The sequence below is a fragment of the Choristoneura fumiferana genome, chromosome 20, assembly GCF_025370935.1.
Source record: "Choristoneura fumiferana chromosome 20, NRCan_CFum_1, whole genome shotgun sequence".
In the NCBI taxonomy this organism is placed as follows: domain Eukaryota; kingdom Metazoa; phylum Arthropoda; class Insecta; order Lepidoptera; family Tortricidae; genus Choristoneura; species Choristoneura fumiferana.
In genome coordinates this window covers 3,595,471-3,656,979 of record NC_133491.1, presented here as the reverse complement: position 1 = coordinate 3,656,979, position 61,509 = coordinate 3,595,471, and the positions used below count along the sequence as shown (strand labels likewise).

Below are 61,509 nucleotides of genomic sequence, written 5' to 3'. Positions count from 1 at the left end.
TTTGTTTAAATCATTATTCAGGCTAATCCAAGATAAGCTTATATAAGGCAAAATTGCAAAAACACTTTCCGTATAACCGAAGAAAATATTGGGTAAATCTATTAACAAGTTATAATTATCGGGACAAATAAGTTATATTAGGTCCAAAATTTCTGAGATACACCCGTATTTCTGACAAAATAAACTCAAGCGCTGTAACAGTGAATAATGTCTATGAGGGCTATCGTTTTTTGTCTCACCAGATGGCGCACTGTTGCGTGAGGTTTTTAAGTATAGTTTTGAAGTCTGTTATTACGGGCGTGAAAACAAAGTTTAGATTAAAAATATTTAATACACCTTAAAACCGTACCATATATATCGAGCATGCCACAGTGTTGCATAGTCCCCGTTTTGTTCGGCAAAAAAGAGAGGACAAAGGGTTTCCGAAAGACAAAACTGTCTCAAAACACAAACATTCATTGCCCCGGAACGCATATTTAAATAATTAATTTCAGATATTGCAAAATATTCACAAAATTATTCTAATTATAAATAAACCCGCGTAGCTCACCCAAAAACTATGAGATTTGACATTTCGGAGACCTCACGCTACACTAGCGCCTCTAGCGGCGAATTCATACGCGATAGCCCTCATTTTCGAACAACAATGTTTTTGTATACCTAATATTATCAGCGAACCATAAATCCCGTGTTTGAACACTACTAATAAATCACAAAATATGAACATGCTGACATGTATAGATTGATATTCAACAATATCAGCCTGCATCCATGGCGCGCTTATACATTTTTTTTGATATACCTATACTATTATGTTTAAAGCAGGGTTTCTCAAAGTGGGGTTGTACTTACGCGAACCCTTAGGGGTTCGCCATTCGACGGTAAGGTGTTCGCGACAAGATTTACGTAATAGTGGCTGCAAAACTGGTAAGACACTTCTTGCCTGTATTTGTTACCTTTTATTGAAATAAATATTATATTATGATGATGATTGAAATAAAAAAAGTTTAAGGTTAAGTTTAGTTTCTCCAACGGGCAATTTTATTTTTTACTTATGGTCGAGGTTCGCTGTCATCTAGAAACTTTAAAAGGGTTATGTGGAACCATAAGTTTGAGAAATCCTGGTATATAGTAACAAAAATGTACAACTAATTTCGACGTCGAGTGTCGATGTTATGACATGAAATTTACATATATAGGCAAGTTACAGACAAACGTTAACAAATTCTTACACTAATTCGGAATCTCAATATCCTATCACATAATACAAGCTATCATTTCATATATTATCTACATCACGGAAACATGTAAAATTGGCCCATGCTACAAGTTACATTCGTGTTATAACAATGTACCATATATGGTACATTTATGTCTGAATAGTAATAAGAATAGAATAGAATAGTGTTCCATATGTGGTACATGGAACTTAAGTTTTTAGTAAGAATTTAAATAGACAAGAAATTGAATACTCGTTCGAATGTTTTTTTATTTATCTCGAGTTGAGACTTATTTTGAAAATTGCGGAAACTTTCTAACAGCACACATTATATCATAGGATTAATTAGATTCAATAACAAAAAAAGTCTTTAATCGACGCTGTATTAAGATAGACTGCTAGTTTTTCTCATGAATGAAGTCAAAAATATTAAATTAAAAACTAGAATTACAGAAAATAATCTAGATCTCAAGTTTAACTTTAGATATGTCCGTCATAATTATTAGAATTCCAATGAACTAATAATTAATTGAGCTTTGTTGAGTATCCAGCGCGATGACATCATAATTGTATAAATTAATAATTGAAAAAAAAAAAAAAATCTCATAAAAACTTTCCACTAGTTAGTCTAAACATGACCAGCAGTTATTATTGTAATAATACAAAAGATGTGTTTTGTAATTATTGATTAATAGTGTCAAGTACTCGAAAGGAATAAATACTTTTTTAAATAAGCATTTAAACTTTGCCATAAAGCTAAGTTTATTCCTTGATTTGTTTAACTAATAAGCGGTAGCTGCCTCATCTGACACATAGCTTTATACAATAATATACGTTATCATCATCACTGAATACAAATCAATTCATGAATGGAAACACAAATTAAAAACAACGTTCTATTGTTCACAAGACTTAAGTTTAAAAATGTCGTACAGTAAAAAACATGAGATTTTTACAATAAGAAAAAACAACTATGTAATGATTCCTATTTTTATTTTAAATTGGTAAAAAAGAAGACGAAAAAAATATTGATTAGCTTTAAAAATTAAGTAGGTAATAAAATTAAAGCATTCAAATATTACATTATATCCAGGAGTACCTAATTAGTTTAAAATGCGCTAATGTACATTAAAACATACATAAATATACATACAATTGATTTTACTATTACTTGAACCGCCTCACCGCGTACTATCACCATTTATTTAGGTCTGAAATAAATAAAAAAAGTTACAACATTAACCCCCGTTTCATCCACTGATTAAATTTATTTGACGGATAAATGTGGTACCGTCTCTGTTTGTTTTGTTCGAATAGACGGAGACGGCATCACAATTTATCCATCAAATAAAATTAATTAATCGACGGTGAAACAGCACCTACACCTACTAATATTTTAAATGCGAAAGTTTGTATGTGCGTATTTGTGCTATTCGCGCTAAAATGGCTTGAACGATTTCGATGAAATTTGGCACGTTGACAGTTGGACCTCAGAAATAGCAAGCAAGCTACTTATTACGTCGATATCGGGTGAGTAGGTACCACGTGCAAGCGTAACAAACAATCACATGCTCCTTTATAGTATTAGGACTGTAACTACAAATGCGCAGCAGCTAATCAATCAATCATGTATTGCGAAGAAGCGAGTACAGAGAATCTGAAGCCGTAAGCGGCAATTACACTGAGCCGTTCGCCGCATGCTGCATGCGGCGACAGCAAAAGTGTAAAGAACACGGTAGTCGGCCGCATTCGGCGAGCGACAGCTGCCACCGCCTTAATATGGCCGCCGCAGTAGACGGACAGAGTAATATAAAGACGACGGTCGTTCGCAGAAGTAGTTTGACACAAATTCGACGACCGCATTAGGTGAACGACGCAGTGTAATGAGGGCTATCGCGTATGAATTCGCCACTAGAGGCGCTAGTGTAGCGTGAGGTCTCCGAAATGTCAAATCTCATAGTTTTTGGGTGAGCTACGCGGGTTTATTTATAATTAGAATATTTTTGTGAATATTTTGCAATATCTTAAATTGATTATGGCAAATATGCGTTCCGGGGCAATGAATGTCTGTATTTAGAGACAGTTTTGTCTTTTGGAAACCTTTGTCCTCCCTTTTTTCCGAACAAAACGGGGACTATGCAACACTGTGGCATGCTCGATAATTTTATGGTACGGTTTTAAGGTGTATTAAATATGATTTTAATCTAAACTTTGTTTTCGCGGCCGTAATAACAGACTTTGAAAGTCATACTTAAAAAACCTCACGCAACAGTGCGCCATCTAGTGAGACAAAAAACGATAGCCCTCATTGCCGCTGTATTGTCTAATGCGGGGGCACTCGTGCTTGCATTGCGACTGCGACTGCGTTAGACAATAAGGCCTCTGTTTCTTTAGAAATTATGGGTTTACTAATGTATCGGCGAAAATTATTTAGCAAATTATTAACTCCCAAACTATTTATCCCATATTTTTATTTAGGCGAAATGTTATTTCCCAACTCAACGCTTCGCACTGATATCATTTCCCAACTAATGAATCGATAAATTATTATTATGCAAATTATAACCTGGAATTTTTTTAAGATGTCATTTATGTTTTCGTCAAATGTATTGATTGGCATACCTTAATTTAGCAACTTATTGAATGGCATCCAACCTACTTTTCTAGTGTCATTTATCCTGGCTGCTATAAAAAAAAAACCTAACATCGAAGGCTAAGGCGGGAGCTACGCTCCGCTTCGCTCCCGCCTTAGCCTTCTGAACCTAAACTATCCAAGTCGCTTCATTCCGAACCGTCTTGCTCGCTCGCTCCGCTCGCTCGCATAAATCAAATTGAAGAATAACTTTGCAATGTAAAAAATTGCCCAAATGTTATTTGACAATTTGATATTTGCCTAAGCCAATCATTTGCTACATAATTATTTGCCACATAAATATGTGATGAAGTAAAATTTTGCAATGTAAAAATGTTGCGAAATAAAAAAAATGCGAAGTAAAGTTATGCCAAATATTAGTTTGCCAAATGAAACTTTGGCGAAAGGTTGGTTGCTAAGTGAAATTTGGCGAAACATATTTCGCCGAAAAGGCAGTACACCAGAAATTATGCTATACAGGGGTCACCAAATGGCGGACCGCAGGCCGGATGCGGCCCACCAGCCTATTTTGTGCGGACCTCAAGTAAACGGTAACCTGTATTACTGAGTACGTAATTTAATAATTCACATTGATGTGTTAAAAAAATCCTTGTTAATTTTTGTAAATAACATTCGCTCATTTAATAATCTCAAGTAGAAACGGATCAAGTTTACGAGCCATCCCAGGGATTCCTCAATAGACCACTTTTAGATGACAGTGGCGTTTGATGGTACGCAAATGTACACGATTCTCCTACGGTAACAGGAGTGTCTATGTATCATTACGAGCTCCACAACCACTGTCTTACTTTTCCTGCCGACTAAATAACATAATAATAAATTAAAAAATAGAGTTTTCACCTTGTGTTCACCACCAGGAGAAGAACGGCGACTTGTGCTGGAAGCGCTGCTGGAACGAGTCGAAGAAACGCGACGACGTCGAGCCGCTCTTGGATCTGCATTCAGATAACCAAATCAAATCAAAATATCTTTATTTCAACCAACATAGGATCATTGAACATGAAGCTGCTGTGCCACCTTGTATGGTGACAAGGCACTGCCTGTAATAATAATAATAAACCATTTTGGCTATGGCTGAGCACGCAATGCGATTAAACGCTAGCGATTTTAGCGCACCGTCTCTTTCTGAAACGATACTCTGGAGAAGGACGGCGCGCTAAATCCGCTCGTGTTTAATCGCTGTACGTGCTTAATCTAAAGAAGACAGGAAACCTTTTATTAATTCATTTCTCAAAGGGCCGGCAACGCATCCGTAACCCAGCTTCTGTTATGGATGTCCAGTCAAGGGCATAAATATATGTGCGTTACCAAGACGTCAAATATATCTGTACAACTTTATGCCACTAACAATAAGGTCGATGTATATTTGACGCTATGGTTGTATAGATATTTATGTCCCTGGCTGTCCATGGGCGGCGGCGATTGCTTTCCATCAGGTGATCTCCGCCTTCTCGTTTTCCCCCTATCGTATAAAAAAAAAAAACTAAATCCGCCTGACCGACTGACCTCTCGACGATGACAGCAGGCATCTGTACCAGCTGCACGGGACTCTTGTTGTCTTTGAGTGCCTGCGTCAGATTGAGTACTTGTCCGCGCATCACCGACATTTGCCGCTCGAACAGGCTCTTGTCGAACCCTTTGTCTTGCTGGAAAATTTAGTTTTGTTAAAAAAAAAAAATTTTTTTGCCATCTACTTTTTGTTGACGGTACTTGTAACTACATTTCCGTACCAAATTTCAAGTCAATCTGACCACGTCAAACCACTAGGCCACCACTTCTTGTAAAACGGGTTAACGGATTTTAATAAAATTTATTATGACGCTAGATCAGATCTTTGGAATAAAACATAGGGTACTTTTTTATCGATAATGGTGAATGAAGGTCGACCTTCTATGAATCCTGTGTTATTAGTGTTACTAACCTTGAATAATAAATGTAGTTCATCACATAACTCCTGCACGAAGTTCATGTCTGACAACAGCGGAAGTACTAGTTCTCTGGAAACAACGAAAAGAATCTTTTAAAATAATGTCACTTAATATTTTCACAGAGCATACATTTTTGTCGTAATGAGGGCTATCGTTTTTTGTCTCACCAGATGGCGCACTGTTGCGTGAGGTTTTTAAGTATGGCTTTCAAAGTCTGTTATTACGGGCGTGAAAACAAAGTTTAGATTAAAATCATATTTAATACACCTTAAAACCGTACCATAAAAATATCGAGCATGCCACAGTGTTGCATAGTCCCCGTTTTGTTCGGAAAAAAGGGAAGACAAAGGTTTCCGAAAGACAAAACTGTCTCAAAACACAGACGTTCATTGCCCCGGAAAGCATATTTGCCATAATTAATTTCAGATATTGCAAAATATTCACAAAATTATTCTAATTATAAATAAACCCGCGTAGCTCAAGCTCACCCAAAAACTATGAGATTTGACATTTCGGAGACCTCACGCTACACTAGCGCCTCTAGCGGCGAATTCATACGCGATAGCCCACATTCCAGTCATGTGCAAAAATATGTATCTACTTGAACCAATCAAAAATATGTTACCACGGCCTTGTTACGTCTGAAGAGTCTGTGTTATATATTTTTGTTACGCTGAATAATTACCTATACTATTTTTACGCTTAACTGTTGAAGCCTATTATTATAATGAACTATCTCCTAACCCATTAGTAGCAGGTATTATAACAGTTTTTTAAAGAACCTGTGTTACTGTTGTCTCTTGGACAACGGGACAGAATAACAATAGGGAATATTAATGCAATGTTCTGCCGCCAGAATGCAGCACTAGCACAAACCGTAAACAGTTTTTTGAATGTCTTAAATGTCTAGGGATGCCATAATATCATTTTATTTTAATTTTTTTTTTGGAAATATAGCTCCATCGTTACTTTCGATGTAAATATGTTATTTTGTTACTAATCAATATGTCATTATTATTCATCATAACGACAAACTATAAGAGAACTGACGTTGTCATAGCGGTTTGTTTATGGTTTGTGCTAATGTCGCCTCCTGCGCAGTTTTGCGTAATGGTATAGGTAAAGTCATTCACGATTACAATGTCATTAATGTCTAATTTTGACAAAATCACGCGTCTTCGTGGATGGCACTAGGTATACCTATTATACGTTATGTCAATCCAATTTATACAAAGGGTAAACAAAGACGCCATTAAACCCGACCACAGACATTTAATTATGTGAAACGTTTAATTGTGTGTTTATTAATTGAATAGATCAAAGTATTTTTGTCTATTTTATTGTTTACAATACTTGATTTAATTCCAAAGACTGTTTATTCAATTATAAAAGCAGTAACTATTTTTTTTAATTTTAAGGTAAATAAATAATAATCGCTTATTCAATCGAGTATTAATCTATTTTTAAAATGTCAAATTTTCCACCATCTCTACGCTAGTCTATGCTACTACAGATTATACACGAGTTTCATTCAAGAAATAAGGTCAGATTTTGACGAAGATTTTTCAAATGAAAATTAAATATTGAAATCAAGTGAATTTTGGTGAAAAAATTTATTAGACGTCTAGTTAAAAGACACGAATTATAGATAAATGTGATATTGATTCGATCCAGTGGGTGATAAACAAGAATTTTGATGAAATCGGTTTGTTTACACTTTCCATAAATTGGATTGACATAACGTATAAGAAAAAGTTATTGACCCATTTACAGAAACGTTTTATTTTTTTAATGTACTGACTTGGTCTCCTGTGTAAAGGGCAGCTTGGCTTGCGGCAGCCACGCCCAGTGGTACGGGTACGCGCGCCACGAGTCCGGGTGCTTGAAGGGAAACGCCAGCCCGTTGTCTATGGCCGCGATCTGGATCTCCGGCGAATCGTTCCATTCCTGGCAACAACGAGTACATTATCCGGCGATAAAGATTGCACATCGGTCTTCGGAAAAAGACAATTGCATGTTCACGACGATTTCCGAACACTGGCGACCGTCACCGTGTCACTACTCTCCTCTGTCAGCTCTCTCTGGTCTCCCATACTTATGATTGGTTTTTGGAGTCTTTTTGTATTTTTTATTTCAACTCCAAATTTGTTACTTTTACGGGTATCCCGTGAAACCATATCGAAAATACAAACTGAGACATGGATGCACAGAAAAACCAGAAAAAGAGACCAGCGCTGGGAATCGAACCCAGGTCCTCAGCAATCCGTGCTGCGTGCTATAACCCCTACACCACCGCTGGGCACTTGCCATAGTACAAGCCACGACTTGCTCTTTTAAAGGTAGTACTCACGGTGGGGTCAGTCATGTCGAGCGGCTGTCCCGCGGCGCGCGCGTGCGGCCCGTCGTACTTTATCAGCCAGTTGTCGTTGCCGCGGTCCGTGTTGCGGATTATATAGTCCAGCACCACCAGCCGCTCGAACTGCAGCTGGAATCTGACGACAAACACGTTAGATTCTAACGTCTTTCCAGCGGTTAGAAAGAAACATGTCGTTGGGCAAGACGCCTCTGGAATCTGACAACAAACACGTTACAAAAAGACAGGGCATTGGGCAGGACGCCTATATGTTATGTTGTTTAAAATCTGACAGTGTGTGTATGTAATAAATAATAAATCATTTTAAAGAGTTCCACGGACGTTTTTGGACATTTTCAAAAAAAGTGTACCTTTCTTTTTTTTGGGAAAAATATGGTTTTTCCTACTCAGAATCAAGAGCACAATCGCTTCCGATAGTTTAAAAAATGTCATATACGCCCTTATATGGGGTTCACTAATGTTTCGCAACTAACGTTTGGCAACGCTTATTTTAATATTTCTGAAACTGTAAATATTTCAGGATTTTTATAAAACTAACCTAACCTAACCTAAAGGGTTCTACACGATGGCCCTGAAATAAATCCTGAAATATTCACACTTTTAGAGTTGTGGAGTGAAAATGCCAATGGTTAGTTGCGAAATGAACGGATACCATTACTGGGAATATTGTTCCAACTCACTTCCTCATGACGTGCGCGGGCGGCGGGTCTTGTTCAAACCGCCGCAGCCAATAGTCAGCGTCTTTGTAGCCCTCCACGAATAACTGGAAGGAGCCCGCCTGAAAATACGATGCATACATTTAATGTTAGCTACACTACATTTATTGTTAGTTACCCTACATTTATTGTTAATTACCCTACATTTATTGTTAGTTACCCTACATTTATTGTTAATTACCCTACATTTATTATTAGTTACCCTACATTTATTGTTAATTACCCTACATTTATTGTTAGTTACCCTACATTTATTGTTAATTACCCTACATTTATTATTAGTTACCCTACATTTATTGTTAGTTACCCTATATTTATTATAAGTTACCCTATATGTATTACTAGTTACCCTACATTTATTGTTAGTTACCTTGGGAGGCAGGCCCATTCTGTTGAACCTCAGGTTGGGGAACTGTTCCGTGATGGCACGCTTCAGCCGTGACCGCTCACGGTCTATGCGTAAGTAGTTGAACGTCTCCGATACCAGCTTCACCACCTGAAGGGAAAAGCAATCTGTCACTGCCATGTTAAGAGAAGGGCCCTGTCATTCTCATTTTATCGTGCACCTGTCTAATTACCGTACCATTTTTTTTCATGCAAAAGCGACACGGCACTGAGACGGGAAAAAAGCGGTACGGTAATTAGACAGGTGCACACAGGTGGTTTTGAATTTGTTAGGCCCCGCTCCTAAATGTGTGACGTAGTTTATGGATGACCCTTTAGGGGCCATTCACAGATAAATTAAGGGCCTGTTTCATCAATAGACCCCGGATTGTTGTCGCAATGACGTCACAATAAGGTAGTTAGGGGAGTAAATGGAACGGTGCTAATTAATACGGCTGTGTAAATGATGATGATGATGACGACGATGTGCGCAAAGAAAAACCGGCAGATTGTTGATTTGGGGCCATTTCGTGACATGCATATTTTTATTGCATTTTTTAAATTTTTACCCATTTTCCCATGTTGTCACGAATACCTAAGGTTTTCTTTCTTTCTTGAATGAAAAATATATTACTACAAATCATAAAAAAATTGTTAGGTTTAAGGTAAACCCGTTTTTTTATTTTTTTCGCTCGCTTGTTGTTGGTGTTTTTTGAACGTAGATGTTTTCGGATGATGTGATAGTTTTTGGGACCATCTTCACACACACATCATCGTCATCATCATCATCATCATTTACACAGCCGTATCAATTAACACCGTTCCATTTACTCCCCAAACTATCCTATTGTGACGTCATTGCGACAGAAATCCGGGGTCTATTCATCAAACATTGATTACATTTTATGTGACAGATACCTATGATGCTGTCTTCGTTTGTCAATGAGTAATGAGGCAGGTCATAAGTCCCATCAATTTTAGAGCACAAAGTCTGGAAAGAAGAATCGGGAAGGAGATTGCAATAAATTTAAATGTCTGTGCTAGCATCGTCAATGTTATCAAGGACATATACAGGGTGTCTTCAAAGTTTTCGAAATATTCTAGGAGGTTTAGTTTGAGTTAACAGCCTTGTAAAAGTTGTTCATAGTAATTATTTGTAATTATCGGTTAATGTATTATCATTCCTTTGACGCGGTATACTTCGAATATTGATCGACGTCAGGAAGCATTCGCCAACTACAATAAAAAATATCATATCAAAACATTTACAACAGCGTTCAGATAAACTAACTAATCTATAACTCTAGGAACTAGATGATAAAATTCCTCCGATCCAATGATGGGAACTATAGAGTAAATAACGCTAGGCTACTATAAAGTAAAATGACTCAATGCAGACGGCTAGTCAAACCAAAAACATTGTTCGCCGAATGTTTGTTATCCATTGATTTCTGCTATCGAGGCGCGCTAACCGATAAGCGACGTAAACAATGCCCTCGTGCGGCCAACGCAGCACGACATATCAGTGTAACTGGTTCTACTGCATGCTATGTAAATATATACAAGGTAAAAAAAATAAATGGATTTTTTTGGAAAATCTAAAAGTAAATTGAAATAATCTCGTATTACAAATCACTACTTCAAGAAAAAAATGCCTTGAAATAATGTACGGTCACGAGCGTTGATTAGAGATCCACTTTCAAAAAAGCCTTTGAATTGTCATACAAAATGACAGATATTCGATCTGAAGTGAGTCCCAACAGAAAAATTATCGACTTAGAAGTACGAGCCTTTTTTAAAGTAGTGACGAAATCGAAAGTTCTACAAATTAAAATTAAAAAAAAACACCCCACAAAAAACCCTTTTCTTAATAAAATAATGAGAAATTAAAGATTGAAATCTGTTGGAAAACTTTTGAATCACTGCCAATTTAACAAGAGTTCTAAGCTTAACATTCAAATACATGTCGCATCTACTGTTATTGAACACTGCAATAGTAAGTGAAGCGATACGAAAAACAGGCAATATTTTCGGAAGATCATCGTGAGTAATAAGCAAAAAAAAAGTTAAGATACTATAAATCATCTCCCACAAGAGATATAATACCAGCAGCAATGAATTTAAATCCAATACTCTTTGTATCACACCAACATGGACCATTTCAATGCATGTTAACGACTAGAAAGCCCATAACTAACTTCATAAACCAACTCCGTTCAATAAACACAAACCGCAACCGGCCCACAGCTCTATAACTAACAAACAATTCATTACCCACAAACCACGCACTTCGAGTTTAACGGAAGCAGGGGGGTGTCACTAGGCCATTCCACCGCCGAGCTACAAGTACATACCGGGCCTCCCCAACGTTGAGGCGATTCAGTGCGACTCAACGCGTGCGAGTGAACACGAGTTATGCGATAGACAGAGAAGCATAGAGTAGGCACGATTCTTATGCCTAAACGTCACTTTTGTACGGCAGTGAAGCTTCTGTACTTGTACTATTACTGATTCTGTGACGGAAGTTAGTTTAATCATACTAAGTAACGCGGCTGGAAGAGTAGTCTGTGATGGTAACTTAATCAGGTCAAGTAGATTTCGTATCAGTGTTGCGTGAGTGATATCAAGTTGCCGCGGTCGGCATAATACTAATGAAGCTTTATAATAACTTGGTTTAATTAAAAAGTTGAATTAATTAGTTTTGCATCTACTATAAGTAGGTACTTTATAACATACCTATATCCGCCAGTAGGACTAAAACCATTAAGTAATCTTGATATTTGTTATTAAATTCTCCCCATGGATAACTGAACGGATTTCATTTAATAACTAGAGTTTACCCGCGGCTTCGCACGCGTAAACTATTCAATCTGATACAATTGAAATTCCGGAATTTATAAAATTCCCAAAATGTATATCGTGGTCTTCATTGAGGTTGTGTTAAAAACAACTGTCCAAAATTTCAAGACTAAACCCAGCAGTTGAAATTTCATGATTTTATCCCTATCCCGTGGGAATATCGGGATAAAAGATAGCATATTTGTAATTCCAGACGTGCAGCTACCTACATACCAAATTTCATGACTAAGCTTACTGACTTTAAGTCCAGCGGTTGTTCTTTCGAGATTTTATCCCTATACCGTGGGAATATCGGAATAAAAAGTAGCCTATGTTTTATTCCAGATGTCCAGCTATCTATATACCAAATTTCATCCAAATACATCCAGCCGTTTCAGCGTGAAGGAGTAACAAACATACTCACTCACTCACAAACTTTCGCATTTATTAGTAGGATTAATTAGTCTTGAATCGTTGGAAGGATCGTCTTCGCAGGATCGAACTCTTCAACGGTTGGGTTGGTATCAGTACCCTTAGTGTAAGTTTTCGGTTACAAAATACGTCTCGATCGCGTTCGCGTAAAATCTCAATTTGTATGGAAACACGAACATCGCAAACGTTCCGCTAGAGGCGCTGTTCGTGTTTCCATATAAATTGAGATTTTAACGCGAACGCGATCGAGACGTATTTTGTAACCGAAAACTTACACTAAGGGCACTGGCTAGCGTTTCATTCGCGCGTACAAGCTCGCTTTTGGAAGCGCGTGTACGTGCGTACAGGGATTGTTGTTTTCTTCGAGCATTTACCGCGCAGGAATGAACGCACGTAAGGTTTAATAAGGTAGAAACGACCGTATACGCACAGAAAAAATTCTAGTCTGAAACCTTTATGGCATACACTTGAATTTTGATACAGGCAATGTAGTTTTGATGACAAAGCAAATACAGTCACCAAAAAAAGCTTCTATTAAAAATGAAATTCAACAGAAACTGACTCTATAAAATTAAGTAGGACTAGCTGTTACCCGCGACTCCGTCCGCGTAGAATTCGTTTATCGCTATCCCGCGGGAACTAGGATTTTTTCCGGGATAAAAACTATCCTATGTCTTTTCCAGGGACTTGAACTATGTGTCTACATACCGAATTTCCTCTAAATCGGTTCAGCGGTTTAGATGTAAAGAGGTAACAAACAAACAAACAGACTTACTAACTTTCCCATCTATAATATTAGTGGGATAAGAAACGTTTCATGTTTAAAATTGTGTCTGTACTCACCCTTGTCTTAGGCACGACTTTGAGCCCAATCTTGGTGTCGACGAGGCTGGCCCCAGCCTCGGACAGGTATCCCTGGTTGGGGATGAGACAGGAACGCCCGAAGCAGCACGGGCAACACAACTTGTGCATCCATTTCGTCCATTTGGGGTTCAGCCGGCCGTATGGCTCTTCGTCCTTCGGTTTGAAGACTCCTATAATTTTCTGTGGAATAGACGTTGCTTTACTGTTATGGCTGTCTGTCAGAACAAGGACGGCAGGTGTTTAAAGTCAACTTTTAGTGAAGCTTGTTGCCATGGTATTACAGATACCAGAGATTGGCTCTGGTGTTGCAGACTTTTATGGGCAGTGGTGATCTATTAACATCAGGAGACCCACTTGCTCGTTTGCCATCCAGTCGAATAAAAAAAAATGGTAACGTCTCCCGAGTTACTTTTATTATGATTGTATGGGGTACAAATCCACTAAAAGTTAGGAGTTGTGACAGTTTTGATGCAATGAGGGCTATCGCGAATGAATTCGCCGCTAGAGGCGCTAGTGTAGCGTGAGGTCTCCGAAATGACAAATCTCATAGTTTTTGGGTGAGCTACGCGGGTTTATTTATAATTAGAATTTTTTTGTGAATATTTTGCATTCCCTGAAATTAATTATGGCAATTATGCGTTACGGGGCAATTAATGTCTGTGTTTTGAGACAGTTTTGTCTTTCGGAAACTTTTGTCCTCCCTTTTTTCCGAACAAAACGGGACTAAGCAACACTGTAGTGGCTGGATATTTTTATGGTACGGTTTTAAGGTGTTTTAAATGTGATTTTAATCTAAACTTTGTTTTAACGCCCGTAATAACAGACTCTGAAAGCCACACTTAAAAACCTCACGCGACAGTGCGCCATCTAGTGAGACAAGAAACGATAGCCCTCATTCCTTCAATGCTCATCTCGTCTAAGCATGTTAATACTGATGTCTCTAAAGTTACAGGACAGAATAACATAGGTACACTTAAAAGTCGATTGACCCATAAACTTATATGAACAATACACTTTAAACACGTCTGACATAACACAGATAGCAGTTGGGACAAACAAGTTCTCGTATGGAGACCGCGGATCGGCAAGCGCAGTGTCGGACGTGCACCAACGAGATGGGCGAATTTGTTGTTTCTTTAAAAAAATATGGCTCTGTCCATCGGAGGACAATTTTGCCAGTGTCTAGTACTTTTTGCCGTTGTACGGTAAAAAAAATCTAGAAAACGAAATATGAGACGTAATGGTGGATGAACAATGACAGCGCGAATCATGGACGAATTTAATTTTGATTTTATATTTAATTTTATTGTTTTCGGCATTTTAATTATTTTATTGTTTGTTTGATTGATTGTTCCTAATGCATAAATATGACTTTGATTTAAGTATATTCTTGTTTTGCTTTTAATTATTATTATTGAATTGAATTATAATTTGACATTCTAAATTCTATTTTTTATTCTGGCTGTCAATTTACTGTAATAAGATTTTTTTTTAGAATACATTTGACGATCCTTTTGTGAATTTCTTGTAATTAACTGACATGTGTTAGGCGAAAGTTGCATTTGCTCGTACATTAGGTACTGTTCTTTGTTGCAAAATACAGTCAATAATCCTCTGGTACTGCGGCAAATGACTCTATTCGTCCCGCAACAGTATGTACAGGCGGGAGTGCGCCACCGCCATCACTTATTCGCAGCGTTGGTGGGGCTGAGGACTCGTACAGCTAAGAACTGTCCAACGGCCAGGGCAATTGCGCTGCTAAATGAATTTTTGACTGAAATCCAGGATGCTGACGTGTTTGCCGATGGTTGGGGAGCACTTTTATCTAAAATAATGTTATTTTTAGCATAGTATTAAGTATTAACGAGCGTTTTGGTGCAAACTGTAAGCCTGACTTTGTATTGAATAAATAAATAAATGTGTTTATAATGTATTTTTTCAAAAGGTAATAAATAAATCTAATCTAATCTACTCGTAATCTACATCCGACAGGTGGACGTCCTACGATGATGATTTCTCTCAGTAGTCTTCTAAAGCCGGGTCTCCACTGAGCAAGCCGTCGCGCGAGGCAGCGCATGAGGCATGACTGTTCGCCACAGGCCTCAAAATCGCACCGAAAATGGCTGCCGCGCGTGGCGGCTCGCCCAGTGGAATCCCAACTCTACGACGCACACTAATGTCAAAACGTTACCTCCAGAAGCATATAAGAAAAAGGTACGACTCGGCAATACGAAATTGAGGGTTATGGCAGCTAATAAAAGTAGGACATCATAAAAAGATCATTTACTAATGCAAAAACTACAGTACCTATATACTGATGTTTCCGACGCACCAAATAAAAGGACTAATCTTCAAGTCCCCTTAACCCCGCGTAGGAAAATATAATGTATGCTCTATTTCAATATCAAATCTGTAATAATACAGTTCGACGAAAGAAAAGGAGCACGTTCATCTACTTTTACTGCTCACTGTACTTAATCAAGATACTTAGTCATTATTATTTATAAGATAAAAAGCGTAATTACGCCGTTTGCGGTTTGAGAATCGAAATACCGACCGATTGTTGATTGTGACGATATTTGTAGAAGTTATAACCTAACCAACTTAGAAACGTTCACAAACTCCCGTCATTGTAGGTAATTGAAGAGTTAAATAACTGTAAAAAACTGAACCAAGAAAACAAGGAAACACGATTTCACAAAAAACCGAATAGAAATTTTAGAGTTTCGACGCCACAATCAGACATGTAAAGAGTTAACTAGCATATAAAATCAAACTTGCTATTTCTTGTAATACCTGTATATTATTAAGTTTATTTTAAATAAAGTTAGTCTTTTGTCGGCAATCAAGTATGTTTACTTGTTCTTCCTACCTACGTCCCGCCTCACATGGCGACTTTGCCATCCAGGTAGGTATTACAAGAAATAGCTTATAGGTATGCTAGTTAACACCCTACAGATAGACTTTGGCGTCAAACTTATAACACCCCTCGTTTTGCGTAGAAGGTTAAAAAACCTGTAAGTAGGTTTAAAAAGTCAATGTATCAATCAATAAATAGACCAATTTAACTATCATTTGAAGAACACTCTTGTCTCAAATAACACACTCATAATATTACTGCCCATCGCATTACTAACCAGATCAATGAAATAATCAAAGTGGGACAATGCAATATCCACAACACAGTAGCGCCATTGTGTTCCAAAATGAATCCAATTGATTAAAGCTGAATCACCGGCAAATTATAAGTAACATCATACAGTGGCGGATTTATGTTTTTTAGGAGTGTAGGCCACTTCATATCCGCCGCCCTATGTAACTTTCTAAAATAATTTTCTCGTTGAAATCTGCCGCCCCTAGGCCGCGGCCTATACGGCCTATTGACAAATCCAGGACTGACATCATATACTTGTCATTATAACATGAAATCTAAACGTATGAAATTATAGATTTTTATTGGTTTTAATAAATGCTAACGATGGTCGAACAGATTCTACCGAACCACAGTAATGAAGCAGTAAGTAATCTACCATACCTACCGCACTAGTAGAGCCGTCCTAGCCTAGTGGTTTGATTGATCTATGCAGCGCCGGCCCAGGGGTAGAGCAAGAGGGGCGGTCGCTCTAGGCGCCAGCAGGGCTACTACGAAACCCGAAACTCGAAGTTCGTATCGTACCGTCTCGCTCTCGTATTAAATAGTATAAGTTTCAGAGAGACCGCACGACACGAACTTGGAGTTTCGAGTTTCGTAGTAGCCCTGCAGATGCTAAGGGTGCCATTTTCGAGTTTCCAGTGCAAAATAAAATTATGATGGCACCTTTTGAAAGGCGCGGAAGCGGTGTAGACAATTTCGTTCTACCTCGATCAAGGGCTAGAGCTAGAGCCAGCGCTGGACCTATGGCCTCTCAAGGTGATGGTCGCGGGTTCGAGTCTGTGCTCGCTCACACCTCTGACTTTTTCGAAAATGTGCGAAAGTATATTGGACGCTGTTTTGCTATAGTGTGTTAACCCTGATTAATTCTGCAATACAATGTCAACCCTTAGAAAAGAAGTTTAAGTTGACTTGTCATTGTATTCCAAAATGATAGTGATAGTGACTCAGACAGGTATTTGAAATTTACCAAAAGAACTTTACGATGAAGGAAAATATCCTCCTGCCACGTGTGAAGAAACTCAATAATGTGTGCGAAATTTCCAATCCGCACTGGGCCTCTGTGGGAATTACGTACTGACCTAGTGCTGTCATCCTGAGCGACGGCCTGTACCCTGCAGTAAAACCTTAGACTAAGATGTTGATATATAAACTTACACGTCCGTATTTGTCTGTATGCAGTCGCTATATAAATTATTGGTGCGCATCTTGTAGATAACATACTGGTTTAGTACTGTGACAACCGATAGTTCGACCTTGGTGGCGTTGATTTGTTTTCATTAATCAGTGTCGAGAACGCATTGATGAGCTGCGCCGAGCAAAAAACGAAGACACCGGACGACAATCAATCTAAAAGTATACTGAGTATAGCGAGGTTGTTCTAAGGAGAGAAAGGATTATCACAATTCTCTTGTTTTCCGATGTGGCTGGAATTCCCGTTGTTTACAGACAGTTGTATTATAGAATCTTTCTTTACGTTTATGTTTTTATTCTAAATTTTATTCTGAGCTAGGTTTTTTTTGGCAATAAAGATTATCCTTTTTTTTTACTTATGAAATTGCTTTCGTTCATGAAAATCCATTTTTTTACTGAGTGTATTAGTTGAGTCATTTGACGATGATGGCCAGTGCTTAAAGAAACAATTTATAAAACTTGAGATCCGGGTTCAATCCAACTAATAAAAAGTTTTTTTTTGTCAAATGTATTTCCTTCCGGAATCGACTACATTTTACCCGAAATTGCTTTGCAAAATGATCAAGCCATACTTACTCCACCAGGATTCTTGACAAAGTAGGAGCCGCTGGAGCCCTGGTATATCCTCTCCGGGAAGATATTGTTGTCGATGGCCACCTCTGCCTGCCATACCAGTTCACTGAACTGCGGGTCATCTGCCAAGGAAGCATATGTAAATATCACGGGTTCACTGGACCTTGACACCAATTGAATTGACCTAATCCCAAAGGAAGCAAAGCTTGTGTTATGGGTTCTAGGCAACAGACAGACATACTAGCAGACAAATATACTCGAGCCTTGGGTGTTTAATATGAATACATATTAAACACCCAAGGCTCGAGAGCAAACATTCATATTTTTATACAAACATCTGCCTGATTGTGGATCAAAACCGACCCATACTATTTTTTTTTTAATACTTAAAAACTACACTTACATTTAAAAAATTACTGTAGATCCTATATTGTCACCATCAAGATAAGATTACACTGGCAGTTAAAGCATGGTATGAAACATTCCATTATGCCACAGGCAAGTAAACATACAATTGTATTGTATGGTTAATGTAATTATAAACTTCAACCATTATACAAACATCAATGAATAATTATAAACCTATCACAAGACTGGTAGAGTAATTAGTCAAAAGCTTTTTGTGCCAATAACAATTTTTAGCATGTCTTAGAACCAAATTTTTCCATGCCAAAACTTTGTTGTTAATGAGACAGACAGTGTTCTTCTGTAAAGGTTATATATTTTTTTATTTGCTTTACACAACTTTTATAACTAGAAAGCGTAAAACATGAGCAAAAGAAAAATAATTTCGCAATACCCTTGTCTAACTAAAAGGAAAAAATATGTCTGCTTATCTATTAATTTTATATTTTATCATTATGGATGGTTAAAGGCTAAATGACTAAAATTAATCAGCAAACTTGTTATAACTACGTAATTATAACAAGTGTTACAACTGAGCTATTTTTACATCATTTACATATGCCCCATACTAGAACTTGTTTATCAAACAAGTTAAATTTGCATTTTTATCTCTCTGTCTTTCAAACGCATTTAGAAGGTGTTACACTATTTTACTAGAAGTGTGGTTGCCACAACATCCAAAACTAGCCAACAAATGAAGCATTAAAATAAAGATAAAAAGCTATTCTTTTATTCAAAGCATGTAATCATACTTGGGGTACAATTGCATAAAATTGGAGTAGAGTTAAAAATTCAACAAATTCCTTTTTAGTTAAAAGTTAGAATAAACATCTAGCTCTGTTTCTCACATGTGACAAAGTGACATTGATTTAGTGGCATGGACTAAGCTCATTCGGGGCCCGAATCGGCAAAGCTGAATGAGCCCACCCAGTATTAGAAGTTGATGTACTAAACACATTTTTAGCCTTGTCAAGGAATCAGAATTCTATTATGAAAACTTGCAGACATTTGGAGGATCGGGGCAAGCTGCCCCTTCCACCCCACTGTTAGTCCGCCACTGCATTGACTAACACCATTTCTAAAAGCAGACTTGAAGCTAAAGTATGATCATGGACCTTAGTTGAAGCTAAAATAGGTACAATTATGGACCTACTCAAAAATGAATTATCTTTATGATTTTTATTCATAAAACAAATTTAAGATTAAACAATAAACAAACAGCACTACGGATGAAATACAAGTATTGTTTTACTAATTTTTGACCACAGGAATTTCACAGTATACTGTTTTCTCATTTAAAATTAAGTGGTCATTTTCTTTTCTTGTAACACATTGTCTTATAATTCAATTAATGGGACAAGATGATGTTGAACATATTTTTGACACAACTTACAAAAATATAAGAACACAAATTAAAATAATAGTTAAGGAACTAGCATAAAGAAAGTCTGCAGTTGAATTTATCTTGACACAGTTAAGCTAATAATGTTCGCTAGCATATGGACTGCTATAAACAGTTTTAAAACCTACAAATAAACAATTAAAATGTTTACATCACAAAATACTTCAACCTAGGGTCTAAATCGAACACTTACCACAGTGAAAAGGTTGATCCATGTTAACAAATGAAAAAAAAAATTGCCGAAAACAATCTACAGTTTTTACAGTTGGCTGAAACTTGACATTGTTCTCTTTCTGCAGCTATATTCACTCAAGTTACCTGAGTAAACACTTATACTAATGAATTAACATAAGCATGAAGTTGAAGTTATTATTATGCATAGTCAGTGCAAAACTGCAAAACAATGCCAAATGTAATCACCTTGTATTCTGGGATGTACACATAGAAGACCAAGGTCAATTTTACTATCTATATATCAATGTCATGACATTTAAAAAAAACAGAGCCTGTCTGGAAGCCTTAGAAGTAACAGTAGGAAGTCAAACAAGTTTCTTCCAAAAGAAAACCTACCGTTTTCAGCCTCAAACTGAGAAGTAATCTTGCCCATATGTTTTGAGAATGTAAATTGACGACTTTAGCTCTAAAATAGGCGTATACATGACTCAGTGATAATAGCACGTATTTACCTGGAAAATGATTGTAGGATACTTCGAAGTCGCCACGGCCGCCCAGGAGCGGCTGTGACTCCCTGTTCACCCCTGGGGAATCCACGTTGCCTTCAAATCCTACGTCTGGTACTAAACAAATTTCCTCAGCACTACTCGATAGAGATACCACGCCGTCATCCGGCAGCGTAATTGTCGTGTTCGGCTTGTCGAAATCGAGGTTCAACAGAGTCTCTTCCGTACTCATGAGTAATGTTAAACAGCGGTACTCTGCCGAGCCACATTTAATTCGTCTTGTTAATTCTTTGTTCCACAATCATTTACACAAACACGACCACTTCATTCATTGTAGCCAACCAGAGACTATAGACCAATGACAAATTCACCACTGACAGACAGATGACGAAATTTCCATAGACGTTATTTTATTTTGTAGTGACGTGAAGCGAATCGGTATTGAAAAACATATCAATTTTCTAGCGTTTTACTCGCACGTGTGAATAAGCTTAAAATGATAAGAAGTGATAGGTGATTTCCCCTTCTCATCATAATAAATAGTAAAACTTTTTCTAGGAATACAAAAATCACCAACTAACTTCATACCATTATTGGTAGCGTTTCCAGGAAACACAAATAAAAGTACAGTGCGCAAGATCGTGAAACAGGAATTTGCGAACTAAAGCGGCTATTTTGAATTTAACGTTTAACAGTTCGCTGTGAAGGTCGTTCTTTGTATCTTTTTTCGTGGCCTTTGCGCCTTTAGTTAGACATACTCGTAAGCTCTAAGCTTTGGTTAAAGGCGCAGGTTCACAGTGGACGCAGGCGCTTCCAACCGAAGCAACTGGAGATTTATAAGGGGAGGCGGGAGGCTTATGTCCAACAGTGGACGTCCTTCGTCTGATATGATGAATAATAATAATCATTTAATAATATAAATCAAATAAAGCGCGCTCGTGCAAACTTAGTCCACATTCATTACGGTTTTTGTTACACTCGGAAAAGTAAAAAAAAAACATTGGAACATAGAACCTCCTCCTTTTTCGAAGTCGGTTAAAAAGGGAATGCATTATATAACTCTTTATTGTACGTAAATACACATAAAAATACTAGATTACATCGAGTATATGGCACTCTTGCTTATTTTTAAAGGTCGCAGCTTTCGCCTGTCTATGTTGAGACATAGGTTGAGACTAAATAAATATAAAAAGGCCACATTGCTTGTAGAAATTATGACCATTGTGCTCGTTAGTTTTAGAAGCTGTGACCGCATACCGGAAGCGAAATTTAGGAACGAGGATAAAGCTCCTGGCTGTGCACGAAGCCGATGGTCATGGATGTAGACCTTTTGTTCGTGAAGGACTACTGCCCCGCCTAGGCCTTCCGCTCGTTATAATATTAATAAGATTAAGTAGGTATACCTACGCACTGATAGTGTATATAAAAGGAGTCCTCCTTACCTTTATAATACACTATCAGTGGGTATACGTAAGTTTCTCACGTCCATAGAAGCTGACAGGACGTTCTATGGTGGTGGTGGTATGGTTCTATGGGCGTGTACACGAAAAACAGGGTCGGTATTTCCATCCCGGTATTATCCGGGCCGGGAAAGAGTGTCACCCCGCTGACCCACGTTCAGGTCGTACAGTCATCAGCATTAATATCTGCCACAGCGGAGCGTGCAAAAATATCTGACACGTCTTTCGGGCCCTAGAAATAGATTAGTAACAGATATTTATGCACGCTTGTTGTGTCTGATATTGGTGCTGGTGACTGTACCTACTTGTTTCAGCAAATCTCGTTGGTCATACAACGGCCCAATGCCGCTAGGATGGTGGGACTGGTGGGTACGTTTGGGCCAAGTATGATGCGAATTTTGAATATTTTGTGAGATTGATGCAGGGCGCTGTAAATTTCATATGTACGAAGAAATAAATTAAAATGATTATATATGTATTTCAGAAGCTGATACAGTTGAGGAAACTAAATCACGTAAACATGGTGGACCCTTAATTTGTGCTATGTGCTATTTGTGTTTATTTGTGTCATGTTGACATCTCATACATTTGTCAAAGAAATCGAAGTTGATTATGAAAAGAAAAGGTTCCACCTTGGAACGTTATGCAGTTTCCGGATAAAAATATATAAGAATACTTTGTGGCCACGATTTAACTTATTAGCACCAATTTTCAGTTATAATACTTAGGGTTGTTGTAATCAATCACAAGTTCTGTATTTTTTCTTCTCGACTGGAACTCCCACGGGCAAACTTGACCTAAAATCGCTCGGAATTCTGAAATAAACAAAAGTGAGCGTAATGAACGAACTACGTGATTGCAGAGCTGCTATTTTAAAATCAATATTGTTAAGAACGGTTTATTAATAGTACCAGGGCCACCGAATTACACGCGGGGTTTTTTTTTAAATTCGAAACCACGCAATTCCCAGTGATAGACTAAACTAGATCTATTGTTTGCCCTCAAATCAAAACCCCCACATAGCAAATTTCATCGAAATGTTTAGTGGCGTTTCCACAGAACTTCGAATACTTACATATTGATTCGGGAGACGTGAGCCAAACCCTACACCCTCAGTAATAAGGTATTTGACTATTTTTTAAAACTTCACAATGCCAGTTATCGAATAGAGAAAAGCGTTTGAGAAAGAGAAAGGTACACCTACCTATATAGATTTTTCAAAAAATCACTTTAAATCCAATTTTCAACCGATTTAAGTTTTCTCTTAGCTAAACACTGTCTGTGTACCTATATTGTCATAATAATAATAATATATAAGACCCGTGTGGTGTCGGGTTAAAATTACACTTCTCCATTTCTTCCGTGGATGTCGTAAGAGGCAACCAGGATATGGTTAAGGTTTGACAAAAACGGTACAATATTGACAGGTTGCTAGATTTTTGTCAAACTTAAAACCTAAAATTGCTAAAAGTGGCTCCGAAGCGGTAACGTTTCGTGTGCTCTGCCTACCCCATTTGGGAATACAGGCGTGATGTTTGTGTGTGTGTAATATAGAAGAAATGGCAAACTCAGGAGTTGTCACATACTTACCGTATTGATATAGGATCGTTAACTGAAACCGGTAGGGTTGGTGCTCACGTCTCCCAAATCATTCTGTACACAAATACTGCTCGTGTAAAAGCGTAACGTAATATTATCAAGGTTATATTATAGCGGCTATTGTCTAGCTGAAATTCGTCGAATAAACGTATTTACAGTACAACTAGAAAGTTAATGTACCTCTTCCTTTTTTTTCCTTCGATCTTCGATCTCTTCGTTTACCTGGCGATTCAAATGGGAAAGAAAAAAGAAAACCAATCTTTTGTTTCTAGTTCCGAAAGACATCAGCATAGTAGTTTAAGTGTGATCGCTTATTAATTGCTTACCAGTGAAAAACCTGCAGTTATGCTTTTTCAAATCGCATCCATTTTTAAAGGTAACAACTTTGCCAGTGATAAAATTACAGGCGCACAAAACATCTTCATTTTCTCTATCATCACAAGGTAGTGTTGCGCAGTCATAAGCTCGCTGTGCTTCTTCTGGTGAAGGTTGAAAATCTGGCTGCTTGAACATGGTCGCAGGTCTAATCCCGCCTGGCACTGGCTTTGTGAAAACTGGATATTCTTCACCTTTGGCGATGTTTGAATTCATTACTGTAAAGAGGAAATAAAGGACCTAGGTACTAATGAGAAAATAGAATGGTAGGTATGTAGGGACTAGGCTGTATACCGCTGGCAGGTGGTGAAACTGACCACCTGGCAGACTACATTGACTTTATTATGTATAATGGTAGTATTTTTATATTGTATGTTTTTAGAATTTGACTTTAAAAAGACAATTGACAGAGGTATACATGCCGCACATATTGCTCCCGACAGCCTGAGCGGCTGGAACTAGGTATCTAAGTATGTAATCTAATTATAAGTTCTAAAAATAAAAGCAGAATACTGATGAAACATCTATTTTATTTGAACTGAGTTTAAAGTCACGCGCGTAGATCCCCATTACCTAAGCTGTTACCAAGAACAGTCCTCACAGTATTATGCTCGTAGACAGTCACGGAACGGATACCCCAGGACTTAGGGCCAAAAAAAGGTAGCGTCATGGTTGAATGTCCGCGATCGCACGGCGCTCTCATAACGGCAGTGGACAAACGCCGATGTGTGTTTAGTGGGTATGCTCCCTAAATTGAGAGAGTCCCACATAACTTTCCACGGAAAGTATGCATAAAGTTTTGTAACATCGCAAAAAAAAGGATTTAACTTAACGCGGGGTAATTGTAGCCATAATTGTCACGTTTAAGTCCCGCGTGTAATAATAAAATTATTACGAGTCAAAATTGCGAAATTTTAAGTTAAATGCACGCGGCGTATTTTTCCGACGCGTTTACAGCGGCGAGAATTCTCAAAAAGTTAATGCCAGAGTTTGAAGCATACGTAACGTGCATCGTTTGCGCCTAAAAACGCCGTCTGTGTACCCCTAAAATAATTATCAAAAATCTGGTGCTGGGCATAAGCGATTCTGCCAAAGCCCCATTAAGTAAATGTTGATCTTACCAATCGCGAAAAAAACAAAAGCGGTTTGGACTATCATACTGCTAGGTGTACGCTAACGATGCGACTGCTTAAACTCCATGTACAGATTTGATTTTCAATACTCCGAATGCGATTTAACCTTACAAAATATACCTACCAAATCCACACAATTTGCGTGTTTGCCACGCCTCTCAGTTTGACTGATTACGTGATTACAAAGTGACAGTCCAAGTTTATTTACGTCCACTTTACCTTATCACCGCGTCTAATGAAATTCCCGTGAAACACTTAAAATAATATTATCAATTATCAAATTAATTACCTAAATAATCTTTTCCACTGTTTTACCTGGGAGAAAACCAGAGTTATGTTTTAAATTTGACAAAGTTTTGTATGTACTTACAGGAATACTTGAATGTATATCGTCCGTCACTACTTTAAAAAAATATCGTAAGTATCTCAAATCAATACGTCAACAAAATTAACCTTTGAAATAATGTTCGTAAAGTTCAATTAGAAAAGTATCAATTTTGAGATTACGAGCTTTTTTCAAAGTAGTGACGATATGTTACATTTTTATATCATGTAGTACTACGAGGGTACCACTTACGAGTAAGTATGTCTACATTACACAAAAATCGTTGCTCATGATTTTGAGTGCATAATGACGCATAGAAAACGAAAAAAAAAACAATTATAAATTTATACATCTATCTACTTTAAGTACTGGTATCAACGTATTAAAAACAGAATCTAAAAAACACACCCACAGATCAACTTTCACCAGAGAATTTTGCATCAAATCCTTGTGAATCTCCATAGCCTTCATATTCCTTCTCAAAAGTTCCTTTGTCGGAATACCCTTGCTTTCCGTACACTCCTTTCTTCCTATCATGGTGAATATGTCCCTTATTGAATCCTGCTCCACCGCTTACACTATAACCGCGACCTTTGGCACCCACTTTATTAATAGATCCTTTGGTTTCATCATCTTCGTAAAACAATTTATCTTTCTTATACTCATCTTTATGATGTACACGATGGAAACCTCTCGTCTTGGTACCTTTTCTGTACGTTCTGTCTTCTTTACCCTTTATGCCAACCGCTTTTGCTGCAGCTGCTTCGGATAATGCATATTTAGCATCGTCATCGAAGTTAACATCATCACGAGCTCCAAGAGCTTTAAAAAACTTCTTCAAGTCACTTACATCTTGTTTAGCTTTCAAGCCCTTTGTAGCTGCATTCTTCTTTTGAAATCCTGTCGCTTTCACATTAGTCTTAGTATTATCTTTGGTAATTGCGTCTTCGGCATCGAGAAGCTTCGAGAAGTCATCTAAATCTTCCTCTTCAACTTCGTAGGCCAGATCAGAGAGGTCAGTGTCAAGGTTGTCAAATTCTAAACTGCCCAGACTGACCGCTGACGATTCGGCGAGGTAAAAAACTAATATCAATGGCAGAAATTGCATTGTCACGTTTTTGTCTTGCGCAATCGAACTAGGTTGCGACAATGACATACATGGATCGCGGTGCGGTTATATAGTTTCGGAGCCAAGGATGGTTTTTTCTTGAGATGATCACTTCTGGTTGCGGATGGTTGGGCTCATAATCGATATAGCTAATGGATGCAGCCGCTTGGATCGGTCAAGGCTTGACGTTTATTTCTGTTGGTTCAGCACACGATCAGGCCTAATTTGCCGACTTCTTCGTTTCAGTCGGAAGTCGCCTCGAAATGGTTCCGTAGAAATTGTGGAAGTACTATTTATGGATTAAAAAAAGTCAGCTGCAGAGAAGCTGCTTTTTAAATTATGGATTATTTAAATATACCTAGTCATTTAGTTTTTGGGGTGAACTCTCTTTGCATGTCGCATTTAAAGTATTTTAACTGTGGTACTTATATACCTATTTTGAAATTTGGTATGCTGATTAAGATTGGAAGGCAATGCAAAATACCCAATAATTAACAGAAAGCCGTGAATGAAAAAAAGCTTTTCTGCGTATATGTAATTTAATTTGTAACATATTTATCTTATTAGTGTTGTATATGTAAATGTGTACTTTTTTTCTCTGCTATATATTTATTTAGTATTCTTTTGGACTTATCATGACGATACTTTTGCTTCTTTTGTCCTCGGTCAATGCTTGACTGGGAGAGATCTTTTTATAAGATAAATTTAATTTGTCTTTGTACATCTGTTTCTGGATGTCATCTGTTGTTTTTATGTGTTTTATGTACGTACAATACAATCTACCATTTTTCGGTAAACTACACAAGGTACACTCTGGAAATCTAAAAACGCCGGACGAAAGGCTAAAATTCCAGAAAAATATGAAGTTATCACTTGACATTGTCTGTATTAACTTGCATTTAAGATACTCGTAACTTCTAAAACAAAATTATTCCTGAAATCATCATTCCTAGGCGGAAAAGCATAAGCCAAAGAATACCCTTAATTTCATCTAATTTCAAGTTCATAGTTGACCAATTACTTAGCTATCGTTGATGAGGACAAAGTTAAGTTTAACCACTTCGAAGTTCCTCGTTTTGTTTAGTACATTTGGCTTGTACAAGCGATTTCACTTCCGTGGAAGAATTAAGTATTGGCTAAGTAAGTAGCTAGTTCTTGTATCAAGAGATAACTATTTGGGTTGAAGTTCAAGAAGTTGGACCACGTTAACCGGTAATTAACCATACAAAACTATTTTTAAATAAGTAAGGGTTATAAAATGATATTGTAACGGATAACTCACGTCTTAAATCGAGTTTAGCTCGATAATTAATTCAAAACTCGACGCCCCGACACTATTACACAAAATAAATTTCAGAGTTCCCCGCAGGCGAGAGCGCCAGTGTCGTAAAAAAGATCTCTTTTCTATACCTCGAAGTAGGACATGTTATGCTAGAAATATGTTTATTAGGCGTGCGTGTGGCATTTTTAATAACAGTGAAAAACTGGTGAACGTTGATATTTTTGATTGTTCACTTGAGATGCTGAAGAAGGCTTTCAAGTAACCAGGCTTTAGGCTAATTATAATATTAATTTATATTTCAAATTAATTGTTTTCAGCTTTCCTGTCTAGTTTCACTTGCAGGGAAGTGACTACATAACAAATCTGGACTTGTTTTCTTTTTATGTTTGTAACATATAGGTACCTATCAAAATTCTATGATAATAATCATTTCTTTCTTTGTAATAGCTGTCTGCTATCATAAACCTTTAAGGAAACTATAGGTCTAGATTGTGTTAATTTAAGTCTGCTCATAATTCTGTATAAGACTGTTTGTTTCTTATCAATAAATAAAAAAAAAAAAAAAAAAAAAAATGTTGCGCGAGCAGAGCGGTGGCGCGTAGTGCGCGTTGCGAGTCGCGTGCTCCTGTGAAGATGGGCTACGAAATAGCCCGAAACATGTCGAGCTAAAATCGATTTAAGAAGTGAGTTATCCGTTACAATATCATTTAATATGAGTGAGTCTCACGGGAGTTTCATGTTCTAAGGGGTATCTAGTAGGTATATGTCGTTAACTTTTATGATTTTATTTCTATCTTAAGATGTAAATTCATATATCTCCAACAATGTACAATGGTTCATATCACAACAACAAAACCATAACTGAGTTTCAAAGAAAAATACCTTGAGATACATACTTAATCATATCTATGTAACTTCCTATGGGAACATCCTGAAAATGAGTTTCAAAATTCTTTTAACGATTTCTCAAAAGTATAATACTTAGCATTTGTAGGTTTAATGTTTTTTAGAAAAAAAAAGTATGTGACTTAGGGTCATGGCATGATTATTTTTGTATTAGATAGCTTATTTAACGTAGATTTAGAATCTACGCTTAACTCAATACCTACCATAAGAACCCTTTTGCTATGGATTGCCACATTTATAAATGATATTTCCAGCTTTGAGTATTTATCTAGAATACTCAAAGATTCTAGATAAATACATAGATAAATACTCAAAGATTTCCAGTTAAATATACTATGAATAATTTAGAGACGCAAACGCGTCCGCGACATGTGATGAGAAGATATCGCGTCTAAATATGTCTAACTCTTTGAACAGCTCATTTTGGGGCTACCCAAGTAATCGTAATGTCTTTTATAGCTTATTGCGGCACATTTTGACGCCTATAACTGGAAAATATTTTTATGTTTATTTGCGATACATTTTAGGCCCTGATTTTGGCGTGGGTGTAAAGCTAATTGCGGGATATTTTAAGGCCTAATTTTGGTGTATTTTAAAGCTTAATACCGGCTCATTTTGGTGCCTAATTTTTCGTCTTAAACCTTTTAACGGCACATTCTGGGGTCTATTAAAGTTTGGTTAGTTAGTATATACAAGGACCTCTGTAATAATATAAATTCACTAGTGATTTCGGTTGCGTGAACCGTTAAACTTAATTTCCTGGATTTCACGAAAACTCCTTGAAATTTCCAAAAATTAAGTACCTATGGTACTATTCAATGGAAAAAATCAATTGTGTAAACAAATGTGGTGACTGACATTGACACTTGACTGACGACTGGCTGACTGACTGACTGACGTTGGCTCTAGTGATGTGAAAGCTCTTTAAGATACTTCAATCAGCAGTAAATAATTATTTTGAATTTACTCATATTTCATTATTTCATGTTTTCCCTAAGTTTAATTTTTAAAAATGGCGAATCACGTATTCTCTTAGTCCTGTTCAAGAGTCATTCACAATGTTTCCATGTCCCTTTAAACATAAAATGTTTAATAGCATTTTCACGAAGTTTTAGAATTAGGTATATCTTCAAATATATATACCTAACGTTTTTTCCATACAAACTTACACTCCCCTTTATACCCCTTTAAGGGTAGAATTTTTAAAATGGTGAAACATGTATATCCACTTATATTATTTGACGTATATTTTCCCCAAGGTTTATGATGGAGTATTTTAGAATTGAAAGGGTCAGTTAAAATATGGATTAATTTAGAATTTTTTGCTGCTTAAGTAGCGTAGTAGAAAAAGGCAACCTGAGATATGTGTGCACAGGAGAAATTTGTATCTTGACTCCTGTCCAACGGTGGTGTAGGGGTTATAGTACGCAGTACGGATTGCTGAGGACCTAGGTTCGATTCCCAGCGCTGGTCTCTTTTTCTGGTTTTTCTGTGCATCCATGTCTCAGTTTGTATTTTCGATATAATTTAGAAGAGGCATTTTTAAATTTACATAAGACAGGGAAATGAGAGTAGACACAGGGAAGTGATTCAAAATGATTGTTTGGTCCAACAATGGACTCCACAGTAAATATGATAAGTACTAGTAAATAGAAATCTACATAATTTCTACTATAATACTCTTTTATCGTCCAACTAGTGTTTACCCACGGCTTCGCACACGTAAATCATTAGGTCCAACAGCTGAAATACCGGGATTTTTAAAAATTGCCGTGGGAATTCCCGAAAATTAAATCGTTGTTTTCATTGACATTACATTAAAAACAATCATGGTAAAATTTCATGACTCTAAGCCCAGCGGTTATTAGTTCGAAATTTTATCCCTATCTCGTGGGAATATCGAAATAAAAAGTAGGCTATGTTTTATTCCAGATGTCAAACTATCTATATACCAATTTTCATGACAAAGCTGAGCGGTTGTCATTTCAAGATTTTATCCCTATCCCATGAGAATATCGGGATAAAAAGTATCCTATGTTATCTAACTTTTCGCCAAATTTCATCCAAATCCGTCCAGCCGCTTCAGCGTGAAGAAGTAACGAACATATTCACTCACTCACTCACAAACTTTCACATTTATAATATTAGTAGGATTAGTAGGATAGTAGGATAGGATTAGAAACCTTTATAAACCTTCATTAAATAGTGTAACTTAACACAAATAATTAATATCTACGAATAAATTAATTTGCAGAGCCAGCCATAATTATCGGTAGGTAAGGTTGGTTCAGTCAAATAATTAATTTTGTTGGTACAGCACTAAATTTCCAGAGACTAGACCGACCATAGACCAACTTCGGTGAGGAAAAAATTATCATGTCAATTTGACAAATATAACGGATTTTCGTCTTCCATTTAATTCTATAAAATAAACATATTTACACGATTATTTAATGATAAAATGATTGTTAAAAACAGTGCTGAGCTCATTGAGATGTGAATATGATCGGGATTGGCGTTCAAATGTAAGTAACTACGGAGTAATCGTGAAAAAATGCTTTGTTTACACAATTGATTTTTTCCATTGAATAGTATTTTACATCGTGGTCTTTAGTTACTTATGTTTTATATTAGGAAGAATACCCGTGCAAAATGTAATGTTCTTAGACTTAGGTAGCAGTTGAAATTTCGGGATATTACATGGGTAGGTAGGGTACTCACACCCCGATTCTGTGGAGATATCGGAATAAAAATAATCCTATATAAAAGACTAGTTTTACACATAATTATATACGGTACGGAATAACTAACTACTACTAAGTTTGTGGTTAGTCTTACTGAGTAAATACCTATGTGGGTAGTGGAATATAATGACCAAAAGTTCACCCTAATTTTCACGAGATATAGACGAAGGTGTTCTTCTTAAAATTTTATAAAGTAATTTTTTATCGAAAGGCCGATGTGATTTGTACATTTTTCTCCTTATAAAATTTCAATGGCAAAGTCAGATTAAATAAATTAATGGCTTTTGAGAAAGTAGCACAAGGAGGTACCATCAGCCAAATAAGTGGTCTATCAATTTTTAAACATATTCCTATCATGAATATAAGAAAGAAAGAAAGAAAGAAAATAATTTATTTATAACAGCAATGACACATAATAAGTAAAAATAACAATAGGAAATGTTGCCGCTATAAATATGTCGCTGAAGTCGAACTTTCAAGTTGACAGACACGTCTATTGGCATTATTGTTTTATGGCATGCAAACGATTATCAACATTAAGGTGGCAGACCACATACTTGGCTTGGCTGATGGTTCAAACCACTGCGGCTATTATATGCCTTGTTTCTTACGAGTATATACAATTTCTTTTTGAGTAATTTTATTTTCATTTATCAGCCCCTTTTGAATGTACCGGGCCTTGTGTTAATTTAGTGTAAAATCCAATAAAAACAACAGACTTTCATTTACGACAATTTATTATACATGAGCGTTATAAAAATATTTACATGATCGTTCGTATCAAACATAACAATTAAAACGGACAATTAGTTAACAAGTTGAGCATAATCGGGTTATTCGTGGTCGTCTTCATCGTCGTCGTCGTCAAAGCCGTATTCCTTCTCATCTCCACCGCCACCTTTCTTGCCATATTCCTCGCTGTGCTGGTATTCACTATCATTTCCTTCTTCAGCAGAATGGCTGTCGTCGTCTTCTTCGTGATGTCCTTTAGCTTGAAAACCAGACTTTCCAAACTCTCCCTTATCAAATCCAGCATCAGCATGTCCACCTTCCTTGTGACCGCCCTCTTCAGAGCCATGGTGACCCTTCTCATTACCATACTTATTAAAGTGGCCACTGTTATCAGCAACGTCGTAAAAATCGTGATCCTTCTTGAACTCGTCCTTGTGGAAGACTTTGTGGTATCCAGTGATATCCTCTCCTTTGCTGAAGTGCTTTTTATGGCCTGCATCGCCTCCTTTGTAACTGGATCCTGCTTCGTGATGCTTTCCATGAGCGTCGGCCTCGTTGTGATGAGCACCTTTTTCGCCTTCGGCTTCGCTATGGTAGCCTTCCTTATGCTCCTTTCCATAATGCCCAGATTCACCAGCAGCGTGATGGTCTTTAGAGCTGTATCCTTTACTGCCTTTCTCGCCGTGCGCTGCGTGATGTTCTACACCATAGTCACTACCCGCTCCCTTTTCGTAGGCGTGTCCATGTCCGTGATTGAGGCCTTCCAAGTGTCCACCATCGAGGTATTCCTCCTCACTGTCATCTTCATCTTCATCTTCTTCGATGATAGGCTTGGCCGCAATGTATGGTAACGGCGCCGGGGCTAGATCGTAAGCTTCAAGTGCTAAAGGTTGTGCTAAAGGCAGTGGCGGAGCGAATGCTACTGGTTGCTCATAATGTTGTGCTCCAAGCTGGATCAGGTTTGCTGGGCCGCCATTGTCGCTTCTGTAAATGTACCCGGTGGCTACAGGCGCTACGTATGAAGACACCTGGACCGCCGCCGCCGCGGTCACCGCTACCAACAGACATAAAACTCTAGCCATGTTGAGTTCTCGACTTGTTCACGCTGCCGTGACCTGTGCTGTAATAATTTGATAAGCCTGTTGCCCAATATTTATATCTAGCGTAGAGACAAAGGAAGGACTACCTTTCTAGTAGCCATGTAACAATTTGCTTATCACATCGAGGTTGTGTGACAAAGACATTGGCAATGAAAAAATGTTGTGCAACGATTTGCGGTCGATGGCAAGACAAATTAGCGTGAAATGCTTTTTTTTGGGAGCCTACGACCGCGGGCAAAAACTGTTTCATTCACCGATTTGCCATCGGCCGGCGCGTGGCAAGGGCGCTACATGATGATGTTACGAATTACCTATCACTAAGTAGGGGTAAGTATTTAGTAGCAGCTGCAGGTGACATAATCAGCGTCGAAGCAATGATTGCAGATAAGCTGATAAACCTCGTCGAGTTTCTTGCCGAAATCTTCTCAACAGAGGTTTTTCCGAACTGGTAGTAGTTTTTTTTTAACATTCATATGCTTGTTATACATATAAATATAATAAAGATATTTTGACTTCTACTTTGAGGCTCGACTGCATTTATATGGGACATTGTAGATATGTTCATGTGAGCAGCAATCGAGGTTAGATAATAAAAAGTATGTTTTAATCCTTGCGGCGTCGGATCTTTTGGTGTGGGCAAGACAAATTTTGCGAGACCCTATACACATTTGATGAAAAAACCTCCACGTCACCTACGCCTAGCGCAGCCTCTGTGTAATATCTATGTATGCCAATACGAAATTTCTTTTTTATTTCTAATTATATATAATATATAATTGAACCAATTAAATTTTTCATTTTTAAGTTATACTCATTCTGAGAGGAGGCCTGTGCCCAGCAGGTCGACGTTACGTGTAGGTATAGGCTGGGATAGCGATAGTGTTGTAGGTAAGTAGGTACAATGTTTTAAATGCTACTACCAACTAGGTTTTGACCGCGGCTTCGCTCTCGTCAAAATTGGGGTAACATAGATTTACTTTTTATGAATCTTTATTTCGTGTTTTGATTGATTTTTCTGAGGATTATATGCAAATACAGATACAGATCAAATTAAAAAATCACCAATCAATCAATCTCTAAAAATTAAAGTGGGTAAAAAAACAGGGACTAAGTATAAAATAAACGTAACTAAAACTAACTTAAAATAGCTAAACAGAAATTAAAACTAAATATTACTATCTAAATTTGGACCCTTAGGGAGGGTGCCATCACGCAGGCAGCATTCCCACGTTGAATTGCTACAGCAAGTCTTTGTGCGAGAAAGCTGCCTGCGCGAGGGTCACCTGTTGCCTCTTGTTATCAATCTCTATGTATATTTACAATACAAACCAGACATAATAAGCGATACAGAAAACAGATACACAGAGAAAAAATTAGAAGGTGAGCAATAGCCTCACCTACCATCATTACCTGTGTTTTCTGTATCTACTGCTGCTGCTTACTATGTGTTGGTGTGCAATAAAAAGTTATTGCATTGTATTGTATAAACCAAAATAATCAATAAAGTTTGAACTCCGGTTTCACATATTCAGAGGTAGTATTTCAGAAAACGTTAATAAAGTGCCTACATGTTTCTTTTGACCGCAACTTCATACGCGATATACCTATTGCCTGTGCTATTGCTATCCACGAAGACGCGTGATTTTGTCAAAATTAGCCATTAACGACATTGTAATAAGAACCACGGCACGCGTCATCGTGAATGACTCTACCTATAGATATAAGATAGGTACTCGTAATGAGGGCTATCGTTTTTTGTCTCACTAGATGGCGCACTGTTGCGTGAGGTTTTTAAGTATGGCTTTCAAAGTCTGTTATTACGGGCGTGACAACAAAGTTTAGATTAAAATCATATTTAATACACCTTAAAACCGTACCATAAAAATATCGAGCATTTCTTTTTATAAAACGAGGGGGCAAACGAGCAGACGGGTCACCTGATGGAGAGCGATCACCGTCGCCCATGGACACCCGCAACACGAGGGGAATCACAGGTGCGTTGCCGACCCTTAAGGAATTGGTAGGCTCGTTTTTTAGAGATCCCTAAGTTGTAATGTAACGCTCCGGGAATGTTGCCGCTGTAAGCTGATTCCAGATCTTCGTCGTGCGAGGAAAGAAGTTTAGCTTAAAACGCACGGTACCTACTTGCCAATCATCAAGATGGTGAGGATGGAAATACAGACGGCTCCTCGAAGTGCGGTAGTGGAATTTAGCCGCAGGCAGCAATTCGAAAAGTTCATGCATAAAAGAGCATGCCACAGTGTTGCATAGTCCCCGTTTTGTTCGGAAAAAAGGGAGGACAATGGTTTCCGAAAGACAAAACTGTCTCAAAACACAGACATTCATTGCCCCGGAACGCATATTTTCCATAATTAATTTCAGATATTGCAAAATATTCACAAAATTATTCTAATTATAAATAAACCCGCGTAGCTCACCCAAAAACTATGAGATTTGACATTTCGGAGGCCTCACGCTACACTAGCGCCTCTAGTGGCGAATTCATACGCGATAGCCCTCATTCCAGCGAAATAAGAATAAGTAAACTCTATAGAGATCTACACTGTCCCTGATTGAATCGAAACAGGCTTCTTTTATCCCTGGAAATTGCAAAGTTCCCACGGGATTAGGGTTGCCATATAGTAATATGTAACGTCCTGGTAAAAATCCTGACATCACCCTAAAAGCCCTCACATTTCTTGTATCTTGAACAACGCACTTGAGTTTTTAACCAAAAAATATTGAGATCTTTTTAGCTGTACACCTCTCTGTTTTAGCTGTAATTTATTCTATATTTATTTATTTATCCTATTTTAAATTGTTTGGAAATAAATCCATTATTGCTTTTGACGACCAGATGGCCTAGTGGTTAGAGAACCTGACTACGAAGCTTGAGGTCCCGGGTTCAATTCCCGTGTCGGGGCAGATATTTGTATGAAAAATACGAATGTTTGTTCTCGGGTCTTGGGTGTTTAATATGTATTTAAGTATGTATCTATTTATAAAATTATATTTATCCGTTGCATAGTACCCATAACACAAGATTTGCTAAGCTTACTTTGGGACTAGGTCAATTGGTGTGAATTGTCCCGTGATATATTTATATAATATATATTGATTACTTAACTACTACTTACATTTATTATTTCATTCAATGAAACAGTGTAAACTTTGTAATTCATGTATCATAACATGAACATATATCAAAATTTGAACGCACAACTTGCGTGCCCCCACCATGAAAACCGCTTTAGTTGCAAAAAGCTTGCTGGGCATGGCTCCGCTCATTTATAATAAGATAGGTACCGAAGGACATTATACAACTAGATTTAAAAATATTTAAAAGGAAAATGACTGAATTATTAATTAGTAAATGTTATTATTCTGTTACACAATATTTGAACGAAGCGGTTAAATAGTTTATAAGTCTAAATTTAAGCTAAATAATTATCATATTATATTTACTCCATCATTATTATACTTATCTTTTGACATTTACTAATTGTTATGGATTGTTTTAATTGTAATTTTAATATTGTTTTTATTAAATTGGGATAATAAATTTACTTAGGATAAATAGATAAATATTTGTACACCTGCATTTGCGGGTAAGACATAGCGACCAACATGTAAAATACCACCATGCACTATTGTACCTACCTATGTTTTAGCAAATAAAGTTACTGATTACTGAGCAGTTCCCTCATGAGCAAACGACCCTGGCTGCAGCATCAGGTGGTGTCTATCATATAAACGAATTGTCATTGAAAGAAATTTAACAATCATGCAGAGTTTCTTGTGTGTGAAATTGACTTTTGAGGAGTCTGGATATTAGAGTATTTGTCACCAGATTTACATAAGTATGCCAAATCAAAGTGCTTAGGTTTATTAGTTTAACTTGTGCGTCTTTTGAATCAGTTAGTATATAAAGTCCTCTTTATTTGTTTTGTACCGTGGGAATTTTGGGAAGTTTTGAACAGTTTTTACCTGTTAGTGTTACCTACCTGCATGCCAAATTTTAAGTCTCTAATATTTATTATTACGGAGATAAGGCCATTTTGACGCGAAAATATAAATCCCATTTACTTATTCCCTATCCCGTGAGAATTTCGAAAAATCCTTAAAACTATTTTTAGCTGTTAGTATTACCTACTTGCTTGCCAAATTTGAAGTCTTTAATAATCATAGTTACGGAAATAGGCAAATAGGGCCATTTTAAAGTGAAAATATAAATTCCATTTATTCCCTATCCTGTCCCTTATTTTACTACATACCCCTAGATGTCACTTAAGCTATATGTGCACCAAATTTCAAGCCTTTAGCTTTAGCGGTTTGGGCTAATAGTAAATAGGTAAGGTACCTGCCCTATTTACGATGATGATTATGGAATATCGGGATCTTATCGGGATAATACAAAACAGCTATATATTATATACATTTTGTATTACTAGCCCGCGACGCCGTCCGCGTATTGCAATTCCAGGACAAAAACTTCCTGGGAACTCTGCTGGATTGTCTTTCCTTGGGACTTAAACTATTTGCATACCAAATTTAATCTAAATCGATTCGGACGTGATTGCATAATTAAGTATCAAATATCTTCACAAACCTAGTCATTTATACTATTACTTAAGTACTAGGAAGTAGGATTTATTTTTTCGCAGACGAATCTCGGGCAACCAACAGCTATTGGCTAATAAAACAAATATATTCTTCTAGAAATACTTATGGCTTATCTTTATCTACAAAATATACATATTTACAAAAATTAACAACGTAACAACAATATTTAACAATCTCTCAGTGTTTGACTTCATAGCCGTAGACCTTGCCACCATCTTCTTCCTCTTTAGCTCCTCCTTCCCCTGAATGGTGGTGGTAGGAGTCGTCTCCTTCCTCTGAGGAATGGGAAGCTCCGTGCTCGTCACCAGACTGCTTCTGTTGGAAACCACCTTTTCCAAAGTCACCTTCATCATGCCCTGACTCATGTGAACCTCCTTTCTTGAATTCTCCGGCATCTGACCCGTAATATCCGTGTCCGTTTCCGTGTTTATTGAATCCACCTTTAACACCTCCTGCGTCATAGAAGTCGTGATCTTTTTTGTACTCATCCTTGTTGAAAAGCTTGTGGAAACCGTCGATGGCTCCTTCTTTGCTATGCGAGGCTTTGTGTCCGTGGTCTCCTCCGGAATATCCTTTTCCTTGATCATAATGCTTTCCGTAGGCGTCTGCGTCTCCATAATGGTTTTTATGGCTTCCCTCTTTTGATATTGAATAGCTCTCATATTTCTCCGTATGGTAATCTCCTTCGCCCCCTTTCCCGTATTCGTGGGCCGCGGCGTACCCTTTTCGGTCTTTTTCCCCGTTCTCATGGTGGCCTTTAAAATCGTAATCACTCCCTCCCCCATCACCATGGTAGATCCCAAGATCATAATGACCTAGACTGTGTAAGTAATCAGCGAAATCGTTGTTGTAATTGCCGAAATCAGCAGCGTAGTCCTTGAAGATTTTGCTGTAGTCCTCATCCGCTATTCCATCGATATGATCATCGCCTTTGTCATCCTCTTCCTCAGATTTTTCTACGACGGGGATGACGTAGGCTTCGCTGGCATGTGACGCTGCTTTGTTTTCATCTTCTTTAGTGTCAAACGGTCCAGGGGCGACTGGTATAGGAGCAACGAAAGCCTTAGGTTGTTCATAAACCTTCGCAAGATGCTCCATAACATCGGTTTCATCCATTTTGATAACGCTGACTGGTCCATCGTTGTCTTTCTTGTAGATGAAGCCAGTGGCCGCTGGTTGGAGGTCGGAGCCCGTTCTTCTGACCATCACCATCCTTTCCACGGTCTCCCGCATCTCCATACACGAGCCGCAAGCGACTAGAAACAACAAACCGACTCTCCGCACCATCATTTCGACGTTTACAATAGCAATGACGACTAAGGTCACTGCTAATACTTATATAGGGACGTTATGCTGGAGCATTGACATTCATAACTGGCCCGATTCGAGCTAGATTGGCCAATGCACTTCTGTGTCAATGGTAGAAAAACTACGTTTAATTTATTCGGTGCATAGTTGCGCGTTCGGCCAATAAAAGACATGCTCTCGTGTCGAGGGAAGGACGTCTGACCGGCCAAGAAACGCCTCGTACCTATTTCAATTAGTTTTAAAATTAAACAAAATATATTGCATTTATAGGTGCGTTACTATATAGAGGTTTCAAGGCCATTCAGATTTCGGAGAGTTTCAACGATTTCACAGTGTTTAATACATCCTACTTTCATACTAGTCCTACTAGTATTATAAATGCAAAAGTTTGTATGTGTGCGTATGTTTGTCACTCCTTCAAACTAAAATGCCTGGACAGATTTGGTATGAAGATAGCTGGATATCTGGAATAACATATAGGCTACTTTTATCCCGATATTCCTAAGGGATCGGGGTGTAATCTCGAAATCTCATCCGCTGGGTAATAGTCATGAAATTAGTCACTGTTGTTTATAATGCAACGTCAATAGAGACCACGATGTAATTTTTGGAAATTCCCAGGGGAATTTATTAAAATCTCGGAATTCAAATTCAGCTGCCGAATCTAATGATATGTGTGCAAAGCCGCGGGTAAACATAGTAAACAATAAAATTGATGAGGTGATTTAACTGTAGGAATATTGCTCTACATTTATTCTTCAACAATGCCGTTCGACAAACCGGTAAGCATGTAACCATAATAGGCCAATGTGTAATAAGGTAGGTTGCTAGATGAAAATTTTAAAAGTCCCGTGGAAAAGCTTGATTGTCTTTATAAAACCTAAGAATATGTCGCAATTTCAGATTTTTTGAACAATAGTAATAAACAATTTAAAAACTAATAATGTCAATGATTTTGTGCACTGAGGGTCCTGATTGTTTTTGTCTTGTACTTTTTTACTGCGGTGTTCTAGTGGAAACCGCGGCTCGTGGCCTTGGGTTGACCTCTGAGTTTTTAAAAATTCATGTGCGAAATAACTTTAGAATTTACCACGAGTTTTACTGTGAAGGAAAGCATCGTGAGGTAACCTGTACAAACCTGCGGAGTGTTCAATGGTGCGTGTGAAGTTCGTAATCCGTACTGGGCCCGCGTGGGAACTACGGCACAAGCCCTCGCATAGGCAGGGATGATAGTGGAACTTTTTTATGGAAAATATTTAAAAAATACTCTATTTTATTGAGCCGAGTGGTTGGACCTATGGCCTCTCAAGCAGAGGATCGTGGGTTCTAACCCCGGTTCGCACCTCTGAGTTTTTCGAAATTCATGTGCGGAATTACCTTTAAAATTTACCACGACCTTTACGGTGAAGGAAAACATCGTGAGGAAACATGTCCATGGTTTCATGACAAGCACTTTAAGGTCGAGGGTTTTATTTGGGGGGTTGCAACCAAGGTAGCCTGCATGTTACGACACTGTTTACGAGCAAGTGTGATGAAAAAATGTTTGCAATGTATACTACCAGCATGCTTAGGAGGTGAGCCAGATTGAGCCACGAAGGAATAGGGAATATTACTGCAATTTTATCCCGTCAGAGTGCAGCACTAGCACATAACATATGTTTATGGTTAATGTTTTTCGAGTTTTTTTTTTTTTTTTTATTCAACTGGATGGCAAACGAGCAAGTGAGTATCTTAAATGTCCGTAGGATGCCGTAATATCATATTATTTCTACTATCGATGTAAATATCATTTATTTTGTTACTCACAAATATTTTGAAATATGTCATGATTTCTATAGGTATTAATACTCTTTGGTCATGATCCGTCATGGCGACAAAATATTAAGAGAACTGACGTTGTCATGGCCGTTTCTTTAGGGTTTGTGCTAGTAGTGTCGCCTCCTGCGCAGAGCTTTGCCTAATATGCCCTATTGCTTGCCTATTGCCTTAAAACTGTCACAACTCCTAACTTTTAGTGAATTTGTACCCCATAAAATCATACTTTTAATAAGTGACCCAGGAGAAGTTACCATGGCAACCAGCTACAATATAAAAGATTGACCCATTTGAGCTGTGAGGGCTACTTCTCACCAAATTTCATGGTTTTTTCAAGTGTTTGTAAACGGTTTTTGATTTGAAAAGGTTGTATCTTTTGACCAAGAACTTAATTTGTTGGAAGCTCCCAAGGGTTGCAGACCCGTGTTTTATATAATTTCAACTTAAGGGGTTTGCTCCTGGTTAGCTCATGAGCAATGTCCCGTTAGATGGCGCTGTTATCAATAGTTCCTTTTTTCAAGTTTTTTTCGTAAATTATGAAGAATTATTTCACCAAAAACTAGTGGCGGGAGTATCTAAGCGTAACCGATTTTTTGACCCCACACTCGAAATGAAATATTCCGCCAAAGCCGCAAACGAGGTGCTTTACTTTGAACGTCAATTGCGGCCGTATACGGACACTAGGAGCTCACGCACACACTCAAATAGACAGCGCCAGCTAGCGAAAGTCTATTGCGACACTTAGCTACCCGATCGGGGTACTCCTTCGAGTAATATTCACATTTTTTTATCGAGTCACGAAATTTTGTACCAACTGTACTTTACTCGAAAATTTTACTACGACCTATAAAATTTATAGGTATTTTATTGATAATTAGAAGCAGGGTCTTGGATAACTGTTCGCATATTATAATACGAGCCAAACGCCTTTCAAGTGTTCATAATATGTGTACGATAAATTGAGAAATTACCAAGATTCTGACCACGGTTTCTTGTCTTGGTTGATGGTCTTGCTATTATTCAGGTTATATTTATAGTTACTTTTCGTAGTTACTACTCTTGCTAATGTGGTCATGGTCGTCGGTTGAAAATCGGTAGCAAATGTACAGGACGAGTTTCTTGGGAAAATAGTGCGGTGGTTTGTCCTTACCTTCCACGCCGCAGAGCTGGAGTTTGGAATTCGTAGTTAGCAATAGAGAGCGCTGCCACCAGGGCTCTTAGTCACCTTGTACGACACGCACAGAAATGCACAGGCAATCAAGTTTATCAAGGGCATCCGTAAGGCCAAAGTCCCTTAAGACACTGTTACACATGCTCTTTAGTAGCAAGAAAGCATGCTACTATTGAGCAAATGCTAACTAGTAGCATGTGTGAACAGGACATGCTACTATCGAGCATGCTTATTAGTCGCAAGCTCGAGACGGGGTGGAAGGGGGAAAGGTAATAAGCAAGTGTGAACGCGTTTGCTTCAGTCCATGAACATGCTCATAAGCATTCTTATAAGCATGCTAGTAACGAGCATGTGTAACAGTGCCTTTAGACATACCTAATATTTTATGAACAGTGCTTCGTGTAAGCTCTTTCTATCAAAAGAGGTAATAAAAAGCATACAGAGTTTACTAACCTAATTATCATCATCATCATCACTCAATTTCTGTGGTAAGACTTTTGGTAGAGAATTAGTAATCATAAGCTGCTAATATCAATTATTAATAAGTTGCTAACCATGAAAAGAGTTGACGAAGAGTTTATCTAGGCTTCTGCATCTGGATTTCTCAGTTCGTATATATAATTACTAGCTGAATCCCGCGGCTTCGCTCCCGTTGAAGAAAAAAATCTATTCTGTAGTGTAGGTATTCGAATTAAAAAAAAAACTTCTTGCACCTCTGCGATCCTCAAGGAGTATTCCATAATTCCAATTGTATGTTTGCCAAATCTCATGCATTTTTAGGCCATGTTTTGCCTTTATAGGTATAAATAAATACTTACGAAATACTTACATAACAGCAAAAGTTCACCCACTCGCCGATAACTGGTATCAAATTGCGGTAAAAAACTATCCCGTGCTAATTTTGTACCTACATATCTCTATAAATTGATTTTGTTAGGATAATCATAACCGATGATTTGGCACAATCAGCCGAAGACTACGAGCAGTTCCAAAATCATCTACACTCCCTTTGTTACCTTCGAGTCGAAAACAGTTGTCAATTCGTATCATATAACTACCTATTGTAAGTATTATCTGCTAGGATTTTTATCCGATCCAGCAGAGTTGTAGTCGTGCGTACTGGATTATTGGCAGTGCTTCCTTTGGATGTTCGTGCGATGGAACTACTGCGTTTTTTTTGCATTAGTTCCTTTACAAGACTATAAGGAAAAACTGCGTTTATTTTTTTGTCTTTGTTCCTTTCGCAGTAGCATCTTCAGTTCTTGCAAAGGTACAAAGGCGGAAAAATAACGCAGTTCTTTCTTCAAGGTCTTGTGAATGAACTATAACTACCGCAAATAGTCCGTCGTATTTGCAGACTACGGGAACGTTCAGTTTAGCTGACACGTCATCATCGGAGACAGATGTTGCATCAAACCTAATTCGAAGCAGTCAAGCTCATAGGTAGCTGAAAAGTTTGGTACTTTGTCACAGCAAGCTACAGTGCTAAAATGAGCATTTCTAAAAAAGTTTGTACATTTGATTTGCGACACCGATTTGGGAAAAATTTGCAGGTAGATAGAGTGAATCGTTCACTGAGTTTAAATAACATAGTCTCCCGAAATGTCCCAATTAATTAGTATGGAAAGTTCCTTTTTTGTTACCGCAAATCCATAGTTTTGGTAACAAAACAGGAAATTTCCATACAAACCAATTGGGACATTTTGAGAGACTATGTTATTACGACTCAGTATCGTTCACTCTACATACCTGCAATTTTTTATCACAAATAGGAGTCGCAAATCAAATTTACAAACTTTATTTAGAAATGCTCAAATAGTTTTTTTCACACTTCTCCTTCAGAAAAGTAACTTTTCCTCCCTACCGAGAGGGAGCAAAGTGCAATTTTTCTGTTCAAGGCTTTTCTAAGTGTTTTATTGCAAATACAATTTTTTTAAGTTAATAATTGGAAAGCCACGTCATTTTCTATACCATTTTGCTCCCTTGTGACACAAATAACTATTTCACACCTCTCCTTCAGAAAAGTAACTTTTCCTCCCTGACGAGAGGGAGCAAAGTGCAACTTTTCTGTTCAAGGCTTTTCTAAGTATTTTATTGCAAATGCAATTTTTTGAAGTTGATAATTGTAAAGCCACGCCATTTTCTATGCTTATGCTTATGCTTCTTTAATAATATTAAGAATTTGTTATTTTCAAGTTTCTTAATGCTCGGTGTGAAAAGTTGTATGAGCCACTCGGGAGCAAAAATATTTTCATCTTGGGCGTTAACACTTGAATCCCTCATTACGCTCAGGATTCTACTTTAGAATCCCTCGCTACGCTCAGGATTCTATTGTAGAATCCAGAATGTAGCGAAGGATTCTAAAGTAGAATCCTGAGCGTAATGAGGGATTCAAGTGTTAACGCACAAGATGAAAATAATTTTTCTCCCGAGTCGCTCATACAACTTTTCACACCGAGCATTAAGAAACTTGAAAGAAGTAAATTCTAAATATTATTAAAGAACAACCAGCATAGAAAATGGCGTGGCTTTACAATTATCAACTTCAAAAAATTGCATTTGCAATAAAATACTTAGAAAAGCCTTGAACAGAAAAGTTCCACTTTGCTCCCTCTCGTCAGGGAGGAAAAGTTACTTTTCTGAAGGAGAGGTGTGAAAATAACTATACATGTCCTCAAATACTAAGAGTAAAAAGGGAATGTATTTACTTTGCTACTTTTTGAGCGCTCTTTGCCTGTAGGATCTACGGCTAACTAGTCTGGTTGACCGGGCAGTGGGTATAATTAATTTGTAATTTTCCCGCTGGTACAGTAAATTCATATCCCAATTATCATGCCAAATATTATGCATTATAAATCAAGTAACTATTTTGGAAACAATATATTTTTAGACACGAGTAATATTTACCTCGACGTTTCGGCAACATTACAGTCGCCGTGGTCACGGGTAGACTGAAGTGTGGGGTGACAAATAAAAATGACCAAGTGCGGGTAGTTCGAAGGACTCGCGCTGCTAGGCAGACTTGACACCCCACACTTCAGTCTACTCGTGACCACGGCCACTGTAATGTTGCCGAAACATCGAGGTAAATATTACTCGTGTGTGTTAGCGTGATAAGTCCTGTGCGTGGTATTTTGATTAATTCCAGTTTCTTTTAATTATTTTGTTGCTCTATTCCTCTCATCTGTCCGAGCACGCGAGCAGGCTGCAATTACCAGGCCCATCACTGCCGTTCCGCCTGTGACAGTTGCAGTTCTACCATACAATCTTTTCTTTGGGGTAAGTAAAATGCAGTATGTCGCATTAGACAGCGTTTGAGAATAATTATCAGGATCAGGGGGTCAGGTCTGCTAGTGAACAACGTCGGCATTAGATTCAGCTAATACTTTGAGAACAAAAAAAAGGTATAAACTGTGATACAAGTTAAATATTCCCGCTGTCCAGTCAATCAACAATATCTAAATGTGGTTCAAGAATAAAAATAATTATTATAATGTATGTAATAAAGTTTATTATTTATTGAAAGAACAACTCCATTATTTACATCACTGGTCATATAGCACATATGCCTCATGGACGTACCAGTAAAGCCACGCATCAAGGGTCAAGGAACCTGGTAACACCGAAACCACTAAATTATTCAAGTATTTATTTCGATGCAATCGAACCAATCAAAAATATCACATACTATTACACGTCTTTCTAGGTCAGAATAAAAGTATGTGAAACACATTTTTGAAGCATTATATTATACTACACCTCGTTGTTCCGGGGGATCAATAGTTTGAGCGGCCCATTTAGTGAACGGCATGTCACCGTCTACTAAAAGTACAATTTATATGATATTGGAAAAATTAGAATGGTAGGTGTCCGTTATCTCACTCCATCCTATAACGCCATAGCCCACTCCATGTGAATTACTGTTCGGATCTGACAACTGTAGAGGCCTGTCCGCTAGCACATCCTTATAGTGTATTAGGGGATAGACCTCCAAAATTCTGCTCATCTCATCTATATTAGATATGTTGGCTGTGGTCCCATGCCTTTCAAATGACCGGGTCCAGATGGGTTCGTGATCGAAAATCTGAACCAGCTATTACAATAATAAGTAAAGACCTTTATTTCGGACAATATGGCCCAGATTTCATTCAAAACATTTCAGTCAGGCATATTGAGTGATTTTGAAAATTGACAAATTTGAAATTTGGGACACTAGATTGGGTGAAAATTAATGTACAGCCAATAAGACAGTTTTGACCAACCTAACTTCTATACTTACTTAGTGCCTATAATGTAATGCAAACTCAAAATCAAACATTATTATGATGCCACTATAATGAAAGCAGTGACGCGAAAGATACAATTTGTAAGCGGAGATCTTATAAAACTAGCTAATAGCCGCGTGCACCTACCATGCAATAGTCCTAAATACAAAAGTCAAGGTACCAGAAGCTTAAAAATATATAATTTGTAATAATAGTTACACATATTTAAAAAAAAGTAAGCTCACAATAAAAAATTATCAATATATGAGCTTATACAATTCTTCTGATTTTGGTTCTTGATTCTGGGTATCTGTATGCGAGATTGTCATTTTACACGAGTTTCCTTTTCTTCTGTAAGGCAACCTGACAGTTCAGTAGCAATGACACTCGAAAAAGAACGCCATACTACCTACTACAGTTATCGCGGCCGGCTCAGTCAAGAATGTCTCTAAAGCTAGACATGAGCAAAGTCTAAACATGAGTGATATTATTATCGATATGGATAGTCAATATTTAGTCATCCTGTGACATAGAGCATAACACCAACTCGTTTGTTAAAAAAATTGAACATATAATAATTCTACTATTTTTCTACTACAATGTTTATGTTTCACGCAGAAGAAGATTAAAACTATCGCGAAAAGACTTGTGCTAGCACGTTACTAGTGACAAAATAATAAATAAGTTTCGGAATAAGATGTCAAGTAAATATCGATCTATGCGATCTCCAGGGTGAGAAATTATTTATTTCGCAGGAACATACACAGGTACATGTCATGTTTGTTCTGCCCCAATCATCATCATCGTTTTCAGCATCATCACCATCTACATTATTATCATCTTCTACATCATCATCTACATAATTTACATCTTCATCATCGTCATCATCATCAATATCATCATATACATCATATACATGTCTGCATTATCATCATTATCATCATCTACTTCATCTATATAATCATCTACATAATTTACATCAACTATATCATCATAATGATCACAATCAACCATCTTCATCATCATCATCATATAAATCGTCGTCATCGACATCCTAACCATCATGAAATGAAATAAAATGAAATTATTTAATCCGCAGGAACTTACACAGGTGTTACAAATATTACACATGTCAGAAGAAATATTACATAGGTACATGTCATGTTTGTTCTGCCCCAATCATCATCATCGTTTTCAGCATCATCATCATCATCATCTACATAATTTACATCATCATCATCGTCATCATCATCAATATCATCATATACATATCTGCATCATCATCATTATCATTATCTACGTCGTCTATATTATCATCTATATTATTTACATCATCTACATCATCATAATAATCACAATCAACCGTCATCATCATCAGCATCATCATCAAAATCATCATCAACAACCATCATCATTATCATCATCATCATCACCATCATCATTAAAATCATCATTATAGAATCATCATCATCATCGTCACCATCAACGACCATCATCATCACTAACAATCATCATCATCACCGTCACCATCAACGACCATCATCGTCACCATCACTAACAATCATCATCCTCGTCATCATCATCATCGTCATCATTTTTGAGAAAAGCACTATACAAGCTTTATGGCTTACTTACTGGTCTTTGCAGTAATGTACTATTTCAATGACTGTGTCATAAAATTATACAATTTGTTTGCGTTGAAATAGAAGTTTGATTTTATCACTACTTTAAAGGGTAGCAAGGTATTTGATAAAGGTAACGAGAAATTGCCGCTGATACCTCACCGCGTTCCTGAAAAAATACCATTAGTGATCTCCCAACTTATCGTTTACTTGTTTTCTGAGTCTTATTTCAGTTCAAACACGAAGTGATAGAGACTAGGTCATAAAGTGTAAACTTATTTGATTGAATCATATTAATAACTTCGTTTTCCTTTGCCACTCCGCAAACACAAGTGCAAGACAACTGTGTTTGTGCGACACGTGTGTGTGTCATGCAGAAATCCTCCCTACTACACTTTCATAAAAAGTCAAATTACATATGGTAAAGGCCTAACAAATAAACATTAATATCGTAAGATATTTAGATATTTTGGTTGTTTTTGTTCTGTGAATATTTAATCGTCACTTAGAACACCAGAACACACATACATACAGAGCAGCAAATTCACGAGCTGCATGAGAGTCATGTAACACCATCAAATAATTTACCTACATACATAAACACAATTTAAAATCCTTCAATTATTGGTCGTTCGTTTTCTTTTATAAATAGAAGACTATTTTTTTAGTACTATAAAACCGTCCAATTTTGCCCTTCATATTTATTTTGCCCGCGGAGTTAAATATAAGCTGTAACAAAAAGGCCTTAGCAGGATAAAAAAAGGTCAAGTTCGAGTCGGACTCGTACATACGAAGGGTTCCGTACGTACAATGTTTTTAAAACAGTTCACTATAAGTTTTAGCAACGCCTAGTAACCAAAAAACGCTGGAAAAAAACACGTTTCTTGTATGACAACTCCATATATTTTTAATTTTACTTACTTTATTATTAGTATTTGTTGTTATGGAGGCCACAGTAATACCTACATAATCTGTCAACATTTCAAGTGTCTAGTACACACAAACATGTATGCCTAAATGGGGTAGGCAAAGCACACGAAACGTTACAGCTTCGGAGCCACTTTTAGCAATTTTACGTTTTAAGTTTGACAAAAACGGTACAATAGTGACAGGTTGCTAGCCTGTGGCCTACGGTCCTCAGTCGCCTCTTACGACATCCACGGAAGAAATGGAGAGGTCTAATTCTAACCCGACATCACACGGGTAGCTATTACAGCTCAAGAGATAAAGCCCTGTGACAGACGGATGGACAGATAGACAGACAGACAGACAGACAGCAGAGTCTCAGCAATAGGGTCCCGTTGGCACCCTTTGGGTACGGAACCCTAAAAAGGAGAAGTAACTCCCGTCAGGAATAAAGAAATATTCTAATATCAAGGGAAAGAAAAGATTTATTCGTGACAAAAGGGAAAAAAATATACAAAAATATTTAGAAATGTGCATGTCACAAAGTGGTCACAAATCAGTCAATTTTGTTTTATTTCAGATATTTAAAAAAATGACAACTTGGGCAAAGTTATCTCAAAGGTCAAAGTTGTACGGTTTTATAGTACTTTATATATATGTACCCCTATTATCTCATCATCTGAAATTACTGTAGTTTCATTCAACAAATAAAAACTACATACCTGTTGGTATTCTTGTTTTTAGAATCTCCACTAAAATTTCCAACCACGGAACGCTAAAAGAAAGATGCCTACGAAGACTTTATTTCATATTTATTTAGAACAAACTTTGTAACACAGCGTTAATAAATAAATCAGTCGGATATTCCTAAATTTCTTGCATATCAACATTAAACGTTTCTTCTTTTCTTCACCTTGAATATTGCATGACAGCACCATAGCTACTTTCAGCAATATAATGATTCCAGGCAAAGTTATATGCAGTTAGTTAGCATTGAATCTGAAAGGAATTGTGCATTAATAAATACAGAAATAGTATTAGCAGACAGACAATAAGATACCTAGGTGTACGAATAAAGTGACCGATGCCTTTTAGTTACAGCATAAGGACGTAAATCAGACTATCAGTAGGTAAATTCCCTAATGTACATACTGTTGCACGCAACTCTGTCCGCGTAGAATTCGTTTATAGCTATTCCGCGGGAATTATGTGATTAAAAAAAACTACCCTATGTTTTTCTACGGGACTCAAACTATCTGTATCCCAAATTTCATCGTAATCGGTTCAACGATTTAGACGTGAAAAGGTAATAAAGAAATAAACAAACAGACTAACAAACTTTCGCATTTATAATATGAGTGGGATTATTGTCTTATTTTAAGTCATCATCATCATCATCATCATTATCGGCCTATCTTAGCCCACTACTGGACATAGGCGTCTCCAATTGCACGCCACTGAGCACGATCCTCAGCCACTCTCATCCAGTTACTGTCAGCTACCCAGTGAAGATCATCACTCCACCTAGTCTGAGGGCGTCCCACGCCACGCTAGGCTTTTACTCGTTTACCCTAGCAGTTATCGGTTCTTCGGCTGATATGGCCGGCCCACTGCCACTTCAGTTTGCTTCAGTTTTAAGTAATCCTATAGAAATAGACGGACGGACAGCGTATCATCGTCATTAAGATCGGTTTGTGAACAATACTTATCTTTTTCAAAATATCCTGATATTGAATTTAGATTTTTGCTATTCCTTTCTGCCTGCATGTCAATTTACAGAGATTAGTGATATGGAGATAGAGTTGTAAAATTAAATATATAACATTGAATTCCATGCTACCTACCTTGGGTATTAAAAATAAACTGGCCAAGTGCGAGTCGGATTCGCGCACGATGTGTTCCGTACCATTATCTATACAACATTAGACATAAGCAAAAAAAAAACGGCCAGAAAAACAAGTTTGTTGTATGGACGTCCTCCTTAAATATTTGTTTTATTTTAATTTATTTATTTATTTTTAAAGTAATTATACAGCTAAATATTCTGTGAATATTTCAAGCGTCTACCTGTTGCCGTTATTAACATCATGCAAAAAACGGCTAAACAATCACGTTTGTTGTATGGGAGCCGCCCTTAAATATTTATTTTATTCTGGTTTGAGTATTTGTTGTTATAGCGGCCACAGTAATACATAACCTGTAAAAATTTAAAGTGTCTAACTATTACGACTCAAGAGATAGAGCCCTGTGACAGACGGACGGACAGACAGACAGAAAGACAGCGGAGTCTCAGCAATAGGGTTCCGTTGGCACTTTTTAGGTACGGAACCCTAAAAACTAAATAATAGTTACGAACCAGTAGAATTTTATGTAGGTACATAATAAATCCCATATTTTCCTTATCTTAAATTTCAGCTTTTTAGGATAAAAGGTTTGGTGTGTGCGTTGGTAAGCAATGATTAAAAAAATAGAACAATGATGTAGTGTTCACTTCGAAACACAGACAGACAGACAGACAGACGGACAGACAGATGGACAGATCAACAGACGGACGGACGAATGAGGCGACGGAAAGGTACACTGACAGACTCACAGTGGCGGATTTATGTTTTTTTATGAGTGTAGGCCACTTTATATCCGCCGCCCTATGTAACTTTCTAAAATAATATTTTTTTAAATCTGCCGCCCCTAGGCCGCGGCCTATACGGCCTATTTATAAATCCAGGACTGCAGACTCACATACGCATAAAATTAACAACCTGTGTAGTGACACCTGTGTTAGGAGTGCCTAACAGAGACAAATCTAACGATACCTCTTCTAATCTCTCTATTTCCTAACATGAGCTATTTCCCAAGACTCTGCTTCTAATTATCAATAAAATACTTATAAATTTTAAAGGTCGTAGTAAAATTTTCGACTAAAGTACAGTTGGTACAACTTTATTCACCATCATCATCATCATCATCATCATCTCAGCCGTAGGACGTCCACTGTTGGACATAGGCCTCCCCCCCAGTTGCTTCGGCTGGCAGCGGCCTGCATCCACCGTGAACCTGCGGCTTTAACCAGGTCATCCGTCAATCTTGTTGGTGGACGTCCTACGCTGCGCTTGCCGATCCGCGGCCTCCACTCGAGAACTTTTCGGCCCCAACGGCCATCCGCTCTCCGTGCTATATGGCCCGCCCATTGCCACTTCAACGAGCTGATTCGCTTGGCTATGTCGGTGACCCTTGTTCTTCTACGTATCTCCTCATTTCTGATTCGGTCCCGTAGAGAAACCCCAAGCATAGCTCTCTCCATAGCTCGCTGAGCAACTCTGAGCCTATTTATAAGGCCTAAAGTAAAGCACCACGTCTCGGATCCATATGTCATCACTGGACTAATGATGTAGTGTTCACTTCGAAACACAGACGGACAGACAGACGGACAGACAGATGGACGGATCGACAGACGGACGAACGGATGGGCCGACGGAAAGATACACAGACAGACTCACATACGCATAAAATTAACAACCTGTGTCACTCCTAACAAAGACTTATTTTCTTGTCTTGTTGTTGTTTGTTGTCTTACTTGTTAAGATGCATCAAGGCCTTGTTGCATAGCGTGCGAAAGAAATGACCATACATACGCTCCAAAACCATAACCCCTGCCGTTTCTCACACTTATAAATAAAATAAAAAATCTTGAATCACTTCATAATAGAGTACATACAGTACATACTCGTACATATGCAGACAGACGGTGGGAAGCGACTTACTTCTATGGAGTGAAAATGTTCACGACGCTACTAAGAGTTAGGGAAATTTGGTATGTTTTCGTAGTAGGTTGCTGCAGGCCACAAGTTTGGTACACACGATAAGCCATACTTTGGCCACCCAGTAGGAATGAAAGTTTTACAGCCCTGCCTCTGGTGTTCTTGTAACAAATATTAATGTTTCTGACAAAAATGATAAAATAAACATACCCGTGTATCCAATATCCAATACATAAATAGTTTAAGAGTTGCACTCTTGCTAATTTCCTCTCGTCCGCCAACTTTTTGACTTCTTGATTTGTGTTCAAACCATAATTATTCAAACATAATTGCTTTTGAATATCAATCTCATTGACTTGACGTTGTGATAAAAATGTATTATAATGACGTTTAAATTGTACTTATCTAGCCAGTAATAATAATAAAAAAGGTACGAAAACTACTTCGATTGTGAAAACCTTTTTATTCACCGAGCCTAGATTTAGCGGCCGTAAAAATGCCGTGATATGTAGGAATTTATTTGAGCCTCACTGTAAAACTTGATATTCATACATACACATGCAATGTATGTTGAATGTAGACCTTATTTTTTAACTAATGAGTTTAGTGATTACACCTAGCACCTTTTATTGTGAGAATAAATATGCTTTATATAAATTAGTGGCGCTACTGTCTACGTAAGAGTAAATAACTAATATCTGTTCAGAATTTGTAAGTTGAATTTAAACCACTTATCCTAGATCGAAGCACCGCATTATAATGTATGTAAAGTATGCAATGTTATAATTTTTGCCGAGGACTGGGTCTGTTACTTAAATAATTATTATTTTAAATGACAATTTTAAAGTAACTTACCTATTTTTCGTCTTACTTACAGTTTGCGTCCTTGCATTAATCAGAAATAATAGTTTAGGCGTTTCAACTTCCGAAAATAACAGATTTAAAAACAAAAAAAGTAAATACTAGACTCAGAAACTTGAACTTGATCTCTCAGTGATCTCATGCTTTCTTCATTTAGTTGTCGTATTATCTGAGCCAAAGGTGATGGTCACGTGACCACACGAAATAGTCGATACCTATTTACAATAGTTTGATTTTGTGACATTGACTCACGCACCCATATAAGATGTCACTACATGCTCGCTGCGAACACTGTCAGTTGTACTCATACAATGGTAAAATGCATCAAAATTTACTGCATCACGCTGCACTTTTGATGCAATAAAGTTACTTTTTTTGGATTTTGCTTGAAGAGCATATCCATAATTTACTATTCTCAAAAAATCCTCTAAGAAAACATGTCCGTGGAAGCTATGCGGGGTGTCCGTAGGTTTGTATGGAAGAGCAACCCCCTTAAAGCTGCGTCCACCAATAATGTGCGTGGATATGTTGCGAGGAATGTGATTCTCATGAACCAATAGCAACGCTCATTTACCTCGCCTCGCACAGCACATCTCTGGTAGAAACAGCTGAGCGGAGCAAGGCGAGGTAAATGAAGCGTTTCTATTGGTTACCTAATGAAAAACATATTCCTCGCAACACATCCTCGCGCATTATTGGTGGAAACACAGTTTTATACTTTCATGCGTTCCTGAAAAAGAGGAGCTTGTCTGATATACAGACAACGTATAAGTTCCTTCTTGGGCACGGAACCCCAAAAATAAGATAAGTTCATTTATGTATAAGGTAACTTTACTCGCGAAAAGATAAGTATACAATTTAATTCATTTTATTAACAGCTTATTGTTAGGTCGATAGACTTCTCTTAAATTTCATAGCCAATACCTACATTTCAACAAATTTACAAACAACTTTTTGCTACTTTCTCAAGGAACACTTATGGTTTATCATGGATAGGAACTATAAATACTACTTTAGAACATCTCTCTGAGAGTTTAGAAACTGCATCTAATGTAAGTAATGATTTATTATAACAACCTGCATTGAAAACACAACGATTAAATAATAAATCTAATGCATGCTAATATTTCTTAAAGCTTGAATAATTCTTGATTGTTTTGTGTATTTTCACACTGCCATGATGCATGTTGTCTCGATGATGAGACACATCATTTTCAGCGTTTGTGTTAGCTGCTTCTTTATTCACGGGGGGATCCACATCCATAGTATTCATTGCGATTTCCTCCGGCCCCGCCAAAGCCACAGGGTTCATTCTATAAAACACAGCGTACGGTTTATCATTCGTTACCACGTTGACCTCAGCACCGCTAAAGCTGTTAGAATCTGCGCTCTTTATACGCTCATTGGCCATTTCTTTGGACGAATATTTTAAAACTTCATCCTTAATCACCTGATTTGGTACTACGTACATTTGAATTGCATTACCAGAAGTGTCCCGTTTTCTGAAGTCGTAGGTCTTCGGCTTACGAGCTGGTAGATTGTTGCTCATGTTCTCTAACATCTTGTGAAGAAGTGGTGCGTTAGCGTTAGTCTCACTATACTTTTCGGACTTGTGGCCATGCATGCCCATGTTTGCAGCTGATTGGAGCCGACGATAATAATTTGGAAAGCTATTAATGGACAGGGATCCTGAGAAACGATTTCTATTAACTTTCGACACTTTTGGACTCTTATTAACATTAACTTCCAAGGTCTTGTACATTTCATATGAAGATTCTAGGGGCTTTTCTTTCACTTGGGGTTGGTAATGATCGTTATGCATATTATTACTGTTTGGGTTTACTTGAACCCTGTTGACGTTTGAATTAGGAAGTGGCTCTTTTTTGGGTAAACTTTCTTCTCTGCTGTCACGTTGAGCGGGTTTAATCACTTTAGCTTCATGTTTAGGTCTGTCAAGAATCGCAGGGGATTCCGTAATAAGTTGTAGGCTGCGATCGTTCCCATTCCAAGATTGAACAGCAAAACTATGGGTCGGAGTCTTCACAACGTTGAACTTATAGTCACTGTTGTGCGCTGATTCGCCTCTCATAAATTTCGAGCCAGTGTTTCCAGAATATCGTTTCATGTGCAAGCTTCCATAGTTCGCGTAAGGCACTCCATTCATTGGAGAGACGTATCCATTATCAGAGGGCTTGTCTTGAAATAAATAGTATGTAGAAACTACAGACAAAAAGTTGAAATATAACAAGGCACTGAATAATTTTAATATGATCTTCATCTTCGCTTGTTGCACACTAACAAACGGAATCTTCGGTTTGCTCTTATAATATTCCAGATTGTTTACTTGTGCACATTTATTGATCAATTTGTTTTGTAAACAAAATGCGCCTACTTGTTAAAATGTTTTGTTAGTTGTTTGTATCTGTTTCAATAAAAAACAAGCAAGACAATAGGTAATGGAATGTAGTCGCAGTGCATCTACTAACAGTTAGGATAAATGTATGTCCGAATAAGCACTTTCTTGTTCTCGTTGATTGTACTTTTTAAGCATTGGATCCTCATCTCGCAAGTACCCTAATTATCATCCAAACAAAATATACATGATCATTCATCTTATTGAGATCATCTAGAGAGGTTACATCACCTAAATCTTTCTCTTCAAAACAATAGGAACCGTCACCCGGTGTGTTTTGAAACATTTTAGTCAATACAGTGTTCATTGTTTAATTTTTCCTTAGACAATAAAGAATAACATTAAAGTTTACGTTATCAATTGAATGATTGTGTATCCGCTAGTCGGCAGTTCGACACGCACAGACATGGAAGTAAAGAAGCTTCTCATATTACAGTTCACAATAATCGGTAGTTACCTTTTATTGTCGGAAGGTCGGTTACTAGAGAAGAGCCCGGATAAGGTCAAAACAACCCCTGAACCCGACCTTGTACAATCAACGATATTCAAACGTGTTGCAAGAAAAGTTTTATATAAATTAAAGGATTTTTCTAAGGAAGATGAAGGCAACAATGAAGTCAGTAAAGGAAACATAAAGAAAATCAGACATGAAACTAAAATCAACGGATCCACTAGGATACGGACCCAGCGTTCACGAATCGCCAGAGAATCCAATGACCATCACTACCTAGCATACGATACAAGAATATCAGTGCCTGATAACAGTAAACCCAAAACAGTATTTATTAAAAAACCTATACCTAAGTTTTATGAACTAAATGACGAGAGTGATTTTCAAAATAACATTGATAAATTTCCGGCAAAACTTATGGACTCAGCAGCCGAACATGAAGACGAAGACTTCAATGTAGATGATTACGATTTCGATGTCAACCATGACGAATACGTAGGAAGAGGTAAACCATTAGAGCCGAGGTTAAAGAAAATTGAAGATAAAGTGCTAGCTGAATTTCAGAAGCAAGAAGAAAAACCTAAAGACAAACCTTCGACAGTTCCATCCGTAACCGTCGTACCTAGTACAAAAATTGTGATAACTCCGCAGGTTAAACAAAAAAGAGAATATCCAGCAATCGTGCCTTATAAACCCAATTTGAAGAAAGAAGACGACTATAGTAATGAATTTCCAAGTAGTAGCACTACTGATAAGACCCCTAATAATAGAGCATACGACGACGATGATGATGACGACGATGACGATGATGACTTAGATGATGCCGATGAGAATTTAGACAAAGAAATTTCTCATAAGGTACGGGCCACACGGACTGTAAGCAATAAAAACTTTTCGAATAAGCCAGTCGAGAAAAATCATTCGGTTACAGCTGCAGTGAATGTTCCAGTTATTACACATTTGACTAATGCCTTGAGCGACCCCAACGACTATTCTCTGGAAGACTACCATACATGGAATGCAAATTCACCTAACTCGGACTCAATGGCTTATTTTTAGAGAGATACTAGACAACTGTTTTGTAAAATTGACAATTGATCAGACTAATCAAGGAACAACGATATATTAAAAATAAAGAATAAGTTAAGCATATCCAAGTTTTTATTTCAACCATTTAGTTTATTGTATAAGCGTGAGTTTATAACAAAGCAGTAATCCATTCCTTAATTTATCTTATACATAATTTCATTTTTGTTTAATTTGATGTATCTATGGAAAACGGAAATAAAATCACAGAAATATATTCACAATTTTATTTGTCATGCAATACAAGAACCTTAATTATTAATTTCGTATAAAATTAAAATTATTCTTAAGCTACATACGTTAATCCTTATTCCTAATATGAACTTTGCAACGTCTTAGTTTGTAAGTACCTAAGTGACACGGAAAAGTAGGTAAACTTCATCAATTATCTTAGTCCTTTCAATTCCATTCGAATTGAATGTTTGTAAAACTTAAGTTCGTATTGTTATTTACACTTATTTTGAATTCAATGTTCAATGGTTACTTTTTCTAAACTATAGTTTACACTACAAATTTATCATAATAGTCGGCAATGTTACTGTGCGCAGTCTCTTTTGCGACATCTATGTACTTATTAAAGTCGCGATCTAGTCCTTGCTTATTATCATTCCCCATATGACTGCTTTCGAATTTGTTATGTTCAGAGTTTCCTGCTTTGTTAAAGCTGTTTGTTGTAGTTCCTTCGGTCGCAGCAGCATGAGATTGAACAGCAGCCTCGGAACCCCCCAAATGAGTTGTCGAACTGCCACTGTCTTCAGCTTTAACACTGTTGCCAGTATTATCGAAAAATTCGTTATCTTCTTGGTATTCATCTTTGTGGTACACTCTGCGGAATCCTTTCCTTTTTTCAGCATTATCTTTATTTGTTTTCAACGCAAAATTTGAATGCCTTTTATGGTCTTCTCCGCCGAACTTATTGGCAAACTGATCTACAAAATCTTTAAAGTGTGTCCTTTTGTCTCCGGAATCCCTGTGATCAGCTTTACTATTTTCTTTCCGCGTATCACCTTTTTCATAATTATCGAACTGATGTTTCTTCTTATAACCCTTTTCAGTGGCAGACTCTGCTAAACTTTTACTCACTGCATTAAAATTTTGGGCACCGATATGATCTTCATTATCTACGTAATTATTCGGATCGTTGAAACCACTATCTCTTTTTCCAAAGTTGTGTTCACTGTGCTTGCTCATATCAAAATCAGTTCCCCATTCTAAGCCCTTAAATACTAAAGGATCATCATCTGCATTTTTATCGAAATAATCATTTAAAACAAAAGAAAGAAAAGGCTCATCTCCGGCTATAGGATTATCGGCTTTCATTGCTCTGTGATATCTAGGAGCGGAATGTACTGATGTACCGTAACCATCATTATAGTCTTCATGCGATTCATGAACTGGAATCACTCTCTCTGCCGATTCAACAGCGTACCTTTTCTCTTTAGCTTTCTGTATATCTGAATCTATTTTCATATGTTCATATTCGTAAGGATGATGTAAAAAATACGGCCACCATTCATATTCATTCCTTGAAGAACTTTTGACATCATCAGCGTCTATATGGAACTCTCTATTATAGTCATATCGAGGTGTCTTATCTTCAAGAGTTCTCGAAGGTCGGCTATAGTGCATCAGAGACTTCATTCTGTTCTGCATTATATCACTTTTCGTCTTAATCGCCATTAAAGGATCGACACTGAACTTCGACTTTGCTTTTGCGATTTCATAGTTTATGGAGTGCTCAGTCCAAGATTTTGTCGTGAATGGCATAGTACTTTCTGTAACTCCGTTGAGTAAAGAATTTCCAAGACTATGACTATCATGCATATCGAAAGAAGGCAAAGGTAAATGCTTGTGCATCGCTGTCATACCCGGATATTGTTCCACCAACGATTCACTATGTCCAGATCCATTAGCTCCTATTTCAACACGAGGGGCCTTGTTCATGGTTATAGCACTGTATCTGGTTGGAGTACCATCACCATCACCTATTTGCACATTAGGACGACTACCAAAAGTTTCAAAAGTAGCTGGATTATTATCCTTTTGGCTATAAACGTACCCGGTTTGCACGGGTTGGGAATTATCCCGAGATTGTTTGGCAACGTAAAATTCATGTTGATAAGACTGGGGTTGTAGATTCACTCGCGTAGCAAAAAACAGTACTAATACTACTCGAGACATTTTTGATGTATTTTATTATTTACGGTTAACCAGTAACCAGTGCCAGCGGAGACTGGAAGTGGCCGTCTCTAATCTTGTTTATATGAAATGTTTATTACTTCTTTGTGCAACACTGCATTGTTTCGTCGACAATGAGCGAGCACCATCGAGAATGTCGACATATCCTAACATTGTATCGCCTGGTGACAAATACAAACTGAGTAAATATTTATTGTTTTTATATGTAAAGATCAACAACCGAAAAAAGTATTTGATTACACTTTGTAACAAATGTTTCACGTGGAGTTGACGCGTCGCTGCAACTGCAGTTTTCAGATGAGTATATTTTATAGAAACCTTCAAGAGTACAATCATATGTTTGTTTTGTTTTATGTTGTTACAGTAAACGAGGTTCAGGGTGTTATAAAAATTCGTCCACATTAACCCGGATATAATTTGAAATATTTCGGAATAGTAAGTTAAATAATCTTGACCTGAATTTTTATTGATAAATACTTTTCCAAAATAAGTACTTAGCAGTAAGTAATCCTCAATATTAAAGTTAAAAATGCGAAATTTGTGACTTTTTGCGAATGTACACGTGTTTGCGTGTAAGTATGTCTGTACCGGAATTTTAATTTATAACTGCTGGGCCTGTACTACGAAGTGCAAAATTCGAACTTCGTATCTTGCCGTCTCGCTGATGCTAATTATTATTTAATACGAGAGTGAGAGAGACGGTACGATACGAAATTCGATTTTCGAATTTCGTGGTAGCCCCTCTGGATCTAATTGTTTACGCGAGCGAAGCCGTGGGTAAAGTCAGTTATTAAATAAGTGTGTGATATATGGTGATATACCTACGCGGGTGGGCCCTGTAACAGGAGCCAAAAATTAAAATACAGGTTCTGTTACTCAAATGGAACTACTTTAGTTCTGCAACTTTCAAAAATTGAGTAATTTTATTTTATCATTATGTTTATTCCAAACAAATTAAATGGTATTTTCTATGTACGGCATCCAATAGCCTAAATGACATCGCCTGTCACGTAACAAAATATGAAGTCCGTGAACAAAATGACGGATTTCGCCATTTATAAGTAAGTAAATTTGTTTCTAGTTCCTTGTAAATGTATTAGTTATATAGTCATCGTAATAGGTATATAATTATTACTAGCTTTTGCCCCCGGCTTCGCCCGCGTGGAATTCGGTTATCGCGCGCTGTTCCCTCGGGAACTGTGCATTTTTCTGGGATAAAAAGTAGCCTATGTCACTCTCTGGCCGATAAACCATCTCTATGCCAAAAATCACGTCGATCCGTCGCTCCGTTTCGACGTGAAAGACGGACAAACATACAAAAGCACACACTTTCGCATTTATAATATTAGTATGGATGTGTAAATATAAGTATATACATATTATTGTAGTCTATAACTTGCCTAATGTGTTGGGAAACTGTAAATTAGGTAAGGATAAATAAATAAATAAATACA

General features: G+C 37.4%; 5 protein-coding genes across 6 annotated transcripts; 1 reads left to right on the top strand and 4 right to left on the bottom strand.

Annotated features, from left to right (window-relative positions):
• Positions 1–2,289: 2,289 nt before the first annotated feature.
• Pi4KIIalpha (phosphatidylinositol 4-kinase II alpha) lies at positions 2,290–21,224 on the bottom strand. Of its 2 annotated transcripts, none has more exons than XM_074103517.1 (11): positions 20,820–21,224; positions 18,330–18,448; positions 13,388–13,588; positions 9,261–9,386; positions 8,855–8,952; positions 8,151–8,292; positions 7,602–7,747; positions 5,794–5,869; positions 5,379–5,518; positions 4,713–4,807; positions 2,290–2,430 (listed from the first exon to the last, which is right to left on the bottom strand). In XM_074103517.1, the coding sequence occupies exons 1-10, from the start codon at positions 21,043–21,045 to the stop codon at positions 4,720–4,722; spliced, it is 1,362 nt and encodes a 453-aa protein (XP_073959618.1). In that variant the 5' UTR covers positions 21,046–21,224; the 3' UTR covers positions 2,290–2,430; positions 4,713–4,719. The 2 variants fall into 2 exon arrangements, with proteins under 2 accessions (XP_073959618.1, XP_073959619.1); XM_074103518.1 differs by lacking the exon at positions 20,820–21,224 and adding an exon at positions 20,327–20,499.
• An 11,240-nt stretch (positions 21,225–32,464) lies between these two features.
• Positions 32,465–33,591, bottom strand: LOC141439130 (uncharacterized). The gene has a single exon (XM_074103277.1). It carries the CDS (start codon positions 33,557–33,559, stop codon positions 32,579–32,581), a length of 981 nt encoding a protein of 326 aa, XP_073959378.1. The 5' UTR covers positions 33,560–33,591; the 3' UTR covers positions 32,465–32,578.
• Positions 33,592–38,003: 4,412 nt separating this feature from the next.
• Positions 38,004–39,539, bottom strand: LOC141439082 (uncharacterized). The gene has a single exon (XM_074103215.1). The coding sequence runs from the start codon at positions 39,488–39,490 to the stop codon at positions 38,378–38,380; it is 1,113 nt and encodes a 370-aa protein (XP_073959316.1). The 5' UTR covers positions 39,491–39,539; the 3' UTR covers positions 38,004–38,377.
• Positions 39,540–56,704: 17,165 nt separating this feature from the next.
• LOC141439039 (uncharacterized) lies at positions 56,705–57,922 on the top strand. Its single transcript, XM_074103150.1, has one exon. The coding sequence runs from the start codon at positions 56,726–56,728 to the stop codon at positions 57,827–57,829; it is 1,104 nt and encodes a 367-aa protein (XP_073959251.1). The 5' UTR covers positions 56,705–56,725; the 3' UTR covers positions 57,830–57,922.
• A 231-nt stretch (positions 57,923–58,153) lies between these two features.
• On the bottom strand, positions 58,154–60,131 carry LOC141439038 (uncharacterized). The gene has a single exon (XM_074103149.1). The coding sequence runs from the start codon at positions 60,035–60,037 to the stop codon at positions 58,358–58,360; it is 1,680 nt and encodes a 559-aa protein (XP_073959250.1). The 5' UTR covers positions 60,038–60,131; the 3' UTR covers positions 58,154–58,357.
• Between the last annotated feature and the right edge of the window lie 1,378 nt (positions 60,132–61,509).

Excerpts from the sequence above, each read along its gene's own strand:
- LOC141439130 (XM_074103277.1), bottom strand. The coding sequence starts at position 33,559 with ATGGCTAGAGTTTTATGTCTGTTGGTAGCGGTGACCGCGGCGGCGGCG.
- Pi4KIIalpha (XM_074103517.1), bottom strand. The coding sequence starts at position 21,045 with ATGAGTACGGAAGAGACTCTGTTGAACCTCGATTTCGACAAGCCGAAC. Across the intron at positions 13,589-18,329 it reads TTGTCAAGAATCCTGGTGGA|AAAATTATAGGAGTCTTCAA; the intron begins GTAAGTATGGCT and ends TCTATTCCACAG. Across the intron at positions 8,293-8,854 it reads CCCGCGCACGTCATGAGGAA|ATTCCAGCTGCAGTTCGAGC; the intron begins GTGAGTTGGAAC and ends GTTTGTCGTCAG.
- LOC141439038 (XM_074103149.1), bottom strand. The coding sequence starts at position 60,037 with ATGTCTCGAGTAGTATTAGTACTGTTTTTTGCTACGCGAGTGAATCTA.
- LOC141439082 (XM_074103215.1), bottom strand. The coding sequence starts at position 39,490 with ATGATGGTGCGGAGAGTCGGTTTGTTGTTTCTAGTCGCTTGCGGCTCG.
- LOC141439039 (XM_074103150.1), top strand. The coding sequence starts at position 56,726 with ATGGAAGTAAAGAAGCTTCTCATATTACAGTTCACAATAATCGGTAGT.